Consider the following 72,089-nt stretch of genomic DNA (forward strand, 5'->3'; position numbering starts at 1 on the left):
TATAATGATATATATACAGCTGGTATAAGTTATACATCTTCTTGTATATAGTGATATGGACCATGCTGATATAACCTGGGCATCTCCTGTATATAATTATATATGTACAGCTGGTATAAGTTATACATCTTCCTGTATATAGTGATATGGAGCATGCTGGTATAACCTGGGCATCTCCTGTATATAATTATATATGTACAGCTGGTGTAAGTTATACATCTTCTTGTATATAGTGATATGGAGCATGCTGGTATAACCTGGGCATCTCCTGTATATAATTATATATGTACAGCTGGTATAAGTTATACATCTTCTTGTATATAGTGATATGGAGCATGCTGGTATAACCTGGGCATCTCCTGTATATAATTATATATGTACAGCTGGTATAACCTGGGTATCTCCTGTATATAATTATATATGTACAGCTGGTATAAGTTATACATCATCTTGTATATAGTGATATGGAGCATGCTGGTATAACCTGGGTATCTCCTGTATATAATTATATATGTACAGCTGGTATAAGTTATACATCTTCTTGTATATAGTGATATGGACCATGCTGGTATAACCTGGGTATCCCCTGTATATAATTATATATGTACAGCTGGTATAACCTGGGTATCTCCTGTATATAATTATATATGTACAGCTGGTATAAGTTATACATCTTATTGTATACAGTGATATGGGCCATGCTGGTATAACCTGGGCATCTCCTGTATATAATTATATATGTACAGCTGGTATAACCTGGGTATCTCCTGTATATAATTATATATGTACAGCTGGTATAAGTTATACATCTTATTGTATACAGTGATATGGAGCATGCTGGTATAACCTGGGTATCTCCTGTATATAATTATATATGTACAGCTGGTATAAGTTATACATCTTCTTGTATATAGTGATATGGGCCATGCTGTATATAATTATATTTGTGGTCGGGGCTACACCTGGATTGGGACCCTAACTAGTAGTTAACTAAACGGTTTGATTTGTGCCGTAACCGCAACGTCGTAGGGATGACTGAAGGAGGCCAAAAAGAGCATATGCCATCAGAAAACTTTATTTACAAACCGCACTTACAGTACAAGATTCTGACAGGCGTGAGACATCTCAATGTTCGGGTGAGGTATGTATCTGGAATAACAGGAGGAGTGTCAGCGCCCTCATTTCCTGATGACGTCAGCAGGAACTCTGTTCTTGGATGCTGCGGAAGCGGCGCCAATCCGAAAGGAGTGGCCAGAGACAGATGCCGGGTCTAAACCTAGGTTAGCCATCAGGGAGCGAATATGTGAAACAAACTGGGAGCTTGTGAGATGTGCTGCATTGAAAGGCAATAGTGTCCTCTGGGGTGATGTACTGTCAATACTACTTAACAATTGGTGTAGCACTCGAACAGGGCACCAGCGGTGAGTGGTTGGGTAGTACGTGATCTGGGTAGGAGGGCCTGTCTGTGATGTTTTGGTGCACGTGAGCGAGAGAATGAAATTATCTGTGTCAGTCTTCAGTTGCCCGACAGTCAGATACCTGCGGCTACTACGGGCTGAGGTAAACTCTCCTGGTCTCAGGAAGCCATAGAAAGCCAGGTATATGGCTGCTTTTATCACTAGACTCTGTTGGGCTCCGAAAGGGCTACGGTCTAACATGTCAGACAACTGATGAAATATTTGCCCGGAGATGGCCTGGCGGCCGGGCCGCGTGTTAGGATTGCATTTTTCAAGCCCCCTGAGTGTAGCCTTGACTACGTGAATGGAGAACAGTGAGGGAGCTTGCGGTTGACGGGAGGCTCGGAAATGCTGTACACCGGCGAAGTAAGACTTGACTGTGGAGTGCGACAAATTCAACTCAGAGTGACAATAACCGATGAAGGCCAAGATGTAGTTGGTAAAATAGAGAATGCCTTAGAGAAATTTGTCTTGAATTTGTCTGCCTACAGCAGAGACCGGGCTGCACATGCCAAACTTTTACCTACGTGGGATTTCAACAACCTGACCGCTCAAAAAAGTCTGGAGGTAATTAAAAACACGACCCAGCAGAGCGACGGTGGGCAATAATGATTGTGTGAATAATTAGTGATGTACCTTTTTATTGTCGTTTTATTTCAGGAATATGCCATGTGCAGTTTTTAATACCCATCTAGATTCAGAGTGCTGTTTTATACATAGATTTCCAACAGGAGGGACACATTCTCTCTTTTATTGTCGTTTTTATTGTCTTATTCATCAATAAATATCTGTATGATCCCTATATCCTGAGAGTGCCCAGTTCAATTATCACAAGTTTTACGTTATTTTAGTGGACTGGGTGAGTGCACCTCTGGTTGGTCCTTGTGTGTTCCTGTGCGCCTCGTTTACCATTTTTATGTGCCAGTGTTTGTTCACCACTTTTGAAATCTTTTTATATTCCACATTGAAGGGTAATATTAACTTAGATGTTACTTCTCCTTGATTACTTTCTTTATTCTTTTCTTAAAAAAATGTGCATCTGTCTAAATTTTTTACTCTATCCATTGCATCATCCAGGAGCACGGGTGGATACGGCTTCTCCACAAATTGATTTTTCATGGTCATTGCTTCCCGTTCGAACTGTTCGTTCTGGGTGCAGTTGCGCTTCAACCGACGGAATTGGCTGAATGGCACATTCAGCAGCCATCGAGGCAAATGACAGCTTGTATTTAAAATAAAGCTGTTCCTCGATACAGATTTTTGGTATGTGCTACACAAAAATTTGGAACCATTTGTTTCTATATTGAGATCCAAAAATTGCACCATTTGTGTGCTGATGTTCGCTGTGAATTTGAGGTTGAGCTCGTTTTGATTTTGCCCATCCAAAACCCGCACCAAATCATCATGTGACCTGTCCCACACCAATATGATGTCGTCGATGTAGCGCCGCCAGAGAACCAGCTGGGGTCGGGTCTGGGGTTTTATAGATGTGGGACTGGGGAAACTGTAGAATCACAAAATTCCCAAGGAAAACCACAAAAATTATCTCCCAGACTAATTCCTATGAATGGGAGATTAATGAGATGAAATACTATCCTGCAACAGTGAAGCTGTTATTTATGTGTTGCAGTGCCCCTGCATGACACAATATGTGGGTCGTACCAGTAGGACCCTTAAGATCAGGATCTCCGAACACATAAATAACATTAAGAAGGGTTACGATAAACATGTGCTGTCTAAACATTTTAAAATACATCATGCGAGCGATCCAACAGGCATAAAGTACGCGGCTCTACAGACTGTTAAAAAAGACTGGAGAGGGGGCGACTTTATATCTAAAATGTCCAGGTACGAGTCTAAAATGATTTATGAATTTGGAACTATAGCACCTAGGGGACTCAATTCTGAACTCAACATTTTTGGGTTCCTATAGACGGCTCGGTGGCAGGAGAACACGGCGTGTCGATGCCTGGCTGTTTTATCAGCGCACTGACACGTCCTGCACCCTTCCACCGAATCCAGTCATTACATCAATGAAAACCAAAACCGGGGCTCTATGCCGGAAGAATCCTGATCAGTTTTATCCCAATGCATTCTGAATGGAGAGAAATCCGTTCAGGATGCATCAGGATGTCTTCAGTTCCGGAACGGAACGTTTGTTGGCCGGAGAAAATACCGCAGCATGCTGCGCTTTTTGCTCCGGCCAAAAATCCTGAACACTTGCCGCAAGACCGGATCCGGAATTAATGCCCATTGGAAGGCATTGATCCGGATCCGGCCTTAAGCTAAACGTCGTTTCGGCGCATTGCCGGATCCGACGTTTAGCTTTTTCTGAATGGTTACCATGGCTACAAAGACGCTAAAGTCCTGGCAGCCATGGTAAAGTGTAGTGGGGAGCGGGGAGCAGTGTACTTACCGTCCGTGCGGCTCCCCGGGTGCTCCAGAGTGACGTCATTCTGGAGCGCCCCGGGAGCCGCACGGGCTGTAAGTATACTGCTCCCCCGCTCCCCACTACTACTACGGCAACCAGGACTTTAATAGCGTCCTGGGTGCCATAGTAACACTGAACGCATTTGGAAGACGGACCCGTCTTCAAATGCTTTCAGTCCACTTGCGTTTTTCCGGATCCGGAGTGTACACGCCGGATCCGGACAACGCAAGTGTGAAAGAGCCCTTACTTACATTGGGTGAATAACTTATATTGTATGATTAAATGAGCACTTGATATTGGATTGTTCAGTATGTTTAATGATTTGGTCACAGTCCGATCCAGGTTTTGATTCTAACTTAGGCTCCATATAAGGAGCAACATGTCCCTCTTTTCTCATTCAACATATTGCCACTGAGGAAGAAACCCATGCGGTTTTGAAACGCGTCTGGCTAGAAAAGTGACTGCACCCCTGTTATAATTGGTGTAATATTCCTACCATCGGGAATTGAAAATTGGAAATCTGCAAGTGCGAAGCTGAAACAGCGAAGTGCGGTGATCTGCAGGCTGTGAGCATCCGGAAATTTCTATTGCGCAGGTGTCTAGCACTGTCAGTAACCAGAGACCACACGTGAAGCAGTCAGCGTCCGGAAAAATCGTACTGCGCAGGCGCGCAGCGTCATCAACAACCAGAGACTATCCGTGGAGCGGCTGACATCTGAACTGTATGTTAACAGACGCTACTGCGCAGACACCACCTATATTGGGTAAGAAGCGCATAAGCGCTACAAAAGAAAATCACCCGCTATACTAAAAGGCGGCGAAGCGTCCGGACATGTAAGTGGACTTGCGCATCACTACTGTTAACCATCTAACGCACCCATTAGTGTGAATTGAGACATTGGACACTCATATACGCTCCATAGAATATTTTACCATCTTATGGTAAATAGACCAATTAAGAAAATTGAATAGAAAACAACGTAGGGCTGCCGTCCATATATTATAGAGCAAGCTGCGAGAGCTCCGCAGCTTAGTATAAAGGAGGGACCGTGATTATTAATCATTTTTTATGTTTTTACGCATTTATTTTTATTGTTACATTTTTGATCCAATAGTGCATTTCATTGTATGCTGCCATACGGTACATCTATGTCAGTATGTATATATATATATAATATATGATTGGCCAACACCTGCCACAATTTTATAGGTTGGGATTAAATTGTATGCAATTAACTTCTTGTGAGCTGGCCATCTCTTTGTGTATCTGTTGTTCAGCTATTGGGTGGTAGCAGGCCGTGCTCTATTTTGGCGAGCTTCCCATAACTAATATTTTTTGCAACTAACATCAGCTTTGTGGGGGAGCAGCTTTGGAAAGTGTTCCCTAAGTGGTGGGTTCTGTCTGTGGTGATGCATGTGGTAGGATGTAGAAGCTGTGGGAGGAGGAGTACTTTAGAACTTGACTCCCTTAGTTCTGTAGTCACAGTTCAGTCTCAGCAGATGTTCTCACAACTTCTCTTGCAAATGTGTGACTTCTGGAAACTTACAGAAAGAGGTAAGATAACCCTGACCCCCCCAGCTTTAGAGCATTTCTGCAGCATAACCCAACCTATTATTTTCCATCTCCTCTAACCACCTTTCCTGTTACCAATCTACTTAAAGGGAACCTGTCACCGGGATTTTGGGTATAGAGCTGAGGACATGGGTTGCTAGATGGCCGCTAGCACATCCACAATACCCAGTCCCCATAGCTCTGTGTGCTTTTATTGTGTAAAAAAAACCGATTTGATACATGTGCAAATTAATATAAAAGAGTCATATCTTACTTGTGTGACCAGAGAAGAGTCATATTTTCCAGCTCTGACTCATCTCAGGTTAATTTGCAGATGTAACAAATCGTTTTTTTTACACAATAAAAGCACACAGAGCTGTGGGGACTGGGTATTGTGGATGTGCTAGCGGCCATCTAGCAACCCATGTCCTCAGCTCTATACCCCAAAATCCCGGTGACAGGTTCCCTTTAACTCTTAAGGCTGCAGGAGAAGAATATACAGTCACCAAATACTGCCAAATTTTACTTTGTGTTTAATCCTGATACCAAAATGATAAAACTTTTGGAAGATTTACCCTACAAACGTCACATATTGAGGCATTAATAGGATTTTTGGAAAAGCTTTTTTTTTTTTTTTAATCCTGGGGATGAGGTATCACTGAATTCACATGAAGATGGCACGTGGAATATGTGTTGAAAAGTGGTGATTTTTTTTATTTCCTTCGTTTTATCTTTACTGTTTTTAGAGAGGCCATACACATTGGGGTGTGGCAGTTTTCTGGGGTAGAAAAGTGACACGTTTTGCCAGGCATAGATCTCATCTTCTCACAGATGTGCCAACATTACTAATGGTGACACCTCGTACTCCAGTAAGTCAGGAGTCAGAGACACCGGCCATTACAAATTGCTCCTCTAAGATGGCTGAATGAGGGGGTCCTAACACCAGACGTAGAGGGGAAAGAAGGATCATGATAGATTGTCGTCAGAGGTGTCTGGCAGCAGCTTTTCTCCCTATCGAGAACACATGCATGCTCAGCCGAGCCCATTTGGGTTGGAAACAAAGATATTTGTGCAATTTTCAAAAAGCACCACTGTTAAGTATGGGATAATGGAGCTGAAACAATGACCGATGTGCACTGCGGAGCCGAGAAATACTGCCCCCTGGTGGCTGACAGAAAGGTTACCACAAGTCTCCACTTACAGTCTGATTTACTTTAGGTGATATTTAATTGTATTAAATACCTGTTATGCTTTAAATGGCTATTGTTTGGCGGCACTTTATACACATAACACGAAGGCCCGGGATGTGTATACAGGTCCTTCTAAAAAAATTAGCATATTGTGATAAAGTTCATTATTTTCTGTAATGTACTGATAAACATTAGACTTTCATATATTTTAGATTCATTACACACAACTGAAGTAGTTCAAGTAGTTTTCTTGTTTTAATATTGATGATTTTGGCATACAGCTCATGAAAACCCCAAATTCCTATCTCAAAAAATTTGCATATCATGAAAAGGTTCTCTAAACGAGCTATTAACCTAATCATCTGAATCAACTAATTAACTCTAAACACCTGCAAAAGATTCCTGAGGCTTTTAAAAACTCCCAGCCTGGTTCATTACTCAAAACCACAATCATGGGTAAGACTGCCGACCTGACTGCTGTCCAGAAGGCCATCATTGACACCCTCAAGCAACAGGGTAAGACACAGAAAGAAATTTCTGAACGAATAGGCTGTTCCCAGAGTGCTGTATCAAGGCACCTCAGTGGGAAGTCTGTGGGAAGGAAAAAGTGTGGCAGAAAACGCTGCACAACGAGAAGAGGTGACCGGACCCTGAGGAAGATTGTGGAGAAGGACCAATTCCAGACCTTGGGGGACCTGCGGAAGCAGTGGACTGAGTCTGGAGTAGAAACATCCAGAGCCACCGTGTACAGGCGTGTGCAGGAAATGGGCTACAGGTGCCGCATTCCCCAGGTCAAGCCACTTTTGAACCAGAAACAGCGGCAGAAGCGCCTGACCTGGGCTACAGAGAAGCACCACTGGACTGTTGCTCGTCATTCGGAAATCAAGGTGCCAGAGTCTGGAGGAAGACTGGGGAGAGGGAAATGCCAAAATGCCTGAAGTCCAGTGTCAAGCACCCACAGTCAGTGATGGTCTGGGGTGCCATGTCAGCTGCTGGTGTTGGTCCACTGTGTTTTATCAAGGGCAGGGTCAATGCAGCTAGCCATCAGGAGATTTTGGAGCACTTCATGCTTCCATCTGCTGAAAAGCTTTATGGAGATGAAGATTTCATTTTTCAGCACGACCTGGCACCTGCTCACAGTGCCAAAACCACTGGTAAATGGTTTACTGACCATGGTATTACTGTGCTCAATTGGCCTGCCAACTCTCCTGACCTGAACCCCATAGAGAATCTGTGGGATATTGGGAAGAGAAAGTTGAGAGACGCAAGACCCAACACTCTGGATGAGCTTAGGGCCGCTATCGAAGCCTCCTGGGCCTCCATAACACCTCAGCAGGGCCACAGGCTGATTGCCTCCATGCCACGCCGCATTGAAGCAGTCATTTCTGCAAAAGGATTCCCGACCAAGTATTGAGTGCATAACTGAACTTAATTATTTGAAGGTTGACTTTTTTTGTATTAAAAACACTTTTCTTTTATTGGTCGGATGAAATATGCTAATTTTTTGAGATAGGAATTTTGGGTTTTCATGAGCTGTATGCCAAAATCATCAATATTAAAACAAGAAAAGGCTTGAACTACTTCAGTTGTGTGTAATGAATCTAAAATATATGAAAGTCTAATGTTTATCAGTACATTACTGAAAATAATGAACTTTATCACAATATGCTAATTTTTTGAGAAGGACTGTACATAGCCCCGATCTAATTTCATGCGAGTATCGCTATTTTTATGTTTTTATTAGTAAGTGATTTATTTATCACATATTTTATCATGTTTCATTAATTACCCTGCATTTATTAATAGTAATAATCTTTATATAGCGCCAACATGTTCCGCAGCACTTTACAATTTATTTAATCATTTGGATTTTACATATTAAAGGGGTATTCCCATCTGGGACATTGATGATATATCACTGGGATATGTGGGTCCCACCTCTGAGACCTGCTCCCAGTAATAATAATAATGCCCCTCTATAGTGTCCCAGTAATACTAATGCCCCTCTATAGTGTCCCAGTAATACTAATGCCCCTCGATAGTGTCCCAGTAATAATAATGCCCCTCTATAGTGTCCCAGTAATAATAATAATGCCCCTCTATAGTGTCCCAGTAATAATACTAATGCCCCTCTATAGTGTCACAGTAATAATAATGCCCCTCTATAGTGTCCCAGTAATAATAATAATGCCCCTCTATAGTGTCCCAGTAATAATAATAATGCCCCTCTATAGTGTCCCAGTAATAATAATAATGCCCCTCTATAGTGTCCCAGTAATAATATTAATGCCCCTCTATAGTGTCCCAGTAATAATAATGCCCCTCTATAGTGTCCAAGTAATAATAATAATGCCCCTCTATAGTGTCCCAGTAATAATAATGCCCCTCTATAGTGTCCAAGTAATAATAATGCCCCTCTATAGTGTCCCAGTAATAATAATGCCCCTCTATAGTGTCCAAGTAATAATAATAATAATGCCCCTCTATAGTGTCCCAGTAATAATATTAATGCCCCTCTATAGTGTCCCAGTAATAATAATGCCCCTCTATAGTGTCCCAGTAATAATAATGCCCCTCTATAGTGTCCAAGTAATAATAATGCCCCTCTATAGTGTCCCAGTAATAATAATGCCCCTCTATAGTGTCCAAGTAATAATAATAATAATGCCCCTCTATAGTGTCCCAGTAATAATAATGCCCCTCTATAGTGTCCCAGTAATAATAATGCCCCTCTATAGTGTCCCAGTAATAATAATGCCCCTCTATAGTGTCCCAGTAATAATAATGCCCCTCTATAGTGTCCAAGTAATAATAATAATGCCCCTCTATAGTGTCCCAGTAATAATAATGCCCCTCTATAGTGTCCAAGTAATAATAATGCCCCTCTATAGTGTCCCAGTAATAATAATGCCCCTCTATAGTGTCCCAGTAATAATAATGCCCCTCTATAGTGTCCCAGTAATAATAATGCCCCTCTGTAGTGTCCCAGTAATAATAATGCCCCTCTGTAGTGTCCCAGTAATAATACTAATGCCCCTCTATAGTGTCCCAGTAATAATAATGCCCCTCTATAGTGTCCCAGTAATAATAATGCCCCTCTATAGTGTCCCAGTAATAATAATTCCCCTCTATAGTGTCCCAGTAATAATAATGCCCCTCTATAGTGTCCCAGTAATAATAATGCCCCTCTATAGTGTCCCAGTAATAATAATGCCCCTCTATAGTGTCCCAGTAATAATAATGCCCCTCTATAGTGTCCCAGTAATAATAATGCCCCTCTGTAGTGTCCCAGTAATAATAATACCCCTCTGTAGTGTCCCAGTAATAATAATACCCCTCTGTAGTGTCCCAGTAATAATAATGCCCCTCTGTAGTGTCCCAGTAATAATAATACCCCTCTGTAGTGTCCCAGTAATAATAATGCGACACACCATGCCCTGTACATAGACGGGTCCTGCCATAAGGGGCTGTATCTGTGTTGTGCTCCACAAATCGTGGCTCCCGCGGTGTACATGTCCACAAAACGGAGAAGACTAGGACGTGTATATTTCTGCGGGGCTGCGGAAGGTCACGGCGGAGAACAGGACCTGATGCCACATGAGCCGTAGGCTGCAGTCACACCTGCTGGGTTGGATGATTCAGAAAGGCCGATTTTCTCTCCTTCCTATCCGGCCTCTAACGAGACATACTGAAGGCTTCTCTCATATATTGGTATAAAGAATGACGGTAAAAAGGTGCAAGTTTTTGTTTTACGCTAAAATGCGCCACTTTTACGAAAGTTCTGGATGGTGCGGACATCAGAGAGAGACCGGTGGGTGGTCCCGGTGTACTGTCAGAAAACCTTACCTCGTCAGAATTCCTTACCCCACGTGACTTCCGTGGGTGTGCGCCTCCGCGTAAGCACAGTACAACGGTACGGCACCTCCACGCAAGCGCAGTACCAGGGCATGGGTAAGTTAAAATTACAGTGAGCGTTGACTCACGGAAGCGCGACGGGCGTGCGCTCTCAGGGGTAAGGAGATCTGACTGTCTTTTGTCTTTTTAAATCTCCTTACCCTCACACTGCGCACACGCGGATTGAAGCCAGCCAGCAATGAATCTGAAGCGCGCTGTGTAGTGAGGGTAAGGAGATTTTACAATCCGCGCGTGCGCAGTGTGAGGGTAAGGAGATTTAACAAGACAAAAGACCGTCAGATCTCCTTACCCCTGAGAGCGCACGCCCGTCACGCTTCCGAGAATCCACGCTCACTGTAATTTTAACTTACCCATGCCCTGGTACTGCGCTTGCGTGGAGGTGCAGTGCCGTGGTACTGCGCTTGCGCGGAGGCGTGCACCCCCGGAAGTCATGTGGGGTAAGGGAATCTGACGATTTAAGGTTTTCTGACAGAACACCGGGTGACTGTCTATTCTAGATTGAAGTTGCATGCGAAAATGTCGCGTAACTTCCGGCGTTCTCGGTACACCAACATTTGGCATTCGAACACTAGCAGCCGCTCCACGATGCTCCTCACCCGCACATTAACCCTTCACATGAAATAAGGGATTGGACGTGTACCCGCTGTGAGTGCCTCCTCTGTGGGGACATCTGGATGATTTGATAGACCATTGCAGCACCCTACTGGGATATCAATGACTGGAGCGGCTTCACATTTACCTGACCGGCTGCTCCATTCTTTTCAGGGGGCCCCGCTCTCGTCATAGGTGGGGGCCCCAGCGTTAGGACCCCCACCAACCCTTTTTTAAGGGGTTGTCTGGGTTCATCTTCACCCCTCTGGCTCCTATGATTTCATGCACAGATTCTCCCCGCGCAGGGCAAGGGCATTTTTAGGGGATTCAGTGACGTACCGGGCTTAGGGTAAGCTGGGTGAAGGCTTCCGCCTAGCAGTATTCCCGGTGACGTCACCAGCGCCGATGGGCGGGCTTTAGCGCTGCCCTAGCTGTTTTACATCTTTTCCATTAGTGCCGGTCACCAGACTCACTTTTGGGCAGAAGCCTCCGCTTAGCACATGGCACAGGGCAGAGGAAGGCATTGGCGCATGAAATACCCGGACGCTGATGTCAGGGGGGCAGGAGGGGTAAGACGGGGATATGTCCGGTGCCGCACAACCCCTTTTTATGTTGTATTTAGTGTGTTCTGTTCCTATGTCCTTTTTACCGGATGAGAAACTATTTACACCTTTTCCTGTGACATGTAAAGCACCGCCAGACACTATGTGAGTAGTATTGAGCGAACATGTGTTTTAAGTTCGGGTTATCGAAGTATCCCGTTATGGATTCCGCTACCACGGACCATAACGGAATTTAGAATCCATAACGCGATTCTTCGATAACCCGAACCCGAACTTTAGACGCCGAACTTAAAATACAAGTTCGCTCAACACTATATGTGAGCGGACTACAAGTACAAGCATGCACTGTGAATTGGGTATACTTATATCGTTTGGATGGATTGGACTAAACTAATATACTTTTAACCCCTTAGGGTACCTTCACACTTGCGTTAAATTTTTCCGGTATTGATTTCCGTCCTAGGAGCTCAGTACCGGAAAAGAACGCTTCAGTTTTATCCTAATGCATTCTGAATGGAGAGCGATCCGTTCAGGATGCATCAGTTCAGTCCCTCTTACAGTATTTGGCCGGACAAAATACCGCAGCATGCGGTATTTTCTCCGTCCAAAATGCCAGATCCGCCATTATTTTCCATTTAAAAAATGCATTAATGCCGGATCCAGCACCAAGTATTCCAGAAAAACGGATCCAGTTTTCCGGTCTGTGCTTGCGCAGACTTTTAAAAATGTAAAAGAAAAATATCGGATCTGTTTTTCCGGATGACAAACAGAGAGACGGATCTGGTGTTTCATCGCATTTGTTAGACGGATTCGCATCCGGATCAGTCTACAAATGCTATCCATTTGCACACAGATTTCCGGATCCGTCAGGCAGTTCCGGCGATGAGCGGCCCGGTGTATTGCGGATACACCACGGACGTGTGAATGGACCCTTATAGATATGATCTCTCTCTCTAGATGTAGATGCGTTCTATCTATAATTATTTTTCCTTATTTTTCAGGTCTTCTACTATTTATCGGCTTCACATTGATACAAAGCCATGAAGTCAATCGCGTCGCCATCGGCTCGAATATAACATTTTCTTTTAAGCCGTGCAAACTGAACACACTCTACAAGATCCATCACGATCATGTGGCCATCCACATCCCCTGTAATTACAGTTATCTTATACCGGATAAGTATGAAGGAAGGGTCAGTGTGAAGGAATCCACCGGACGGGTCACCATAAGCAATATAACCAAGAGGGATGGCGGCATTTATACTCTGGAATACAGGAACGGCGATGGGCTTAGAGAATTATACCGCCAGATCAGATATGAGGTTCATGGTGAGTGCACCTGACACAGCCACAGTGGTCATGTGACGTACCGACGGTATACTGCGTAGCAATGGCGCCAGGAGTAAGGCATGTGATTGCAGATGTCAGGGGAAAAGGAGTAGGCAGTTTGATTTCAACATGCCTGATCCCATTGTTCTGCCAGCCGCTTACTCCCCTCGGCTCAACCAATCTATATAGTAAAGGTTTTGTCTGCGACTGATTCAGATGACAATCGGTGAAATAAACTAAAGAACCGTTTTTCCTCCTTCTAGATCTTGTCTGGATCAAGGAGCTATCTCGTAACGACACAGGGACAACCATATCTTTTACTGTTGTCTGTGATGGAGAACCGGATGCAGTTAACTGGACCATGGATGGAGAAGACCTGGGAGACGGGAGCTGGCTGAGCCATGATAACCGGACACTCGCCGTTCCGAACAACATCACTGCCACGTTCACAGTTCATGTCTCCAATCTAGTCAGTGCGGACAGCAAAAATATTACTCTCATAAACGGTAAGTCCTAGGAATAAAATCGGAGCAAAAGTCCCATAAAATTCCTTCAATCGGAAAAAAATGGAATTTAATTCCGGATTCTCAGATCTGAGAATTGTCCAGAAGACAATGAATACAAAAAGAACATCACCTGCTACCTTCACATCTTCCCTGCTAATCAGAGACGGCCCCTTCCACCCTGGATCCTATTCCTGGCCACCACTATTCACCCGATCCCCCTGGTCCCTATTCAGCTGATTTTGCTATGGATACAGTCGTTAACCATCTGAACAATGTTCTGATCATGAATGATAATAGTTATGTCTCAGGTACTGAATACTTTTGGTTCTGAGATGTGGTCCCAGTGGATCACCAGGAGAGAAGATCCTGGTCCCTCTTTGCCCCTAGACTAGTGGTCTGCACACCCCCTGCAATCTGAGGTATTGAGGGAAGCCGTCTAGCACTTAGGTCAGACCTCCACTAATGTAGCGTTTGTCACCGATCCAGTGGATAAGTGTTTCTGACTGGAACACCCCTTTATTTTTTCCAAGAAGGCTGCGCGGGCCTGTTTGCCAGACTTTGGCGCTGTGTATTTTTCTTTATAGCACTTTTATGTAATGACTTTTTCTGCTTCCTGTCTAGATCTCAATGGAAAATCCAATCCTTTGGGGGTCGTCATGTACCCGAACATTACCAAAGTGATATGGGCCGAAGGCGGGGGCCGGCCCAGCAATCAGACACTCGTTCTATCGAGGAATGTCACCAACCTCTATGTCCTGACCCCGTCAGGTAAGTTTTCTTATGTGCGAGACTTTACTGGGCAGCATGACGCCTGGATACTAGTGGGGTGTGAGAATGTTGTGACCATCAATGGAACCATAGAAAACAAGGCCTTCTACAGTCATGTCATTGAAAAAAATAGTTATGGCCACTGTGGGAAGGCGCAGGGGTCCGTCATTGACGGAAGGTACGTGTCGCCGAGGTTCCCGGCCTCGGTGAGATAAGAACCGGTAGTTTAGTGTGTCAGCGGCAGCTAGTGCTCGCTGACACTGTTTTACTTAGTGTGGCTGTAAAGCCGATCCGAGCCGGTTCTTATTGGGAGCAGTCAAAGAGCAGGGTGGGTGGCTGTTCCCCACGTCCAGGCCAGGTTTTGGGCTGGGGTTTAGAAACCCAGCCAGCAGCTCAGCTGGTGGTGGAATGTATCCTCCATCTGACAGTGGAGCTCGGTCAGGCCTTGTTTTGGGACCTAAACATTTGGTACCGTGCTGGAGTGACACTGCTGGGAATCAGGCGCCCTAAAGCCTGCCGTGGATAAATCAGCCCGCCAGGTGACATTCTTGTTCTGTGGACTTTGTGCGGTGTGAATTAACACCAGGACTCAGCAAAGTGTTTGTGTTACTTTTTTCCTTCGGTGTGAATAAACACTGAACTTTTTGCTTTACTACCATGTTCTTGCCTCTGTACTGCGTCTGCTTACCCTGCCTACCAGACCAAATCCCTACAATTGGTGGCTTGGAGCGGGCAAGCACTATGAGGCTACGCGGAACTTACAGGGGGGTTCTTTTGGGAGGGGGGCACTCAAATCCCGTGTCCCTCCTCCCCGGACCCGGCGACTGGTGCCCACCAAACCTGCCCGGGATGAGGCCCCTGTGGACCCCGCTCCAATGGTCTGCTGGCGGTGTCGGGAGCCTGGCCATGTTCGAGTGGACAGCAGGAGGAACCCATGGACATGAACTATGGCTTCCGTCAATTATTGTATGCCGGGAAACTGTGTGCCGTGGGTGCTCCGGAGTCTCTGAACCACCTGTGCCAGGTGGAGGTGGCACCTACGAGCGTTACCCTCGTAGGTGCCCAGCTAGCTCAGCCTTATCGTTGCTTCCCCCCGCCCATCTTTTCCCTCTGACCGCCCATCTACTTACTTCTTGTTTCGCCGAGATCCCGCGCCTGCGCACTCAGTCCATCGGCCAGCGCATGCGCACTGCGATGCCCATTCCTTGTACGGCATCACAGTAATTAATGTGCATGCGCCGATCGAATGCCTCCTTTGTGGTGTTTTCATGCCGTTAGCCGGCGCATGCGCATTAATTACTGTGATGCCGTGCAAGGAATGGGCATCGCAGTGCGCATGCGCCGGCCGACGGACTGAGTGCGCAGGCGCGGGATCTCGGCGAAACGAGAAGTAAGTAGATGGGCGGGCAGAGAGAAAGAATGGGCGGGGGTAAGCGATGATAAGGCTGAGCTAGCTGGGCACCTACGAGGGTAACGCCGCCCCTGGGCACTTGCGAGCCCTCATTTGCATATGCTACTAAGATGTTTTTTGCCGGTTTTATAAGTCCAGGATTGCTCATAAAGGTAACGTTTTTATTAACTGTAAGGCTGCTAGAAAGCTTTGGGAAGGGTTAAAAAGGTGAAACTTTGATGACAGACTCCCTTTAAAAGACTACCCCACTGCTATGGTGTCTCTGTCCATGGTTTCCGGCAGGTGGACCCACGAGGTGGCTGTCGCAACCAACCTTCACTATGAACTTATCATAGGGAGAGACTTCCCGGCACTGTGGCCTGCTACGAGAGTGACTGATACCCATGAGACAGGGGTAACCCTAGAAGAGTGGCCCGGCTCAGGGGGGAGACCAGAACCCTGGGAACCTGAGTCCAAAGGGCCAGCAGTAGGGGTGACCGCCACTTCGGTGGAAGAGGGGGAAACAACCCCACTAAGTGTAATGGTGGGAGACATGGAGGACTTGCTGCCGGGGCCTGAGCTCCGGAGATAATTTTGGTACTGCACAACACCGGGATCCAACCTTATCCCGAGCCTGGGAAAATGTACTAATAATAGATGGTGAACCACAACAACCTGGGGCAGAGTCGGTGTTCCCCCGTTTTGTGGTTCATCAGGATATGTTGTATCGGGTGAATCCATTAAACAGTTGGTGGTGCCCCAGGCTTATCGCAAACTCGTGTTAGAGTTAACCCACCAACATGTTCTCGGGGGTCATCTGGGAATGCAGAAAACACAGGACCGGATACTACAAGGGTTTTACTGGCCCCTGTAAGTCTTGTCCGACCTGTCAGGCAACTAGCCCCCAGCACCTTTTTCGCAGTCCCTTGGTGCCTCTCCTGATCATCGAGGTACTGTTTGAGCTAATCGCTATGGACCTGGTAGGCCCAGTACCAAAGTCCACTAGGGGACACCAACACATCTTGGTTGTCTTTGATTACGCCACTTGGTACCCGGAGGCGGTGCCACTGCGACATACAGTACAGACCAAAAGTTTGGACACGCCTTCTCATTCAAAGAGTTTTCTTTATTTTCATGACTATGAAGGCATCAAAACTATGAATTAACACATGTGGAATTATATACATAACAAACAAGTGTGAAACAACTGAAAATATGTCATATTCTAGGTTCTTCAAAGTAGCCACCTTTTGCTTTGATTACTGCTTTGCACACTCTTGGCATTCTCTTGATGAGCTTCAAGAGGTAGTCCCCTGAAATGGTCTTCCAACAGTCTTGAAGGAGTTCCCAGAGATGCTTAGCACTTGTTGGCCCTTTTGCCTTCACTCTGCGGTCCAGCTCACCCCAAACCATCTCGATTGGGTTCAGGTCCGGTGACTGTGGAGGCCAGGTCATCTGGCGCAGCACCCCATCACTCTCCTTCATGGTCAAATAGCCCTTACTTTCAAAGTTTTCCAAATTTTTCGGCTGACTGACTGATCTTCATTTCTTAAAGTAATGATGGCCACTCGTTTTTCTTTACTTAGCTGCTTTTTTCTTGCTATAATACAAATTCTAACAGTCTATTCGGTAGGACTATCAGCTGTGTATCCACCTGACTTCTGCTCAACGCAACTGATGGTCCCAACCCCATTTATAAGGCAAGAAATCCCACTTATTAAATCTGACAGGGCACACCTGTGAAGTGAGAACCATTTCAGGGGACTACTTCTTGAAGCTCATCAAGAGAATGCCAAGAGTGTGCAAAGCAGTAATCAAAGCAAAAGGTGGCTACTTTGAAGAACCTAGAATATGACATATTTTCAGTTGTTTCACACTTGTTTGTTATGTATATAATTCCACATGTGTTAATTTATAGTTTTGATGCCTTCATAGTCATGAAAATAAAGAAAACTCTTTGAATGAGAAGGTGTGTCCAAACTTTTGGTCTGTACTGTACATCGGCAAGACTTATAAAGAGCTAATGGAAATGTTCTCCCGAGTGAGGCTACCTAAAAAGGTTCTGACTGACCAGGAGACCCATTTTATGTCCAAGGTCATGAGGGAACTCTGTAAGTTACTGCGTAATAAACAGTTACGGACGTCCGTGTACCATCCACAAACAGACGGACTGGTTGAAAGGTTTAACAAAACTCTAAAAACCATGTTAAAAAGGGTGGTGTCCAAAGATGGGAAGGACTGGGACCTCCTTCTGCCCTATCTCATGTTCGCAGTGCGAGAGGTGCCCCAGGCCTCTACTGGGTTCTTGCCCTTCGAATTGCTATATGGCAGACACCGTCGTGGTTTGTTGGACGTAGCCAAAGAGGCGTGGGAACAGCAACCCACTCCGCACAAAAGTGTCATTGAGTACGTTACCAAGATGCAACAGCGAATATAGACTGTTTTGCCTCTTGTCAGGAAGCACATGGAGGCCGCTCAGCGAGGCCAGAGTCGGATCTATAATCGACAGGCCCGGGTCCGGATCTTTAACCCGGGTGATCTGGTTTTGGTTCTGGTGCCGACCGTGGACAGTAAATTCCTAGCCAGGTGGCAGGGGCCCTACGAGGTACGTGAAAAAATTGGAGACGTAAATTACAAGGTACACCAGCCAGGGCGGCGAAAGCCGGAGCAGGTTTACCATGTTAATTATTTTAGAGATATGTAAACGAGCCTGGTAAGGTGCCCAAGGGGCTGTACTAATCTTCTTGGTGCCCAGCCACGCCCCCCTGTGAAGGAGCCCAGCACTGCCTGCGTCCTCCGAATCTCCTCCTTTCTTCACAGTTAGATTGCCGTAATCTCGCGATGCGCAAGATCGAGCATGCGCAGTTCCTTCACTGAGGCTGATGCCAGCACAGGGAAGGAACCCTATAGCGGCACAGCACATGCGCGAGCTCGCGCATAGCGAGATTACGGCAATCTAACTGTGAAGAAAGGAGGAGATTCGGAGGACGCAGGCGGTGCTGGGCTCCTTCACAGGGGGGCGAGGCTGGGCACCAAGAAGATTAGTACAGCCCCTTGGGCACCTTACCAGGCTCATTTACATATCTCTAAAATCCTTTTTTAAACGAAATAAAAGCACACAGCCCTACAGGACCGGTATATTGCGGACATGCTAGTGGCGATCGTGCATGTCCGCATCTCTATAACCGAAAACAAGGTGACAGAATCCCTTTAAGTTTACAGTAGAACACAGGGCAGGCCGGTTACAGGGAAACGCGGATGCCCTGTCCCGAGTACACTGTCTGGCATGTGTTCACCCCCTCAGGGTTGAACAAAGGGGGGAGGTATGTAGGAAGGCGCAGGGGTCCGTCATTGACGGAAGGTACGTGTCGCCGAGGTTCCCGGCCTCAGTGAGATAAGAACCGGTAGTTTAGTGTGTCAGCGGCAGCTAGTGCTCGCTGACACTGTTTTACTTAGTGTGGCTGTAAAGCCGATCCGGGACGGTTCTTATTGGGAGCAGTCAAAGAGCAGGGTGGGTGGCTGTTCCCCACGTCCAGGCCAGGTTTTGGGCTGGGAATAAAAACCCAGCCAGCAGCTCAGCTGGTGGTGGAATGTATCCTCCATCTGACAGTGGAGCTCGGTCAGGCCCTGTTTTGGGACCTAAATATTTGGTAACGGGCAGAAATCCTTCAGCACAATGCGCTTTCCTGGTGCGCCCAGGCAGTGTGAATGCTGCAGCACCAGGCGCAGCCTCTGCCGTATGTACAGGGCAGACCATGTGTGCGTGTGGACTGAGCGCCTGTTCTATTGTCACAAACTAATTCTATGGCATTGTCTTCTCTTGCTTTCCTGGAATCTCTTCTACTTTGTCTTCGGCAGCTGTTCAGGTAAGGCACATCCAGAACACACTTGTAAGGGGTTGTCTGGTCAACTGTATGGCCGTTATAAGCTGAGGCAAACAAATACACTCAGCAGACCGCCCCTTTAAAGGTATTTTCTAAGAGTTTAATATTATCTAGTCTCAGGATCGGTCATTAGTATCTGATCGGTGGGGGTCAGACTCCTGGCAGCAGGCTCGGACTGGCCCACAGGGGTGCAGGGGAATGTCCCGGTGGGCCCCTGAGCAAGGTGGGCCCCTAGTCTCCCACCCCCTGCACAAGTGGCACATATCACATTAGATTTACTGTACTACATACATATATTCAATGTACAGCACCTCAGCCAGTCTATGTTCATATAAAAAACGTAGATTATTTATTATATTTGAATGTATCCGTATGGTGGGCCCCCAAAATAAATTGTATTGTATATAGTGCGTTATTGGCGTGTATTGTATATAGTGCGTTATTGGCGTGTATTGTATATAGTGCGTTATTGGCGTGTATTGTATATAGTGCAGGGATTAGCAACCTTTGGCACTCCAGCTGCTGTGAAACTACAACTCCCAGTATGCAAACTTACTAGGCTGCTGTTGTAACTCCCACAGAAGTGAAAGGAGAATTCTGGGAGTTGTAGTTTCAGGACAGCTGGAGCGCTGGAGGTTGCTGATCCCTGATATATAGTGTGTTATTGGTGTGTGTTATATAATATGGATAAAATAATACTTCTTCTATTACAGAGGTAACTATACTTCGCCAGGACAGAGATAGATTCATCATCCTACCAGTCCTTTCCATCTCACTTCTGGCGGTGAGTTACTATTCTTCTGTACCTTTAGGGTCTAGTCTAGGACTCCCGCAGGAATGATGAGATAAGAAGTACAGACCCTGCATCTATTTGCCATAGACATGGCAGCAGCGGTGAAAAGAAAGCGAGACAGGAAGATGGCATGTGCACACTGCACGAGTCATCTCCGCAAACATCCGATTTAATAAATACTTGATGATTATTATTAATATTTTTATGAAACAACCGTTCTAAAACATCCTTTCTCTATATTCTGTTCCTCCTAATGATTTTTTAAATACATAGCCATTACCAGTTAGGGTGGGGGGTGTCATTACTGTCAGTGCTGATAGTCCCAGACTGTGTTGGGATAGACCTCTCTGGCAAGGAGAATAGTAACACCTGCTTGTTAACTTACGGAGAGTTCACATTGCCGTTATTTTTCCGTTCTTCTGATTTGTCAGAAGAACAGAAAAATAATTTAAAAAAATACAACGGATCCTGTGCTGTCCTGTTATGGACATTTTACATCCCTTAGAGCCATTTCCGTCTGAGATCAGTTTTTTTAGACTGACTATGCTTGCCGTACAATTGATTTCCACCAAATAATGGATTTGGTGGAAATTGCTCAAACAGATGCAACATGTGCATAACTGATGTACAGGATCCGTTTATTTTATTTTTTGTTCTCTTGACTGATCAGAATAACGATGATGTAAACTCAGCCCTATTCATACATTGATCTGAGGAATAACAGGTGTTTAGGTCAGTTTCACACTGGCGGTTATCTTCTCTGGCAGGCTGCGTGCAGCGGTATTTGTCCGGCCGCCTCTCGGCTGCGGCCCAATCTACGCCTCTCCCCATTATAGTGAATGGGGCCGGGCATATACTGTAGTACGGATCCGGCAGGCTGTTCTACTGCCGGAAAAGATGAACGCCAGTGTGAAAGAATTCTTAAAGGGGTTGTCGCATTCAAGGAATAGGCGATACGTATTTGATCAGTGAGGTTATGAGCGCTAGGGGGCTCGTGGTCGTACATGTGTGCTGCCGCTCTAGTCAGCTCTGTGGCTCTTCTGAAGAATACAGTGCTCAGCTATCTTCACAGTCCCATAGAGATGCATGTCACTCCGGGACCCCTATTCTTTTGAACAGTGGGGGTCCCATCTTACCATGAAAAAAACTTCTTTTATATTATTATTATTTTTACTTATTTTTTGCAAACATTATATATGGACTAAGCCCTCACTCTGATGGGATAAAGTCTGACTCTCAGCCAATATATTTTGATCAAAACACCTCTCTGCCTGCCTACCAGCGCCAAGGTGGTCTCAGTCAGGCAGGTCCTACTCTAAACCTACCTATGCCATATGGGCATCTATATTCAGGAGAGCAGACCCTGGACATCTAGTGTGCTGCTCCTAGTCACCTCTGAGCATCAAGCATCCAATGATAAGAAGAGCCCGCACAGCTATATGTGCCACCTAATCGAGAGTGAGGGCTTAGTCCCTATATAATGTTTGCATCTATTGTGTTTATTAGTGCATTATTTTCCATAACTTTTCTTTCATACATGTAGCCAAGCTCATTAGGGCTGCAACGATTAATCAACGTTATCGAATAATCGGCAGATTCGTTGCTATGCAGGCGGTCAGGCGCTATGCCTGCGGGTCCTTGAACTTTAAATCAGCGCATCTTTATTACCTTACAATGAAGCTCCAGTAACAGGCAGAGCGGGCGGCGGCGTAACGTAACTCACTCACGTGACGCGCCTGCTCCATTCATAAAGTGGGCGTAGCAGGCGCGTCAAGTGAGTAAGTGACGTTACGCCGCCGCCCGCTCTGCCCATTACCTGAGCTTCATTGTTAGGTAATAAAGATGCGCTGATTTAAAGTAAAAGTTACTGCCGGTTAAGGAATACTGCTGTGAGCGGCGGGGCCGGGGCTGTTATGGGGAGGGGGAGATCTGTGTATGACACTGTTATGGGAGGGGGATCTGTGGAGGACACTGAGATGCTATACAGTGTCATCCACAGGTCCCCCTCCCCATAACAGTGTCATCCACAGGTCCCCCTCCCCATAACAGTGTCATCCACAGGTCCCCCTCCCCATAACAGTGCCATCCACAGATCCCCTCCCCATTACAGTGCCATCCACGGATGCCCCCTTCCCCATTACAGTGCCATCCACGGATGCCCCTTCCCCATTACAGTGCCATCCACGGATGCCCCCTTCCCCATTACAGTGCCATCCACGGATGCCCCCTTCCCCATTACAGTGCCATCCACGGATGCCCCCTTCCCCATTACAGTGCCATCCACGGATGCCCCCTTCCCCATTACAGTGCCATCCACGGATGCCCCCTCCCCATTACAGTGCCATCCACAATTTGTTTTAATATGGTCTTTGAACATAATTTTTCAAGTGAAATCATTATGGTGTTTTTTCCCGATTAATCGCTGAAAATATCGACAATTAATCGATTATTCAAATTAGGCTGAATGCACACGGCCGATAGCGGTCCGTGGTAACACGGCGTCATTGGTTGCTATGACGCCGTGCGCTTCCTGCTGCCGCCGCAGTACAGTGATGCATTGGTATAGATCATACCAGTGTATTACTGTACTGCGGCAGCAGGAAGCGCACGGCGTCATAGCAACCAATGACGCCGTGTTACCACGGACCGCTATCGGCCGTGTGCATTCAGCCTAATCGTTAGCTGCAGCCCTAATGCTCATCCACATGTTCATTTATTACATCATGAAGGATGTTTTTTTTAAAATTATTTTTATCTTTTTTTTGTGAGTTTTGTTTTTATTTTTTACCTAACATCTTGTTTTGACTTTTTTTTTTTTTTATTATTATTATCTTTTTCAGGCGATTGGGCTTTTTGTCTTTTGGAGAAATGGTTGATTTTCAGCATCTTAGAGCTTTCACATCATCTCAGGGTCTTGCTGCTACAGAGTTGTGGACTATGAATTACATGAATATTGTAATATGCACAAGATAGACTCGCTTTAGCGCATCATCAGAATGGCTCGCAGAATCACTGGTACTCAGTTACCATCACTGGATGACATCTTCACTGCTCGCTGTGGAATCCAACTCACCCCGGCCACAGCCAGTGGCGTACCGCCAATATAGGCAGACCACGCCGTTGCTATGGGGCCTGCTGCACAGGGGGGCCCGGAGCGCAGGGAAGGCCCCTCCCCCTCCGTTTATTTTAGCCAGTACTAGTAGTACACTACATACGCTAGTCTGTTGCGCAGGCGCATCGGGCCCGCGGCACTTGCCTTTGACTGGCGAGCCCCCCGCCCCCCTCGCGTCTTGTATTAACCTACCTAACTGCAGGAACTTGATTCTCCCGGCCAGGCTGCGGGCGTGTTCTCTTTTCACACTGGCCAATCAGCACAAGTCAGCAGCACAAAGAGGCAGCTGCTGATTGGCCAGTGTTTGCAGGCAGCTAAAGCGGGCGCTGCTTAAACCCATTCATTCTCTGCGCACCGAGCCCAGCCCCAGACTGAAGGTCTGCCTGCCCGCCCGACCACTCCTGACCGGACAACGGAGTCCCGGACGTCCTCTATTGATTGGTTGGTGTGCCGTTGTTGTGTATGGGAACGGGAAGGGATAGATTAATGCAGCATTGCCTGCCACTGCCAGGCAGCAAGAGAACTCATAGGGAGGGGGGCTCATAGAGGACAGTCTGCTGCTATCCTCCTACTCTGTCCTGTATGAGCCTCCCACCTGAGTCATCTATGAGCTCCCCAACCCCTAATGCCCCCCAAAATGGCCAGGGGGGAGAGGAGTAGAAGGAAAGCACAGTGTCCTGAGCATTTTGGGGGGCATTAAGGGTTTGGGGGGCTCATAGTGGATAGTGTGCTCTCCTACTCCTTCCCCCCCCCTGGGCATTTTGGGGGCTCATAGTGGACAGTGTGCTCTCCTACTCCTTCCCCCCCTGGGCATTTTGGGGGCTCATAGTGGACAGTGTGCTCTCCTACTCCTTCCCCCCCTGGGCATTTTGGGGGCTCATAGTGGACAGTGTGCTCTCCTACTCCTTCCCCCCCTGGGCATTTTGGGGGCTCATAGTGGACAGTGTGCTCTCCTACTCCTTCCCCCCCTGGGCATTTTGGGGGGCATTAGGGATTCATTAATGGGGTTGTGGCATGGGAGGAGCCAGGACAGGAGGTGGGGCGGGCCAGGGGTGGGGTTAAGGGGCCCAATTCAGATGCTTGCTATGGGGCCCAGTGATTTCTATGTACACCCCTGGCACAGCCTTTTCACTCCCCTACCCTCTGGCAGGCGTCTCAGAGCCCTACATGCCCGCACCACTAGGCTGAAGAACAGCTTTTACCCCAAAGCAATCAGTCTCCTAAATGCTCAGAGATTATTGCCCCTTCCTAGGATAGAAACTACCACAGACTGAAAGTGACGGCTGCATTCGTGACCCCATGATGACCTCTTGTCTGCAGTGGTGTCTGATCAGGGTGTATATATACTCGTAAGCACTTACTATATATATGCTGTGAATAGTAATGCCTTCTAGTGCAATGCTTTAGTTTAAATGTCAGTTCTTGTTCCTCTGTCCATGGCATCTAGGATCGCTCCGAACAACATTTCATTGTATTGTACAGTGACAATAAAGGCATCTTATCTTATCTTAAGCTTCTCTCAATTCTGAAAGCAGTATTTTTTTCTTGTCCTTACTTCTGTAACGCCCCAGAGTGCCGTTACCACCTGTGCGCCTCACTACTATCTCCTATGGTTGACCTGATGCCATCACATGTATTTATTGCAGGAGCGTCACACTGAGCATATCTATTTTATTGAAACTGTTTATGTTTTCATGTAATATGTCTGGTTCACCAGCAGATGGCGACATAAATGGCAGAGCTATTTTACCTAGAATGGAACCCTTCTCTCCATTCTAGCTCTTTCTAAGAGGGAGGGACCAGTAAGTGAGGAGTCAGTCTAGTTTTACCCCAGTTGACGAGCCCTGTCTGGGCCAGCTTGAGCACCTTCAGCTCTACTGGATAAGGAGGCCAAAGCCTGAAGCCTCAGAGACCAGGAGTAAAGTGTTCCCTGGACAAAGCTAGAGACAGACCAGATTACAGAGCAAAGTACAGCCTGTAGCTAAAGCTAATTTCCACAGTTATCCTGTCAGCACAGCAGAGCCAGAGAGCAACAGACGTAGCAGAGAGGAGTTTGCCTGCCACAGTTAACGCCAAAGCCTGCTGGAAACCAAGATAAAGCCTGTTAATCGTTCAGAGAAAAGTTTATTCAAGTAAGGCTACTTTCACACTCGCGTTTGGTGCGGCTCCGTCATGGATCTGCACAGACAATACAACCGTCTGCATCCGTTCAGAACGGATCCATTTGTATTATCTTTAACATAGCCAAGACGTATCCGTCTTGAACACCATTGAAAGTCAATGGAGGACGGATCCGTTTTCTATTGTCATATTGTGTCAGAGAAAACGTATCCGTCCCCATTGACTTACATTGTGTGTCAGAATGGATCCATTTGGCTCAGTTTCATCAGACGGACACCAAAGCGGAATGGAGACAGAACGGAGGCAAACTGATGCATTCAGAGCGGATCCCTATTCATTCAGAACGATTTAAGGGCAAAACTGATCCGTTGTGGACCTGAACGGATCTCACAAACGGAAACCAAAATGCCAGTGGGAAAGTAGCTTAAAGCTGTTATCAACTTCATCATAAGGTCTGGACTCAATTTATTCTTCATCCCCCTACTACTACCCCTTTTTCTGCATCGGTGCCAACGCCAGAGGTTCCAGCGTATCCAGGTAGGAGCACCGCGACACGTGCAACAACATTAAGGGACATTATAGGCTACCCTACACCACTCGGGCATTCCTACACCTGGGTACCATCCACAGTATCACTGAAAGGGGCCCTGTGCCCTTGTTGCTTCAATGCAACTGGCTTCACAACAAAACAAGTAATTTTTTCCCCTCCTAAAGGGACCCCTAGCAGTGGCGTTTCCGCTGCACTTCTTATTCATGTATTTAAGTGTAGGTATACGTCTTATATAATAGCTCAGTGCACTGGTGCAAGAAGATAAGGCGGAGGATTGACCCATCGAATCAATCAGTTCTAACGGAGAAGGGAGACAACTTGAAGAACAGGTGAAGACGTAATAATCGGAGGATTGTCTGACAAGTCACACGTGCGGGAGATAAAAGAATCAAGCAAGGAGGCCATTTGTCACCTTAGATCCCAGGCCGATTTTTGCAAATCTGACAGGTGTCACCTTATGTGGTAATAACCTTGGAACGCTTTTACTTATCCAAGTCAGGGTCCATTCACACATCCGTGTGTGTTTTGCGGATCCGAAAAACACGGACACCGGCAATGTGCACATCACCGGCACTAATAGAATATGCCTATTAGCAGACAAGAATAGGACATGTTCAATTTTTATCGGGATCGGAAATGCGGACCCGGATATGCGGGGCCGCATATCGTGCGGCCTCATAGAAATGAATGGGTCCGCAATTCCGTTCCGCAAAATGTGGAACGAAATTACGGGTGTCTGAATGGTGCCTCATTCTGAGATTGTTTTTTTTCGTGACATATTTTACTTCAAGACTTTGAGTCTATAAATTTGAGTCAATATATTTCACCTTTATTTATAAAATTTCTATTTCTCTGCTTTTAAAACAGAAAGTGATACCTCATAAAATGGTTATTACATTACATTCCCCGTATGTCTGCTTCATGTTGGCATCGTCTTTTTAAATGTCTTTTATTTTTTTTAGGACGTTAGCAGGCTTAGAATTTTAGAAGCAATTTTTCTAATTTTCAACAATTTCCAAAACCATTATTTTTAAGCAACAATTCAGTTAGGGCTCTTTCACACTTGCGTTGTCTGGATCTGCCATGTACTCCATTTGCCGGAGGTGCCCGCCGGATCCGGAAAAACGCAAGTGAACTGAAAGCATTTGAAGACGGATCCGTCTTCCAAATGCGTTCAGTGTTACTATGGCACCCAGGACGCTATTAAAGTCCTGGTTGCCATAGTAGTAGTGGGGAGCGGTATACTTACCGTCCGTGCGGCTCCCGGGGCGCTCCAGAATGACGTCAGAGCGCCCCATGCGCATGGATGACGTGATCCATGCGCTTGGGGCGCCCTGACGTCACTCTGGAGCGCCCCGGGGAGCCGCACGGACGGTAAGTATACTGCTCCCCCGCTCCCCACTACACTTTACCATGGCTGCCAGGACGCTAAAGTCCTGGCAGCCATGGTAACCATTCAGAAAAAGCTAAACGTCGGATCCGGTAATGCGCCGAAACGACGTTTAGCTTAAGGCCGGATCCGGATCAATGCCTTTCAATGGGCATTAATTCCGGATCCGGCCTTGCGGCAAGTGTTCCGGATTTTTGGCCGGAGCAAAAAGCGCAGCATGCTGCGGTATTTTCTCCGGCCAAAAAACGTTCCGGTCCGAAACTGAAGACATCCTGATGCATCCTGAACGGATTTCTCTCCATTCAGAATGCATGGGGATAAAACTGATCAGGATTCTTCCGGCATAGAGCCCCGACGACGGAACTCTATGCCGGAAGAAAAGAACAACGCAAGTGTGAAAGAGCCCTTATAAAGTGATTTTGAGGGGCTTATGTACTGGAACCCCCCCCCCCCCCCCCCCCATAAAATTCCCCTTTTTTTTAGAAACTACACCCCTCATTCAAAACTGATGTTACAAACTTTAACCCTTTAGGTGTTCCACATGAATTAAAGGAAAATGGAGATGAAATTTCTAAATGTGACATACTTACCGAGTACAGTGTGTTCTCCGTGCCTGATATTTATTTTTATATATTTTCTACTGTAGACGTCTAAGTGAAAGTTACTGCTTTTACTGCTTTTAATAAAGAGTTATTGTTGACCAAAAAAAATAAGTATTTTCTATATATCTTTGTTTATTTCTCTATTTTTTCATGTTTTTTTTTTTTTAAGTAACTGTTGGCATTCTTCTGTTTTGCTAGGAGTTTGTAGCTTTGCATAAAGATTGGCACATACGTCTACAATGGCCTAACGGACGCGCACATTACACTGACCTGTGCTAGTGAGGAGCAATGGGACTCCCTGCATTGTACAGTGCTTTAACCCCTTCCCATACGTCGGTGGGTGTGTATTTAAATACGGTGGCCGCTCGCAAGTACCAACAGCGGACACCTGGGGCTTATGTATGTGAGTGACGATAACGTTGATTGCACACATTTAACCCCTCAGATGCCTTGGTGAAATGTGACCATGCATCGGCTCCCCCTACTGACCCCTTGGTGCTCCTGAATGACCCAAGGCGGCCACAGCTATGTTCCTATGAAGACCCTGCCCGTGTATTAGAGACTATGAGAGAAGCAGTCTAATGATTACTTGTTCAAGTTATCTGGGGGAACTTGAAAAAAAAATAATAAAGTGTACAAAAAAATATATATCTATCTAAAAATTCAAATCACACTATTTTCTCAAAATTCAAATACATAATAAAAAAAAAATAAACATCATAGTTATCACTGCGTGCAAAAAAGCCCATACTATTAAAATATAAAAATATTTATCCTATTCGGCGAATGGCATAATGGGGAAAAAAACATCAAAATCGCTATTTGTCATCTTACCTTCCCAAAAGAACAGGACAGTTTGATCTCATAGGGAACTCTGTAAAAACAAAACCTATAAGACTATATAAAGGCTCATGCACACGAACGTGTGCCGGCTGGGCTCGCCCTGCGGACTGGCAACCGTAGGGCTGCCGTATTCGGAGGAAGGACCCATTCACTTGAATGGGGTCTGCAATCCGCATCCAACAAAGTAGTGCATGCCCTACTCTTTTTGCGGTGCAGAGGCACTCTGTGAAAAAGTTATGGCAGTAAAAAACTAAATTGGAAAATGGTCGCGTCCTAAAGGGGTTATCCGAGACCAAGACAGATCCCCTAGCTGTAGCTGAACCGCAAGCGCCCGATCCCCGCTGCTGGATTTGGTCTGCGTGGCTCCCGGACGGCACTTCCACCCGCTTCTGCACCGGCATCATGTGTCATCGCCAATCACAGTCCTCAGCGGTGACCTGCACCTTACGGGACTGTTTTGGTCTCTGATAACCCCTTTAAGGGTCCATTCGCACTTCTGCAAGATGGATCCGCACTTTCGTTCCGCAAAAAAATAGAACATGTCCTATTCTTGTCCGCAATTGAGCAGAAGAAAAGGCATTTTCTATGAGAGTGTCGGCGATGTGCATGTCCGCAAAATACGGAACGCACATCACCGGTGTCCGTGTTTTGCGGATCCGCAAAACACATACGGACGTGTGAATGGACCCTTATCATGTTTGATTGTAGCACTGAACAGCTATACCCAGAACGGTGCCATCTTGTGCGGAAGAAAAAAAGAGACCAGGCGGCGTCCTATATGTGAAAATATTAAAGATACTAATAATCAGTATAAAACATCCACAGAGCAGAGAGTTAACGAGAAGAGAGAGTTATTAAAGGGGTTGTCTCATCACAGACAATGGGGTCATATCGCTAGGACCCGCACCTATATCGGGAATGGAGCTCCGCTAGGTGGTGGCTGGAGGACTGCGGTCCGGCCACCGCCAGGCACTCTCCCCATAGAAGGGAAAATGACCGCCCACCGCTCCCATTGAGGGCAGCTGTGCATGCGCAGTGTGCTCTCCACCACCTTCGGGGCTCCGTTCTCGATATAGGTGCAGGACCCGCACCTAGAAGACAATGGGGGCATATCCTAGTGATATGCCCCCAATGGCTGTGATGAAACAACACCTTTAATAGCTAGATAGATTTTGGGAGTAAAAATAGTCGGGGTCATTTATCAAACTGGTGTAAAGTAGAACTGGCTCAGTTGCTCATATCAACCAATCAGATTCCACCTTTCATTTTCCAAAAGAGCTGTGTAAACTGAAAGGATGAATCTGATTGGTTGCTATGGGCAACTAAGCCAATTGTATTTTACACCAGTTTGATAAATGACCCCCAGTGTGCTTAGGGAGGGGAGTCTCAGCCATTTACACTGTCGCTCCTGCAGTTTCTGCACAGTGTGTCAGGCAGGGTCATAGCAGCCATTTACACAGGCGGTGCGTGTCACTGATACTCTGCATCACATTCACAAATCCCCACTCAATCTATCTGCGCAAAAGAAATCGGACACTTTAGTGACCGCGCGCTCTGTATTTAGTGCAGTGCCAGACAAAATTGGCTTTTTCTATATTTTTTTTTGGTGTGCCAATTCTGCATTTTATACAGCAGCTCATCATCACACACTATTTTGGGGAGTATTTGAGAAAACTTACTTTCAATATTTGTATTTTCAGTGGTAATTCAATTTCTTGCATCGCGCTGTGGACAATATTGAATATTGCTTGTGTAGCTCAGGAAATTAGTTTCTTTCATCACAGATTGCGATTTGGTGTGTGGTAAAAGACAGAGGTAGATCTGATTAGGAAATGTCATTTCTCGCTCATATCATTGGGGACACAGGACCGTGGGTATAGCTTGCTGCTGCCACTAGGAGGCGACACTAGGCTGAAAACTGTTAGCTCCTCCCCTGCAGGCTATACCCCCTCCAGCCTGGAGAGAGCATTTCAGTTTTTAGCTTAGTGTCGTAGGAAGCAGACCTCCCTGCTTAGCAGGGTGGCTCTTTTGGAATTTTTTATTTTATTTTATTAGGTTCATGGGGCACAGATTCGCATGGCGTCTCTGTCTCCCTGGGAGGGTAGCCGGTGTCGGTTGTCCCACCGCCTTGCCCCCCCCAAGAAGACAAGTGGACCAGGGCAGCCTCGCTCCCCTGCTTCCCACCAGCAATAGGGCCACCTACTCACCAGCCCTATCCTGCCCGGACCCCTGATGCCTTCTGCCAGCGGTCGTTGGGTGGCCCTGCTGGGACAACATCTAAGGGCGAAGTCCACAGAAGACAGGTGAGTATTACTCCCCTCTCTCCCTCCCTTAGCTCCTCACCCCTGTCTGCTGGGTAGCGATCTCCCTCCTGCGTCCTCAGATCCTCAGCGGCGGCGGTACGGCACTGCGGGGGTTAATGTCGGCAGCATCGCGGCTGCAGCGGCTCTGCTACTACAAGGAGAGCGGTCAGATCTCTCCCTCTTCAGCGCTCTTCCTCCCCACTCCACTTCTTAAGTCTCCAGGCATCTCCTGAGGCAACATGTCCGGAGCTATATTAACCCCTTACCGTTTCATGGCGGCTCCTAGCATGCGAGCGGGGGGCGTGGCTTCTTCCCGGCCATTTCCTCACACGACCCGCGTGGGGGTGGAGCCTATTTTTCCTGATGGGGAGGCGGAGCCTATTTTTCCCACTCTGGAAGACCTCTCCAGCGCTCCCTTGCCACAAGGACACAGGACCTGGGACTTCTAATGGTAGGAGATCGCTACCCCCTCCAGCATAGAGAAGCCACACAATGTCAGACCCAGCCAAGACCCCTCCCCAGGTACCTTGCAGGACCACTTATTATGCCTGCACTTCATGTTCTGTTAAATTACCTCGTGGCCAGTCACTCTCACTATGCTCTGCATGTCAGGCGGCCCCACAGAGCCATCCATCCATATTGTCACAACCCACAGGAGTTCAAGACCCCTCTGGCTGTGGAGAACCTGACTGGGCAAGGTCCCTGTCCCGGGCAGTAGAAGACCTCTCCAAAGTCTCCCATTCCACCCTTTTATTACTGGGTCGTTTGGTAGAGAGATCACCCACAGTGCAGCCCTCACCTTCGCAAGGCGCACAAACTAGGAGCAAGCTTACTAGCAAGCATCCCAGATCAGGTTGTGATTCCTCTTCTGACGCCTCTGCATCCCCTCCCCCTCCCGTTTCCCGATCTCAGACGTCCTCCATTTTAGGTGACGCACTATCAGATGTCGGGATTGAGGATTCAGGTACGGAGATGGACCTGGAGCAGTCTTCCCAGATTGCGTCTATGGTAGATAGTCTGATTTCAGCTATCCGGGACACTTTCCAAGTTCAGGAGGAACTCCCCTCCACCAGGGAGTGTCATTTTTGCATACAAAGCAGACCCCTAAGTCCTTCCCTGTACACGACGACTTTTCTGCCGTTGTCGCAAAGGCTTGGGACCAGCCAGGTTTGCGCTTCATTGTCCCAAAGCGATTAGACTTGCTCTACCCTTTTCCAACTGATTGTGTGGAAAAATGGGCCTCACCTCCGAAGGTAGACCCACCGGTCGCTCGCCTCGCAAAGAACACAACTATTCCGGTCGGATGGCTCCTCTCTCCAGGACCCAGTAGATCGGCGCATTGACTCGCTATCGAAGTTGGTCTTTGCAGCCAGTGGTTCAGCCTTATGCCCGATCTTCACATTGGCATGGGTAGCCAAGGCGGTTTCGGAGTGGGCCCTCCGTTTGAACCAAGACCTTGCGACCAATCTTCCTCCAGCGGAACTCCAGTCCTTGGCGGTACAAATTTCGCAGGCAGGAAAGTACCTATGCGAAGCGGCTCTGGACGCGGGGACGATGGTCGCCCGTTCCTCGGTTCTCGCAGCATCTATCCGCCGAGAACTATGGCTTAAAGTCTGGTCGGCGGATTGATCCTCCAAATGTTCTCTTTCAAGATTTCCCTTTGCCGGTGTTCTGCCAGATCTCTATAGCTTGCCGAAAGTCTATAGCGGAAGTGACGTGGTGCGCTGCGCAAGCGCACTTCCACAAATCATCCGAATCATCGTCTTAAAGTGACAGTCACCTCCAGTAAAATACAGCATCTACATTAATTTGTACCCTCGCGGGCTCGCTTCGCTCGCCACGCATCGGGCTCGGCCTCACTGCGCTCGGCATTTAGTAAAACTAACTCTATGCCGCCATCGATATTAAAGAAGGAAATGGATAGTAAAGAAAGAGACTATCCATCTCTTTCTTTACTATCCATTTCCTTCTTTACTATCAATGACGGCATAGAGTTAGTTTTACTAAATGCCGAGCGCAGCGAGGCCGAGGCCGATGCGTGGCTCGCGAAGCGAGCCCGCGAGGGTACAAATTAATGTAGATTAATGGAGCTGTATTTTAATGGAGATGACTGTCACTTTAAGAAATCTATACCCTTAAGTGTGCGCACGCACAGTGCTGCAGGAATGCTTCGCTGAAGTACGCTTGTGCGCTTGCGCAGCGCGCCACGTGACTTCCGCTATAGACTTTCGGCAAACTATAGACTTTCGGCAGAACACCGGGTCTCGATTCTTTGGTACCCGGCTAGATGATATTATTTCAGAAGCAACAGGGGGAAAAAGCACCCATTTACCGCAAACCAAGGCGAAACGTTCCTTTCGTCCTAGGGTCACATCTTCCCGTTATCAGTCCTTTCGTAGGTTTGCGGGCACTCGTCCGGCGGCCCCACCTGCATCTAGGCCACCCAATCAGGACCAGCGAAAAGGCCCATCCTTCAAACCCCAGCCAGCATGGGGTCCGCGAGCGCAACAGCCTCGTTCCGCTCCCGGGAAACAGCCCTCAGCATGAAGGTGCGGCCCCACCCTTACAGGTGGGGGGTCGTCTCCTTTTTCAGGAAATGTGGCGAACTCATATATTCGACGCTTGGGCACGAGAGGTAGTGACATCAGGATACAAGATAGAATTCAAATCTATCCCACCCAACCGTGTTTTCCTCTCCCAGCCGCCCAAGGATCCAGATCGGGCGGCTGCTTTCTTCCAAGCAGTCCAGTCCCTTCTCATACGGGGCATGATAATTACGGTCCCCTTACACAAAAGATTTACGGGTTTCTATTCAAACCTTTTCGTAGTACCCAAAAAGGAAGGCGATGTTCGCCCAGTGCTGGACCTCAAGATAGTGAATCACTTCCTCCGCATTCAACGGTTCAAGATGGAGTCACTCCGCTCCGTGATTGCCTCTTTGGTACAGGGAGAACTCATGGCATCGATACACATCCAAGACGCCTACTTACACGTTCCCATCGCACCCGCTCATCAACGTTTTCTTTGTTTTGCCATTCATTCATGTCACTACCAGTTCGTCGCCCTGCCATTCGGCCTAGCGACAGCTCCGAGAGTGTTCACAAAGGTGCTTGCCCCCCTCCTGGGTCTCCTGCGCTCCAGGGGCATCACTCTCCTCCCGTATCTGGACGATATCTTGATCAAAGCATCTACAGTCTCCCAATGCGAGTAGAGTCTTCAGATCACTTTGAGCACCCTGTCCCGCTTCGGGTGGATAGTCAATCGGCAGAAATCCTGCTTATCTCCCACCACACAAATCGGGTTTCTGGGCATGATACTAGATTCGGGTGCAGCCGTGGTACGCCTGCCATTGGACAAGAACGTGGACATTCAGAGATCTATACACATATTACTCAAACGCCGCAATACGTCTATCTGCAATTGCATGCGGGTGCTGGGCATGATGGTGGCCTCCTTCGAGGCCATTCCCTTCGCTCAATTTCACACGAGGTGTTTTCAACGAGCCATTTTGTCCTCTTGGGACAAATCCCCGGATTCTCTGGATTGCCGGATCCGGCTGTCCCTTCAAACACGTACAGCCCTCGGTTGGTGGACAGAGTCTGCGCATCTGTTGGCGGGGAAATCCTTCCTTCCAGTGATATGGACGATCATTACAACAGACGACAGCCTTCGCGGTTGGGGCGGAGTTCTCGCCACACGGCGGTCCAGGGTGCTTGGTCTCCATTGGAGTCCAAACTTCCCATCAACATACTGGAACTCTGGGCCATTTATCTCTCCCTTGTCCATTGGACTCCACTTCTGCAGGGTCGTCCGATCAGGGTGCAGTCGGACAATGCCACAGCTGTGGCCTACATCAACCACCAAGGAGGGACTCAGCCTTCTCATCCTCGGGAGGTCTCCCTCAATCATTTGGATGTAGTACGGGCCTTGAAGATCTATCTGTCGGTGGTGGCTCCCTTTAGACGCACTGACGCTCTGTTTGTTATCTCGGAAGGCCCTCGTAAAGGTTTGGCGGCTTCAAAGGTGACTATTGCTCGGTAGATTCGCTCTGCCATTGCCGAGGCCTATCGTTCCAGGGACAAGGTTCCTCCACCCGGGATCATGGCTCACTCTACCAGAGTGGTCGGGGCTTCTTGGGCACACCTCCACCACGCTTCTGCGTCTCAGTTGTGTAAAGCAGCGACTTAGTCCTCTCTACACGCCTTTACTAAGTTTTACCGGGTGCATTCATTGGCCTCGGCGGATGCTTCTCTCGGCCGCAGGGTTCTGCAGGCCGCAGTTCAGTGACTTCCATAGAGAGTTGGTTTGGGAGAATTTTGGGGGACTGCTTTAGAATGTCCCACGGTCCTGTGTCCCCCAATGATATGAGCGAGAAAATTAGATTTTTGTGAACTCACCTGTAAAAGCTTTTTCTCGCTTGATTCATTGGGGGACACAGCACCCACCCACATATTGTCGTGAGGCAAGTGGGGTTCCTGTTTTGTCTGTTGGGACCTTGTGTTTGGTTCGGTCTCATGACAGTGTACAGTTTTCTGTTGATTTTTACTTTAATTTGGTCTCTCCTACTGCTGGAGCACAAACTGAAATGCTCTCTCCAGGCTGGAGGGGGTATAGCCTGCAGGGGAAAAGCTAACAGTTTTCAGCCTAGTGTCGCGTCCTAGTGGCAGCAGCAAGCTATACCCACGGTCCTGTGTCCCCCAATGAATCAAGCGAGATAGAGATTTTACAGGTGAGTTCACAAAAATCTCATTTTCTAGGTCCGTCCACTAGTAACATGTCTGCTCATGCCACCACTGAAACCCAAAACAGCCAGGCATCTCCTGCGCCTTGTCCGTCAGGTACCATACTATACTGCCACCAACTACTACCACCACACAGCCAGACATCATCTCCTGCGCCAGGGGTTGCGAGTTCAAATCTTGCTGGCACCTTCACAAATTATTATTTTTTTGTCTGTGATGGCGGTCTGGGTCAAACAGAGGAGAAGAGGAAAGAGAAGGTCTACTTGACAGGAGATGGAAAAAGTCCTTTCGGAGTATGGATAATAGCCATTTCGGTGTGAGAGACGGCTAAATCACATAGACCTCAGCAGTATGAATCCTCCCTAGTACATAATAGATGGAAAAGGTCTTTTTGGGGTATGGGAAATAGTCACTTCTATATAAATCAGATAAACCCCATGCCTGAAGAGGACCTCACCAGCAGGAAAACTGATGGGGCTTCATGTTGAGCCTTCCTTTAAAGGGGTTATCCCATCTTAGACAATGCGTGCATATCGCTAGGATATGCCCCCATTGTCTGATAGGTGCGGGCGCCACCTCTGGGACACGCACCTACAAGGAGAACGGAGCCGGGGAGAGTTGTGGCTGGAGGACCCTGGGTTTCCCGGGGTCCGTCCACCACCAGGCGCAGCTCCCCATCTCTCCCAATGAAGTGAATGGGAGCGCACCGCGCATGCACAGCCACCGCTCCTATTCATTTCTATGGGGCCGACGGAAATAGCTGAGCCAGCGCTCGGCTATTTTCTGCGGCTCCATAGAAATGAATGGAGGGCGGCTGCGCATGCGCAGTGCACCCACCTCAAGTTTCTCTGCTCTGTTCGCCTTGTAGGTGCGGGTCCCAGAGGTGGGACCCCCACCTATCAGACAATGGGGGCATATCCTAGGGATATGCCCCCATTGTCTAAGATGGGATAACCCCTTTAAGGGCTCACTCACACGACTGTGATTTGGTTCCGCATCTGAGGCGCATTTTTTTGCGGCTCGTGTGCGGACCCGTTCACTTCAATGTGGCCCGGAAAAGATGCGCACCCGTTGCTCCGCAAAAATTCTAAGTCATGTCCTATTCTTGTCCGTTTTGTGGACAAGAATAGGTGTTTTTATAATGGGCCGTCCCTTCCGTTTCGCAGATTGCGGAAGGCGGACTGCAAAACACGGCACAGTCGTGTGAACAAGCCCTAACCATGATGATGGTGAAATCACAGGTGAACTCCACCGGGTGCGTATCATGGAAACCAGACGCCTCTCATCCTCGCCACTCCGTGCGAACTCAGCGCATGCGCGCCTGACACACGGAGCCACCGGACCCGACGTCAGGTCCCCCGCTCCTGCGCAGTGTGTCCCCAGCCGGCGTCATGGCAACCTAGCACACAACTTTCTCTATAGTGTATCGCCGCGATTCTTCTTTCAATCTGTCGTGTATAATTAAGGTGGCATGTTCTACTATATGTAATAAAGTGCCCTCACCAGGCGAAATCATTTCTATGGTCTGTTCCTATTCATCATCCGCTATAAAAGGGGCGATTCTGTCCATTATCTACAGGATATGTAGGGATCAATTAGATAAATGATATGGACTAGGTGTCCGCTACTCTTCCATGATTTGAGGACAGAGGGTCTAGTCCTATTTTATGGAGTTTGACTTCATGGTTAGTTATTTATTAAGGGCTCCTATGCTCTTTCTATAGGGGGTGTCCCCAACCTCGTCCATATGGGGTTATTAACCACCTCTGATCAAGTGTGGGTCATCTCCATCCCTTATAGAACCACTTCAGTAACCCTGAGTTAAACCTGAGTACCCATATGGTTAATTATTTTAAAAAAAAGGGATTGATTTGAATGGGAAGGCCTGGCTGTGTTGGGTTTAAGGAGGGTAACCTGGGGATGGGTAACCTTGCAACCCGACAGGACAGGATAGTAGTGGTTGGAATAGAGGAGGGGTGCTCCTCTTACCAAATGGAGGATTCGGCCACCTTGAACTGATTGTTATATGCCCCAGGGTGGACACGTCGGCCCCATATTTTGATGGAGGGAGACATGCCACCCATAGGGTTACTGAAGTGGTTCTATAAGGGATGGAGATGACCCACACTTGATCAGAGGTGGTTAATAACCCCATATGGACGAGGTTGGGGACACCCCCTATAGAAAGAGCATAGGAGCCCTTAATAAATAACTAACCATGAAGTCAAACTCCATAAAATAGGACTAGACCCTCGGTCCTCAAATCATGGAAGAGTAGCGGACACCTGGTCATGTGACCCTTTTGGAGAGGGGATATGTATTCAGCTCTGTTCACATTGTCAGACTGGAGAGTGCGGTAAACCACTTGTAATCCACCTTACAAACAGTGCTTGAAGTGGGCCGGAACGCGGCGGTACTCAGTACCGCCACTTCCAAAAATTGCCCTGGAGAGTACCAGCACCTCTCTGTGCGCCCAGTACGTGGGTTTCCGGTACCGGAGCGCAGCGGAGAGCTGGCAGTATCTCCTCCCTAATGTCGTTGGCTGGGCAGCTAGTGGAGGGGGGCGGGTCGTTGCAGAGTACGGCTCAGGCTGGCGCAGGCAGGGAGTTGACCTCACGTTAGGTGACGTCAACTCCTTCCCGCGCGCCTGTGAGGAGCGATCAGTGCGGCGACCAGTGACTGGTCCTCCTTGGAGTCAGGAGTCGGACGGTGCAGCAAAGAACATCGACTTTGCTTTGGAATCCAACTTCTGAAGAGTACTGGTGAGTGACAGGCACCCCCCCTCCCCCCACACACATTAGTTCCTCTCTGTACCAGTACCCCCCCCCCCCCTGGCAGGGGGGTACTGGTACAGAGAGGAATTAATGTGTGTGATGAGGGGGGGGGTCTGATGTGCAGGGGGGTACTGGTACAGAGAGGAACGAATGTGCGGTGGTGGGGGGGGGGGGGGTACTGGTACATAGAGGAACTAATATATATGTGTCTGATGGGTGGGTCTGATGTGTAGGGGGCCCCTGCACATCAGACCCCCCCATCACACACATATATATTAGTTCCTCTATGTACCAGGACCCCCCCCCCCCCACCACCGCACATTCGTTCCTCTCTGTACCAGTACCCCCCTGCACATCAGACCCCCCCCCCCTCATCACACACATTAGTTCCTCTCTTTACCAGTACCCCCCCCCCCACCACCACCACACATTAGTGCCTCTCTGTACCAGTACCCCTCTGCACATCAGACCCCCCATCACACACATATATATTAGTTCCTCTATGTACCAGTACCCCCCCCCCCCCCTACCACCGCACATTCGTTCCTCTCTGAACCAGTACCCCCCTGCACATCAGACCCCCCCCCTCATCACACACACACACATTAATTCCTCTCTGTACCAGTACCCCCCTGGCAGGGGGGTACTGGTACAGAGAGGAATTAATGTGTGTGTGTGTGTGATGAGTGGGGGGGGGGGGTCTGATGTGCAGGGGGGTACTGGTACAGAGAGGAACGAATGTGCGGTGGTGGGGGGGGTACTGTACTGGTACATAGAGGAACTAATATATATGTGTGTGATGGGGGGGTCTGATGTGCAGGGGGGGGGAGCACCGGCGCCTAATAGAGTACCGGCACCTCTTTTGGCCCACTTAAAGCACTGCTTGCAAATACACAGGAAAGACAGAAGGAGGAGGCGATCAGAGGGTGGGCACACAGGAGACATCCTCAGTGGACCCTCCTCCCACACAGCTGGACCAGTATATATTGGCGTCGCTGGCAGGAGAGGACGACAGTATTCGGTTGATGTGGCCCCTTCTACAAGATGCGCCCGCTCCGGACCTGCACCCGCGGTGAGTGCCCCCCCTGTCAGGGCTCTGCTGTTGGATGAATGATTTGCTACCATTTACAAAACGCCCATTGCACATGGCGATTAGGTACAGATGATGCGTTTCTGATGGAATAGGGGATACCTCACCTCGGTATGGCTCCTACCGCTGGGACCGCAGCGGATCACAAGAACAGGGGGGCCCTGCAGCCCCCGCCCCCCGTGAACAGAGTGGTTGCGGGGGGTCCTGCTGGAAGTGTACTCGGCTGCCATAGGAATGAATGGAGTGGCCGCTGCAGTCACTGCGGGGGGTGCGGGGCCTCCACCGATAGGACCCCCAACCAGGCTCGGACTGACCCACCGGGGAAACCATCGGTGGGCCGCTGGCATTCATAATGATTAGTGCGGCAGGCAGCTCTCCAGCTTCCCGCTGGCCAGCACCGCTGCCTGCCACTTCCATGAGCACTGACAGTGACGTCTCCAGAGTCAGACTTGTCATATAAGTGGCGAGATGACTGATCCAGGCCATGATCATTCACCAGTCGCCACTTCCAGGGCCGTCTTTGCCGCAGGGCAAAAGGGGCAACTGCCCCGGGCCCAGTTGCTCCTGGGGGCCCGACGCCCGACTCCGATTCACTATGCAGCAGCCGCGCAGCAGACACTCTTCAGAACAAGTTACAACTGCGCTGCGCTGCTTAGTTAGCAGGCACGTCGGCGCCCCGCCGTCACGTGGTAAAAGGGGTGTGTGATGTGACTCACCGCAGCCGAGTAGAGTGGAGCCACGGCGGAGCAGCCAGCAGCAGGGAATAAGTCTCCGCCTCCGGTCCGGAGCTAAAGGGATTGGGTGGTGAGTCACGGCCTCACGTGACCAGACCAGGCACCAGTGACTCACTCACCTTACCTACAGGCCAGACCAGACCTGCCACTGCCGCGCCAGGAGGGGAGGACTCGGTAGGTAAAGGCTTTAAAGCAAAAAGCACGCATATATATTGAATTAATTCTACATTAGAAATTTAGACCGCTCAGGCTGATCACCAAATTAATAATTAACCACCCCAGATCCATTCATAAATTAGTGGGGGATTATAGAGACGGACGGCCCCAGGAGACATAAGGAGTTGGGTTCTGTCTGCTGCTGAACTGGCCTGGGGGCCAATCTTTGCTCAGGGGGGCCCTCATGGTGTCATTTTCACTAAGGAATATAGTTTAACCCTTTATGTGCAAAAGAGAAAAAAAGAAGTCAGCTCCAATCAGATATCTGCACATGGACCAAGACTCTGGGTCTATGTGCAGAGCAGATATCTGATTGGAGCTGACTTAGTGACCTCTTTTTTTTTCTCTTTTTCACATAAACGGTTAAACTATATTCCTTAGTAAAAATGACCATTCCACACCACACCATGAGGGCCCCCCTGAGCAAAGATTAGTAAATGTGGCCAGTGGTGGCCCCCAGGCCACAGTTCAGCAGACAGACAGAGAGAATCCCTTATTTCTCTCGTCTGTCGTCTAATAATCGATCAGTAATTTAAATAACCCCATTAGTGGGGGATTATTATAGAGACGGGAGACATAAGGGGTTGGGTTCTCTCTGTCTGCTGAACTGTGGCCTGGGGCGACCACCGGCCACATTTACTAATCTTTGCTCAGGGGGGCCCTCATGGTGTGGACTGGTCATTTTCACTAAGGAATATAGTTTAACCATTTATGTGCAAAAGAGAAAAAAAGAAGTCAGCTCCAATCAGATATCTGCACATAGACCAAGACTCTTGGTCTATGTGCAGATATCTGATTGGAGCTGACATAGTGACTTCTTTTTTTCTCTTTTGCACATAAACGGTTAAACTATATTCATGAGGGCCCCCCTGAGCAAAGGGTGACACCAGCCATAGCAACGCCACTGCCTCTATCTGTAAGTCGCTGGAGTGCACGGCAGGCTCGCTTTTCTGAAGGAAGTGGAACTGTGAACGGCTGTACAGTCAGTAGTGGCATGTGACACATGTGGCAATAATAACGTGTCTGGTAAAGACCTGTGTCATGTCATGTGTGATGTGCATCCCAATTATGCCATACATACGTGTACAGATACTGGTCCTGTACTCCTGTGAGGCTGCAAGGCAGGGGTGTGGTGAGGACCACTCCTGAGACTGCATGTGCTTAGGCCTCATGCACACGGCCGTTGTTTGGGTCCGCATCCGTTGCTCCGTTACGTGGCCCCGCCAAAAAAATAGAACATGTCCTATTCTTGTCTGTTTTGCGGACAAGAATAGGCATGTCTACAATGGGACGCCCGTTCCGTTACGCAAATTGCAGAAGGCACACGGGCGGCTTCCGTTTTTTGCAGGTTTGCGGACCGCAAAAAACGGCACAGTCGTGTGCATGAGGCCTTACAGTCCCTAAATAAATAATACTGCAGTAGTAGTTCACTACTCTACGAGGTGTGTGGATTTTTTTTTTTGTGTGTGTGTTGTGGTGGAGGGCGTGATTGCATGCTAGGGTGTGGGAAGGCGGGATCCAGGGGGCCCAAGTAAATTTTTGCCCAGGGTCCAATCAATATTAAAGACGGCCCTGGCCACTTCACTTGCCAAAATGCCATAGCCGCCGCCCACCAGTGCCCAGCCCAGCCCCGCCTCTCCGTGCAGAGCATCCCTACGCAGCGCAGGGACGCGTGACGCGCCCAGTGGAGGCTTCCGCCTAGCAGTATTCTGGGTGACATCACCAGCACCGATGGGCGGGCTTTAGCGCTGCCCTAGCATTATTCCCAGTGACGTCACCAGCACCGATGGGCGGGCTTTAGCGCTGCCCTAGCATTATTCCCAGTGACGTCACCAGCACAGATGGGCGGGCTTTAGCGCTGCCCTAGCATTATTCCCAGTGACGTCACCAGCACAGATGGGCGGGCTTTAGCGCTGTCCTAGCAGTATTCCCGGTGACGTCACCAGCACCGATGGGCGGGCTTTAGCGCTGCCCTAGCTGTTTTACATCTTTCCCATTAGTGCCGGTCACCAGGCTCACTTTTGGGCAGAAGCCTCCGCCTAGCACAGGGCAGAGGAAGGCATTGGCGCATGAAATACCCAGACGCTGATGTCAGGGGGGCAGGAGGGGTAAGACGGGGATATGTCCGGTGCCGCACAACCCCTTTTTATGTTGTATTTAGTGTGTTCTGTTCCTATGTCCTTTTTACCGGATGAGAAACTATTTGCACCTTTTCCTATGACATGTAAAGCACCGCCAGACAGTATGTGAGTAGTATTGAGCGAACATGTGTTTTAAGTTCGGGTTATCGAAGTATCCCGTTATGGATTCCGCTACCACGGACCATAACGGAATTTAGAATCCATAACGCAATTCTTCGATAACCCCAACTTTAGACGCCGAACTTAAAACACCAGTTCGCTCAACACTGTATGTGAGCGGACTACAAGTACAAGCATGCACTGTGAATTTGGTGGTTAGCGGGTATACTTCTATCTTTTGGATGGATTGGACTAAACTAATATACTTTTAACCTCTTAGGGTACTTTCACACTTGCGTTAAAGTTTTCCGGTATTGAGATCCGTCCTAGGGGCTCAATACCGGAAAAGAACGCTTCAGATTTATCCAAAGGCCCCTTGCAGACGAGCGTCTCCAGATGCATCCCGATGCATTGCGGCAAACCTGCGCGAGTAGGAACGCAATTTCAGTCAGTTTTGACTGCGATTGCGTTCCGATGTTCAGTTTTTATCGCGCGGGTGCAATGTGTTCTGCACGCGCGTGATAAAAAACTGACTGTGGTACCCAGACCCCTGAACTTCTTTACAGAAGTTCAGGTTTGGGTTAGTTGTAGTGTAGATTGTATTATTTCCCCTTATAACATGGTTATAAGGGAAAATAATAGCATTCTGAATACAGAACGCATAGTACAATAGAGCTGGAGGGGTTAAAAAAAAAAAAAAAAAAAATAATATAACTCACCTTAATCCACTTGTTCGCGCAGCCGGCTTCTCTTCTGTCTTCATCTGTGAGCAATAGGACCTTTGACGTCACTGCGCTCATCACATGGTCCATCACATGAACCATCACCATGGTAAAAGATCATCTGATGAGCGCAGTGACTTCATCAAAGTGGATTAAGGTGAGTAAAAAAAAATTGAACCCCTCCAGCGCTATTGTACTATGTATTCTGTATTCTGTATTCTGAAAATAATAATGATCGGGTCTCCATCCCGATCGTCTCCTAGCAACCGTGCATGAAAATCGCACCGCATCCGCACTTGCTTACGGATGCTTGCGATTTTCACGCAACCCCATTCATTTCTATGGGGCCTGCGTTACGTGAAAAACGCACAAAGAGGAGCATGCTGCGATTTTCACGCAACGCACAAGTGATGCGTGAAAATCACTGCTCGTGTGCACAGCCCCATAGAAATGAATGGGTCGGGATTCAGTGCGGGTGCAATGCGTTCAACTCGCGCATCGCATCCGCGCGGAATACTCGCCCGTGTGAAAGGGGCCTAATGCATTCTGAATGGAGAGAACTCCGTTCAGGAAGTCTTCAGTTCAGTCACTCTTAGGCCTAGTTCACACGATCGTTTTTTTTGCGAGTGTACGGGCCGTTTTTTGTGTTCCGTATACGGAACCATTCATTTCAATGGTTCCGCAAAAAAAAAACGGAATGTGTTCCGTATGCATTCCGTTTCCGTTTTTCGTTCCGTTGAAATATAGAACATGTCCTATTATTGCCCGCAAATCGCGTTCCGTGGCTCCATTCAAGTCAATGGGTCCGCCAAAAAAACGGAACACATACGGAAATGCATCCATATGTCTTCCGTATCCGTTCCATTTTTGCGGAACCATCTATTGAAAATGTTATGCCTAGCCCAATTTTTTCTATGTAATTACTGTATAATGTATATGCCATACGGAAAAACGGAACAGAAACGGAACAACGGATCCGTGAAAAACGGACCGCAAAAAACTATAAAAGCCATACGTTCGTGTGAACTAGGCCTTGGGTCCATTCACATGTCCGTGCGGACAGAAGTGCGGATCCAAAAGAAATGAATGGGTCCGCAATTCCGTTCTGACGAAATTGCGGACCCATTCATTTCTTTTGGATCCGCACTTCTGTCCGCACGGACGTGTGAATGGACCCTTACAGTATTTGGCCGGACAAAATACCGCAGCATACTGCGGTATTTTCTCCGTCCAAAATGCCAGATCCGCCATTATTTTCCATTGAAATGCATTAATGCCGGATCTTACACCAAGTGTTCCGGAAAAACGGATCCGGTTTTCGGGTCTGTGCTTGCGCAGACTTTTAAAAATGCAAAAAAATAAAATATCGGATCTGTTTTTCCGGATGACAAACGGAGAGATTGATCTGGTGTTTCATTGCGTTTGTTAGACGGATTTGCATCTGGATCCCTCTACAAGTCTGGATCCAGCAGGCAGTTCTGGCGATGAGCGGCCCGGTGTATTGCGGATACACCACGGACGTGTGAATGGACCCTTATAGATATGATCTCTCTCTCTAGATGTAGATGCGTTCTATCTATAATTATTTTTCCTTATTTTTCAGGTCTTCTACTATTTATCGGCTTCACATTGATACAAAGCCATGAAGTCAATCGCGTCGCCATCGGCTCGAATATAACATTTTCTTTTAAGCCGTGCAAACTGAACACACTCTACAAGATCCATCACGATCATGTGGCCATCCACATCCCCTGTAATTACAGTTATCTTATACCGGATAAGTATGAAGGAAGGGTCAGTGTGAAGGAATCCACCGGACGGGTCACCATAAGCAATATAACCAAGAGGGATGGCGGCATTTATACTCTGGAATACAGGAACGGCGATGGGCTTAGAGAATTATACCGCCAGATCAGATATGAGGTTCATGGTGAGTGCACCTGACACAGCCACAGTGGTCATGTGACGTACCGACGGTATACTGCGTAGCAATGGCGCCAGGAGTAAGGCATGTGATTGCAGATGTCAGGGGAAAAGGAGTAGGCAGTTTGATTTCAACATGCCTGATCCCATTGTTCTGCCAGCCGCTTACTCCCCTCGGCTCAATCAATCTATATAGTAAAGGTTTTGTCTGCGACTGATTCAGATGACAATCGGTGAAATAAACTAAAGAACCGTTTTTCCTCCTTCTAGATCTTGTCTGGATCAAGGAGCTATCCCGTAACGACACAGGGACAACCATATCTTTTACTATCGTCTGTGATGGAGAACCGGATGCAGTTAACTGGACCATGGATGGAGAAGACCTGAGAGACAGGAGTTGGCTGAGCCATGATAACCGGACACTCGCCGTTCCGAACAACATCACTGCCACGTTCACAGTTCATGTTTCCAATCTAGTCAGTGCGGACAGCAAAAATATTACTCTCATAAACGGTAAGTCCTAGGAATAAAATCAGAGCAACGTCCCATAAAATTCCTTCAATCGGGAAAAAATGGAATTTTATTCCGGATTCGCAGATCTGAGAATTGTCCAGAAGACAATGAATACAAAAAGAACATCGCCTGCTACCTTCACATCTTCCCTGCTAATCAGAGACGGCCCCTTCCACCCTGGTCCCTATTCCTGGCCCCCAGTATTCAGCTGATCTCCCTGGTCCCTATTCCTGGCCCCCAGGATTCAGCTGATCTCCCCTGGTCCCTATTCCTGGCCCCCACTATTCAGCTGATCTCCCCTGGTCCCTATTCCTGGCCCCCAGTATTTAGCTGATCCCCCTGGTCCCTATTCCTGGCCCCCACTATTCAGCTGATCTCCCCTGGTCCCTATTCCTGGCCCCCACTATTCAGCTGATCTCCCCTGGTCCCTATTCCTGGCCCCCAGGATTCAGCTGATCTCCCCTGGTCCCTATTCCTGGCCCCCACTATTCACCTGATCTCCCCTGGTCCCTATTCCTGGCCCCCACTATTCAGCTGATCTCCCCTGGTCCCTATTCCTGGCCCCCAGGATTCAGCTGATCTCCCCTGGTCCCTATTCCTGGCCCCCACTATTCACCTGATCTCCCCTGGTCCCTATTCCTGGCCCCCACTATTCACCTGATCTCCCCTGGTCCCTATTCCTGGCCCCCACTATTCAGCTGATCTCCCCTGGTCCCTATTCCTGGCCCCCACTATTCAGCTGATCTCCCCTGGTCCCTATTCCTGGCCCCCAGTATTTAGCTGATCCCCCTGGTCCCTATTCCTGGCCCCCACTATTCAGCTGATTCCCCCTGGTTCCTATTCCTGGCCCCCACTATTCAGCTGATTCCTCTGGTCCCTATTCCTGGCCCCCACTATTCAGCTGATCTCCCCTGGTCCCTATTCCTGGCCCCCAGTATTTAGCTGATCCCCCTGGTCCCTATTCCTGGCCCCCACTATTCAGCTGATTCCCCCTGGTCCCTATTCCTGCCCCCCACTATTCAGCTGATCTCCCCTGGTCCCTATTCCTGGCCCCCACTATTCACCTGATCTCCCCTGGTCCCTATTCCTGGCCCCCACTATTCAGCTGATCTCCCCTGGTCCCTATTCCTGGCCCCCACTATTCACCTGATCTCCCCTGGTCCCTATTCCTGGCCCCCACTATTCAGCTGATCTCCCCTGGTCCCTATTCCTGGCCCCCAGTATTTAGCTGATCCCCCTGGTCCCTATTCCTGGCCCCCACTATTCAGCTGATCTCCCCTGGTCCCTATTCCTGGCCCCCACTATTCAGCTGATTCCCCTGGTCCCTATTCCTGGCCCCCACTATTCAGCTGATTTTGCTATGGATACAGTCGTTAACCATCTGAACAATGTTCTGATCATGATTGATAATAGTTACGTCTCAGGTACTGAATACTTTTGGTTCTGAGATGTGGTCCCAGTGGATCACCAGGAGAGAAGATCCTGGTCCCTCTTTGCCCCTAGACTAGTGGTCTGCACACCCCCTGCAATCTGAGGTATTGAGGGAAGCCGTCTAGCACTTAGGTCAGACCTCCACTAATGTAGCGTTTGTCACCGATCCAGGGGATAAGTGTTTCTGACTGGAATACCCCTTTAATATTTTCCGAGAAGGCTGCGCGGGCCTGTTTGCCAGACTTTGGCGCTGTGTATTTTCTTATAGCACTTTTATATAATGACTTTTTCTGCTTCCTGTCTAGATCTCAATGGAAAATCCAATCCTTTGGGGGTCGTCATGTACCCGAACATTACCAAAGTGATATGGGCCGAAGGTGGAGGCCGGCCCAGCAATCAGACACTCGTTCTATCGAGGAATGTCACCAACCTCTATGTCCTGACCCCGTCAGGTAAGTTTTCTTATGTGCGAGGCTTTACTGGGGAGCATGACGCCTGGATACTAGTGGGGTGTGAGAATGTTGTGACCATCAATGGAACCATAGAAAACAAGGCCTCCTACAGTCATGTCATTGAAAAAAATTGTTATGGCCACTCGAACACAGAGAAGCCCAAAGGAAGAAAAAAATGTATCTGGTTATTAAGTGTAGAGTGTAAAATTATTTTATACAGAATTGTGGACTAATGTAAAAAATATATAGAAGTGATTGTTACACTTTAATTTTGGGCAGAAATCCTTTCTCAGCTAGTAACGGGCAGAAATCCTTCAGCACAATGCGCTTTCCTGGTGCGCCCAGGCAGTGTGAATGCTGCAGCACCAGGCGCAGCCTCTGCCGCATGTACAGGGCAGACCATGTGTGCGTGTGGACTAAGCGCCTGTTCTATTGTCACAAACTAATTCTATGGCATTGTCTTCTCTTGCTTTCCTGGAATCTCTTCTACTTTGTCTTCGGCAGCTGTTCAGGTAAGGTCCATCCAGAACACACTTGTAAGGGGTTGTCTGGTCAACTGTATGGCCGTTATAAGCTGAGGCAAACAGACCGCCCCTTTAAAGGTATTTTCTAAGAGTTTAATATTCTCTAGTCTCAGGATCGGTCATTAGTATCTGATCGGTGGGGGTCAGACTCCTGGCAGTCCCGCCGATCAGCTGGTGATGGCTGTGGTCTCTTCCTAGGCCAGTGATGTCACGTTCTTTGGTCACATGGCCTATGTGAGGCTCAGTCTCATGGAACTGATTGAGTCGGCTGTAATACCAAGCACAGCCACTGTACAATGTATGGCGCTGTGAGGTCACAGTACTCACCAGTGGCTTCTTCAGCTCAGTAGGGTGCTGTCCGCCTATTAGATATTGATGACCTTATCGTGAGGATAGGCCATCTGTATTGAACTCTCGGGAAAACCCCTTTAAGCTGTCCATACGCATTAGATGTGTATGAGTCAAACCTGCAGATTTACATGAGACTGATAAAGATTTCAACTGCTCGATCCTTGCATGTTTGGCCAAGGATATGAACATGTATATGGGGCCTTCAGGAGAGGTCTAATGTATATGGTCATGCAGAGATAAAAATCCACAGAAAACAGACCGCCCTCTATTAGAATATACCTCGTCTTACCTGGGTGAGAACCTGCCCGGCCTCCAGTTTGTGATTCACAGTGCTCCAAGATATATGGCTACTTGTAGAAGATCTGAGACGTCCTAATCAGAGCCATGAGGTCAGCCTGAAGGACAAGCTACAGAAGTGCCCCAGGAGTGGTGACCCTGGGGTGGGATCCCACTGACCGGTGACACATTTGCCGGCACCTCACTTTTGAGCACTTACACCTCTATTTGCTTTGCCTTCGGGCTATGACCACTACCGAGGAACTCCTGTAATTGGGGTCTGGGCCGTCATCACACGATGCACGTCCTTACGTCATTTCTTCTTCTTCACTGCGTTCACTTTGCACGTCTGTTCATCACAAGCTTGTTGAGGGTTCGGTGCCCCTAGGAGACGAGAGGTAGCCATCAGGGTCTTCATCCACCGCAGCCCCAGCTCCCTCCTCTTGGGGGGAATGGACTATGGCTTCTGGTGGATGCTGGGCTAATAACCCCCCTGACAACTGCAGCACCTATGGCATGGGGAGTTTGGAGGAAAGGTTTATGGGGGTCCTTTCTCCCTTTTGTAGAGAGCTTGTGATGGCCGGTGTCCGTGTGCACCTCTATGGGAGGCACGGGGCACCGGACATGGCTGGAGACACACGCACTGATGTGTCAGTGATCACAATGTCTGTACAGCGCTGTGGAACATGATGGTGCTATACGGGCAGCAGGAGGGAAGGATTGTCCTGTGTGTGCCAGGTAGCTGTTGGTTATAGCGTGTTAGTGGCTTGTATAGTGGTATTGGGGTGTATTGTGTGTTAGTGGCTTGTATAGTGGTATTGGGGTGTATTGTGTGTTAGTGGCTTGTATAGTGGTATTGGGGTGTATTGTGTGTTGTATTATCCTGCACTTATTTTATCCATATCTCTTCTATTACAGAGGTTATACTTCGCCAGGACAGAGGTCGTAGATTGAGATTCACCCTACCACTTTTCATCTCACTTCTGGCGGTGAGTTACTATTCTTCTGTATCGTTAGGGTCTAGTCTAGGACTCCCGCAGGAATGATGAGAAGTACAGACCCTGCATCTATTACCATTCCTATCTGTGTTATGTGATCACTGACAGTAGGGGTAGTAGTCCGATCATCTAGTCTCCACCCAGAACCTATCCAGCACTATAACCCATTGAACCTCTGTCCACCACCATCATCATCACAGTCCTGGTACCGACATGTCCCAGATGACAGGTCTATAGCACGCAACTTGCTGTCTGAGGCTGCACAACGCAGCTTGTCACAGGCAGAGTGCACAGACCGCCCCGCTGAAGAGAAGGCCAAAGATGACGGTCAATGGATTTTCTGCGACTGTTGCGTCACAGTCGCAGCATGTTGCAGTGCGACACCACAGACTGCCATTATATAAATTGTCGCGCGACAAATGTCGTCGTGTAGACCTAGCCTTAAACATGACGTGTTTGGAAAGCAGAATAACCTTTTTTCCAGGACGTCCCTCCATGACAGTACCCACTGGAGGATGTCCTATTGGATATCTGTAGGGACAGGAAGCGTGAAAAGGTTAAAAGGCCCCTCCCCTACCCTTCCACCAGTGTTCTTCCTGTCCCTACGGGGATAGGAGCTGTGAGAAGGGATCTCTGCTACGTGTAGGGATCAGTACTTGGCCAGGCTGGTCGGGGGGCTCATGCCTCTCCTCTTCAGCCTCCGTTTGCGGCCTAAAGCCAGCACCCCTCCGGGAAGGGGTCCCCTAGCTTTCCGGGTACCTTTTTTTCTGACGCCGCGGTACCAGGACGCTGTTGCGGCTTCTCCGATGGAGCTCTGCGCACAGCAGCGGCTCCGTCCTCCTCCGATGATGCGTTCCACGTCACTTCCTGTGCGACCCGGAAGTGACGTGGCCAGGATACCGGCGCGCATTCAGGCTGGAGCCTCAGCCGGAGGCTTCGCATGAGGGGTCGACTCCTCTTAGGATGAGTCCCCCGGAAGAGGAGGCGGATCCGGCGGCGATGAGGGATGGACCAGTAAGGTAAGATCCTTTAAAAGATGCTGTGATGTGTGCTCCAGGCAGGTACATCATGGAGGCCCAAGGGTTGAGCAGGCTAGATGCGGTAGCTGACCCCCTCATCCAGACTACTGTAAGTAGTATCCGGCTGGTTAGGTTTATAAATCCTTTAGACCAGTTTTATATCTCCTTCTCCCCCTATTAAGGTGGAAAAGGAGACGGGACACAAACCACATGGAGACTCCAGGAAAAAAGCTAGGAAATGTGCTACGTGCACTAAAAAGCTTTCTGAGTCGTATAAGAAGGCCCTCTGCACGGATTGCTTGGCAAAAATCCTAAAGGAGGAGCAACCATCTTTTCTGGAAGAGCTGAGGGCCATGGTCAGAGAGGAAGTTCAGGCGGCAGGAAGGAGTCAGCCCCCTTCCCTTCCAGTTCCCTCTTCCCCTCCGTCCAAGCGTGCCAGAGTACATGTGGTATCAGAGTCGGAGGAGGAAACCGGGTATCCTTCGGACGAAATGGAGGAGGAGATCCCCCCTTCCGTGTCAGAGGAACCCAAGAGATATCTATTTTCCTCAGAACATCTGGACTCGCTCCTTACAGCAGTGAGACAAACCATGGCTGTTGAGGAGGAGGAGCCGAAGCGTTCTGTACAGGACGAGATGTTCGGCGGTTTAAGGGCCAGGAAAAGAAAACTTTTCCCGGTAAATTCATACTTACAAGATCTTATCAAAGATGAGTGGGAAGAGGGCGATAAAAAGCTCTATGTACCCAGAGAGTTTAAAAGCAGGATGGCTTTCAACCCGGAGGAAACAAAACTCTGGGATGAAGTTCCAAAAGTCGACATCCAGGTCGCCAAAGTGGTGAAGAAGACGTCCATTCCATTCGAGGATTCCTCACAGTTAAAGGACCCCATGGATCGGAAGATGGATGCTCTTCTGAAAAAAGCCTGGGAATCTTCAGCGGCTACTATTAATGCTAATATTGCAGCAACTTCGGTTGCTCGCGCCATGTGCCTATGGCTTGAGCAGCTGGAAGAACATCTCAAAATGAAAACTTCCAGGGAGGAAATACTCGAGTCCTTACCGTTACTAAAAATTGCAGCATCCTTCATGGCAGACGCTTCGGCAGAGTCGATTCGTTTCTCAGCCAGGAATGACGCCCTTACAAATACTGCAAGACGGGCCCTCTGGCTCAAATCCTGGACGGGAGACATTGCATCAAAAAACAAACTATGTGCAATCCCCTTTACTGGAGCATACCTTTTTGGCCAGGTCCTAGATTCCATCTTGGAAAGTGCAGCGGACAAAAAGAAGGGGTTTCCAGAAGAAAAGGCTAAGAAACCTGTACAGCCCTTTCGTAAGACCTCTAGGCACTTCACATCCTCAGAAAGAGGAAAAGGTAAAACTGGTAGATGGAGCTACCCTAAAGGAGGGAGAGGTAGAGGGTTCCTCTTCAATCCTAACTCAGGCCCAAGCAAACAATGACATCAGGCCAGTAGGGGGCAGGCTCCGCCGGTTTTGGGAATCCTGGACTCGGATTACCCAAAATCAGTGGATCCTCAATTCCATCCGAGAAGGGGTAAGATTAGAATTTCGCGGTCCTCCCCCGGAAAGATTCCTAATCACCAAATTCCATTCAAGGGAGCAACAAGATCAGTTAGGTCTGGACTTGCAGAAGCTTCTAAGTTTAAATGCTATAGTCCAGGTTCCGGAAGATCAAAAATACTTGGGACACTATTCAAGCCTTTTTCTAATAAAAAAGCCGGATGGTTCTTACAGGACAATCATCAACCTGAAATCCTTGAACCAGTCAATAACCTATCACAAGTTCAAGATGGAATCCATAAGATCAGCAATCCCGTTAATTTCAGTTGGAGATCTACTATGTACCATGGACCTGAAGGATGCGTATTATCACATCCCGATTCATCCTTTACACCAGAAATATCTCAGGTTTGCAGTCATCCAGGAGGGGACTCTCCTTCATTACCAATTCCAGTGTCTCCCCTTTGGTATTTCGTCGGCCCCTCGCATCTTTACAAAGATCATCACAGAGGTAGTGGCGTATCTGAGAATACAGCAGATAAAGATTGTTCCATACCTCGACGATTTTCTCCTAATAGCAGACACCAAACTGAACCTCGAGAGCAGCATCCATCAGACCCTAGCTCTGTTCAAGGATCTCGGCTGGATAATAAATTACCCCAAATCCGACCTAAGACCAAGCACCAGAAAACAATTCCTGGGAGTTCTCTTGGACTCAAGAAATCAAATTTCCTTCCTTCCAGAGTCCAAGCAGGTGATCATAAAGGGGAAGATAGTGGCGTTCCAAAAAAGGAGGGTCCATACTCTAAGAGAAGCTATGAAAATTCTGGGCCTGATGACATCATGTATATCAGTAAGCCCGTGGGCTCAGTTTCATTCCATGATCCTACAGGCCGCAATCCTGTCATCATGGAACAGGGATCATCATTCCCTAGACACAAGGATAGCGCTCACAAAGCGGTGTCTAAAATCCCTTTCGTGGTGGATCAACCCCGAAAATCTAAGGAAGGGGGTAGCCTGGAACCCGTCTCCTTCCATTGTCATCACCACGGATGCAAGCCAGTGGGGCTGGGGGGCCCATCTAAAGGGTCATATCTTCCAGGGTCGATGGTCCAGCCTGGACAGCCACAGGTCCTCAAATTACAGGGAATTAAAAGCTGTATGGAAGACCCTAGAATCGGCCGATTTCATTCTCTACAACCACCACATCAAAATCCTGTCAGACAACATGACTACGGTGTGTTACCTGAAGAGGCAAGGGGGAACCAGGAACCCTCATCTTCAGGTTCTGTCAGAAAAGATTTTTCACTGGGCAGAGAGGAAGATCCTCTCTGTGACGGCCGTTCACCTGAAGGGGGCAGACAACTCAGCAGCAGACTTTCTAAGCAGACACTGTCTCGACGCAGGCGAATGGTGCCTAAACCGGGAGGTCTTCCTTCAGATCTGCCACCAGTGGGGGTTCCCACAAATAGACCTATTTGCTTCCAGGAGGAACACCCAAGTAAATCAGTTCTTCTCTCTGAACCCCAGAGACAATCCACTAGGGGTAGACGCCTTATCCCAGGTTTGGGACACAAACCTGGCATATGCCTTCCCTCCCTTTCCCTTGATTCCTTTGGTCCTGAAGAAGCTAAAAACTTGCTCAGCGACCCTTATTCTGATAGCCCCGGCCTGGCCGAAGAGAGCCTGGTTCCCGCTGCTAAAGGATTTACTCATAGACGATCCAATAACCCTTCCAGGAAGGAAGGACCTTCTCGTACAGGGGCCCCTGGAACACCCGAACCTCGAGAAATTGAAACTAACAGCCTGGATCCTGAAAGGCAAATCCTAAGAAGTAAAGGCCTATCAGATAAGGTAATTTCAACCTTGCAGCAGAGCCGCAAACCTGTAACCTCAGCCATATACTTAAAGATATGGAGGAGGTTTACATCATGGCTCTCAGATACTCATCCAGGGATCTCGGTCCCATCCATAGGCTGCATCCTGGACTTCTTACAGGCAGGTTTCGATTTGGGTCTGAAACCCAGTACCCTTAAAGTCCAAATATCGGCTTTGAGTAGTTTCCTGGATACCCCTCTGGCAGACCACAGATGGATTAGAAGATTTGTTAAATCAATCTCCAGGTTGAGACCTACGATTAGGCAGACGGTCCCCCCATGGGACTTAAATATAGTCTTAGACGGTCTTTGTGGTTCTCCCTTTGAGCCTATTGACCAGTTATCAGATAAATTACTTTCCCTAAAAACTGTCTTTCTTCTAGCCATTACCACAGCTCGTAGAATTGGGGAGATTCAAGCCCTCTCCATCAGGGAACCATTCTTGAAAATTCTAGATGACCGAGTCATTTTAAAATTAGATCAGTCCTTTTTACCAAAAGTGGTATCTCCATTTCACAGGAACCAGGAAATAATCCTTCCCTCCTTTTGTGCCTCCCCCAAGAATACGAAGGAGGAAAGATTCCACTGCCTGGACGTAAGAAGATCCATTCTCGCTTACCTTCAGAGGACGGCGCCATGGAGAAAATCTCAGAGCCTCTTTGTTTCGTTTGGGGGAAGGAACAGAGGCAGCAAGGCCTCGAAACAGACTCTAGCCCGTTGGATCAGAGACTTGATTCGAGAGGTTTACATACAAAAAGGTCTTACTTGCCCTTTATCCATAAAAGCCCACTCCACCAGAGCAGTGGCATCGTCATGGGCAGAAAAAGCGGATGCTTCAGTGGAGCAGATTTGCAGGGCCGCTACCTGGTCCAGTTTCTCTACATTTGTTAAGCATTATAGACTTGACTCTCTGGCCAACCAGGACCTAGCGTTCGGTCGTAAGGTCCTTCAGGCTGTGGTCCCCCCCTAGTTATTTAGCTGGTAGTTCTCCAGTGGGTACTGTCATGGAGGGACGTCCTGGAAACTAAAGTTTAGTCTTACCGGTAAACGGTTTTCCAGAAGTCCGACATGACAGTACCCGTTATTTTCCCCCCCATATTTCTTTTCGATTATTGCCAGGGTCCCTAATTACATTTCCAATGTGAGATTAACATGGAAGTTCAATAAATGGTTTGGATCCTATCTGGTGTAGTAATTGGAAAGAACACTGGTGGGAGGGTAGGGGAGGGGCCTTTTAACCTTTTCACGCTTCCTGTCCCTACAGATATCCAATAGGACATCCTCCAGTGGGTACTGTCATGTCGGACTTCTGGAAAACCGTTTACCGGTAAGACTAAACTTTAGTTTTTACAGCTTTCTAATCTATGTTGTGTTCCAATCACTTACCATTTTTCAAGATCTCTAATATCTGTCAGTGACTAGGAACATCTACCGCTGACCAATCGGTGCTGACAGAACCCGACTGCATTAAGGCAAACCCAGCTCGTATATTTTCAGGGGGAATAGCAGAGTTTTTGCCTGTTTTAACATAACAAAATGTTTGGAAATCCTTTATTTTTTTTTGTTCTTTTAGACTACTGCGTTTATTGGCCTCCTCCTCCATTGTCGATGTTCTCACAAGGGGTCCGCTGCTACAGGAAATACATAAACCAGACGTGTCCCTCCCTTTTTTTATTATTTTTATTAGCAGAATGTTGTTTAATTTAATATACCGTAATGTTTTTATGCACTTATTTATTGAGAGAAAGTTGTGGCACTTGGGTGTGTGTGTGTGTGTGTGTTCTGTGAACCTCTAACCTGGAGGTTTGAAGCATTATCGACTAGATCCCCAGGACGAATGGAGATGCCTCATTGATTGAAGCTGGATGGCCATAATTGAACGCCAAATGGATCAACAATCTGGGAGAAGAGACGACCCAGAAACTGAATGGTTACACTGAAAGAGGAGGTGGAGGATGAAGACATGAAAACACAGGATCAATCAGTTCTTTAGGGTCTAGACATAATAAAGGGAATAGGTGTATATTATACCATACATACTATTTTTAAAGGGGTTGTCCAGTTGAAATATACTGTGGCAGTGGAGCTGCCAGAGGGCCATTGAAATGGTGTATCTCACCCAGAGGAGCCTGGGGGAGAACAGGAAAGGCTGAGAGAATAGGTTTTCCCCACGGTCTGCAGCAGCCAGGCTGGTAATGAAGGTAGTTAGCAGCCAGCTGAGGAGCTCAGGTAAATGTGGGCTCCTCAATCAGGGCTCCCAGTCTGGGGAAGGAGCAGGCTGCGCCAAGGCCAGTGGGAGATGGGACCCTGTAACCCTGTGTGGGGTAAGCACTATGGTGTTTTGGGGAGCAGGGTGGTAGACCTAGATCCTGATAGAGAGGGAAAATACTGTATAGTCAGTGGCCAGACGGCCAAGGATTTATGTTTATGCTTTGTTTTGGTCTGCTGTAAAAAGTGATAATGAAGCTCGCCGTGGCCAGTTTGCACCCAAATCTGCAGTGTTGGAGTGACTTCTTGAGTTGTGCCAACCGCCTAAGCGGAGAAGACGGCGATCCTGGAGAGCTAAGTGACCCCGAGTTGTCACAATAAATATATATATATATTTTTAATTTATTTATTTATTTTTTGAATACAAAATAAATAGGGATGAGCGAATTTCATATTTAGAAATTAGTTTTCGGTTCGTGTTGTAGTATTTACTGAATTGCTTTATGGATTCCGTTACAACAAGAGAGGACTCCAGCATGACGGAAACCGGACGGATCCGTTAGGCTTGGCCATAGACTTCTATTATGACAGAATGCATTCCGTCATGGAATTGCGTTCTGGTCCGTGGTAACTGAATCCATAACGCAATTCAGTAAATACCACGACATGAACTGAAAACGAATTTCAAAATATGAAATTCGCTCATCCCTAAAAATAAGTCCTGCTCCCCTCCACTGCTGCTCTAGTTTTAGTGGTCTGCTTCCTGGTGCCTATCGGTACACAAGAAATGCCTATGCAGCCAATCACTGGCATCTGGCGGGGACCCCCTGATCTGTGGTGGTTTGACTCATTTAGCATTTTTATGCCACTTTTAGGCTGTAATAAGAAGCTCCTACCACCCACCCTACATCATTTACTACAAGTATACTGTATGGTATGTAATGTACAAAGACTTTCCGTCCACCGAACCCTGCATGTAGGAGGCTGGTGATAGTAGTCATTTCTCACCACCAATAGTAGTTACTATGTGTCCCTTTAAATGAATTGCACATGTATATATTTACTATCTGGACTGACCTCCTGCCTCTGTACGGCACAGCATCAGCGCATAGGAGGGATGGCCGCTCACAGCAGCTTCGCCCCCAGCACTGGAGACTGCCCTCTTATGTGGCCTACCCCGCGACTAACAACTGGCATCATAGGAGAGGTGGGACCTGCAGCCCTCGATTCAAACCCTTTCTCTGTGTGTAACTATTCATTAGTCTATGCTGGGACTTGTAGTCCCTCTGTTACTCTGCATTCATTTCTAGGTTATGCTGGGACTTGCAGTACCTCAGAGTGTTACAATGCGTTTATTCATTTCTGGGACTTGTAGTAACAGCTCATAGCTGGTGTAATATTCCATATTAAAATCTATAAACACCAATTGGCTATTTCAATAGAGCTGAATATATCAAAGAAAAGGAAAGAACTCCCTATCTCTCACCCTGTGTCTATTTAAACCCTACCTAAAGACGGAATAAGCGATCCCGTGTCAGGAACCTCCTACTAGCCCTAATAGGTCCCTGGCACAGTGATAGATCCCATCGCCAAACAACACGCAGTGTCCGTTAGTCGCATACTTTATAGTTAGCAGACGCAAGATCTTGGCTGCCCGGATCGCAATGTGTCGATGTGATGTCATGACGTTCCGAAGCCAAGCCGGGATCTCGCAAGTTAGAATAACTTTATTTAGATGAACAAAAAACTGTTTTATGCCCAGTGAGAACAGCATCAAGACTTTGAACCAGGGCTGTGGAGTCGGTAGATAAATGCTCCGACTCCAACTCCTCTGTATTTAATATGCAAATGTATTTTATACATTCCTTGAAGGAAAGAAAGGCAACATACATGTCATTACCACATCTCCCTCATTTAACAGTAAAATTTCTTTTTTCAGAGGTTCAAAGTGGTTATATACCAAGGAGTTACCAATGTTTCTACCTCTGCGGAAAGTAATAGAAGGGGTATCAGCCAGATGATCTTTTAAATCAGCATCTGTTAAAAACGTCCCTGACCTGATTAGATTGAGAATCAAAGGACCCAATAATACGTATTAGGCCGTCCTCTTTCTTATCTCGTAATTGAAGGAGATATACGGTCACTCTCACGTGCAAAACTCCAAGCTTGTTTCGGGCATGTCACAGCGGACAGGATTTAAGATACACAGAAAAATAAACAAACAAGTTTCAAGGCGAGAAGCTGGGGATAAAGGTCACCTCCTAACATATCCCTACCAGCTCTCCCTATACTGCTATGCCCACGATCAGACCCTTAACCCCTTAAGGACATAGGACGTACCGGTACGCCCTATTTCCCGAGTCCTTAAGGACCAAGGACGTACCGGTACGTCCTGACTTAAATTCGGAATTCCGGCGCCGCGGGGGTTAATCGGAACGGGACGCCGGCTGAAATCATTCAGCCGGCATCCCGTAACAACACAGGGGGGGGTCATTTGACCCCCCCATATCGGCGATCGCAGAAAACCGCAGGTCAATTCAGACCTGCGGTTTTCTGCGTTTCCGGTCCATTCGGGTGTCCTGTGACCCGATGAACCGGAAAAAGACTGCGATCGGTGGCGTAATTTTACACCACCTATCGCAGTCCGAGGATTTGGAGAGGCGGTGCTGGCCCTGGTGCTGAACGCCACTGTCCAGGGTGCTGATTGGTGCAGGGGAGAGAGGCGCGAGATTCAAACTTCCTGCGCTCCTCTCTCCCCTCCTCTTCCTGTCCAGCACCCTGACCGTGCAGCACCGTCCAGAACGAGCTCCTGTGTCCCCCTAATCGCCATCCATCACCCTCCTGCACCCATCGCCACCCAGGTAGGTTAGGGTCAGTGAGGGAGAGGCACCGTTAGGCAGGGAAAGAAGGGAAAAGTTAGTTAGGAAAAAAAAAAAACTTTTATTCCAAACTTCCATCTATCCTTTTAACCCTAACCCAGACCCCCCCCTGCCACTTGCCCCCCCCACCCCCCACCAGCCCCCCTCCCCCACCCCACACCAGCCTCCCCCCTTCCTCACCACCACTTTTTTTTTGCGTGCGCTGACTGGCCGGCACTTTTTTGCGTCCGTCCAGTGTTAGCGTATCGCCCGCCCCACCACCCCACCGACCGCTGATCAGCGTTGTACCACTGATCAGCAAGTTTTAACTTTTTTTTTTCCTAACACTTGCCCTTTTTTTTTTGCCTTTTTTAGTACGTGAACACCCGTGCCCCCACACACACGCACATAGAATAAAGGTTTCCACACACGCACACCTACACGCACACACACCCATGGCCCGCCGGATGTTCTCGGCCGAGGAGGCATACGCCCAGATTGCCTCCAACTCTGAGAGCCCCAGTGAGGATGAGGATGACCCCACATTCCTTTTGTCATCCGCATCCTCCTCATCATCATCGGATGACGATGAGCCACCAAGGCGGCGGAGACGCCGCCAGGCGGAGCCAGGGGCCCCACATGCTAGGGATCCTGTGGCCCACACTAGTACGAGCCGCCCTGGGGTTCGTACTGGTTTCCCGGCCCACCAAATAAGTCCACCGGAGCCCCCTGCCGATGAACTTAGCTGGTGTCCCCCAGTGGACTTTGAGCCTGAGATTCCGGATTTTGCTGGCAATCCTGGAATCCAGATTCCCACAGTGGGGTTTACTGAAATAGACTATTTTAGTTTTTTTTTCAGTAACCCACTGGTGAATTTGATGGTGGAGCAGACGAATCTGTACGCCCAACAGTTCGTCGCTCAAAACCCAGGCTCAGTTTTGGCTAGACCCGGTGGCTGGACGCCGGTCAGTGCAGCCGAGATGAGGACATTTTGGGGCCTCGTGCTGCATATGGGTCTAGTCCAAAAACCCAGTGTCAGGCAATACTGGAGTGGGGACATACTCTACCAGACCCCACTGTACAGTACGGCCATGACACGCTCCCGGTTTGAGGCCATCCGGAAATGTCTGCATTATTCCGATAATGCAGCATGTCCACCCCGAGGTGATCCTGCCTATGACCGGCTGTATAAGATACGGCCGGTCATCGATCACTTTGGGGCCAAATTCATGGAGGCCTACGTACCTGGAAGGGAGGTCGCGGTTGATGAGTCTCTCGTTGCGTTCAAGGGGAGACTCAGTTTCCGCCAATACATTCCCACAAAGCAGGCGAGGTATGGCGTGAAGCTATACAAAATTTGTGAGAGTGCCTCAGGGTACACTTACAAATTTCGTGTGTACGAGGGGCGAGATTCCCGGATTCAACCCCCAGAATGTCCCCCCACTCTGGGTGTTAGCGGGAAACTCATGTGGGACCTTATGTACCCACTGCTGGATAATGGTTACCACTTGTACGTGGACAACTTTTATACCAGCATTCCCTTGTTCAGGTCCCTTGCCGCCAGATCCACGTTCGCTTGTGGGACCGTGCGGAAAAATCAACGCGGCCTCCCTGCCTACCCCCTCCAGGTACCTATCCCCAGGGGTGGGACCCGTGCCCTTACCAGTGGAAACCTGTTGCTGGTCAGGTATAAGGACAAGAGGGATGTCCTTATGTTGTCCACGGTAACGGCACCACCCCTGTCCCTGTGCGAGGTACCGCGGCAACGGTCCTCAAGCCCGATTGTATCGTCGACTACAATCGGGATATGGGAGGAGTTGATCTCTCTGATCAAGTCCTCACGCCATATAACGCCATGCGCAAAACACGGGCATGGTACAAAAAAGTTGCGGTCTACTTGGTACAGGTTGCCATGTACAACTCTTTTGTACTATGCCGAAGCGCTGGCAGCACAGGGACATTCCTCCAGTTCTATGAGGCAGTCCTCAAGGCCCTGATCTTTTCGGACCGGGAAAGAGCAGGCCGGAGTACCTCGGGAACTGGAGGCGCCCGGATCGTCCCTGGCCAACACTTTCCAGGTGTGGTCCCCCATACTGGAAAGAAGGGACGAACCCAAAAAAAGATGCAGAGTGTGTCACAAGAGGGGGATACGGAAGGACACCACTACTCAATGTGACACGTGCCCCGATCATCCGGGCCTCTGCATTATCAATTGCTTCAGGGAGTATCACACTTCCATGGAGTACTAAATTTTTATAATCCTCAACAGTCCACTAGAGAACATAAAACACTATGGCTCTCAGACTTTGGAGACACGGAAACAATTTTTCTTTCCCCAAAAAATATTAGTTTTAGTGCAGGCATCCTCAAACTGCGGCCCTCCAGATGTTGTAAAACTATAACTCCCAGCATGCCCAGACAACCTACAGCCATCAGCAGGGCATGGTGGGAATTGTAGTTTTACAACATCTGGAGGGCCGCAGTTTTAGGATGCCTGCTTAGTGTTTCCAAAGTCTGAGAGCCATACATATTGGGCATCGTCGCGTGCGTAAAAGTCGTCGCTATAAAAATAACCTTTGACCAAACGCCTCTGATGAACGGTGATAAAAATATAAAATAAAAACTGTGCCAAAACACCCATTTTTGGGCAAAATTTCAATTTGAAAACATTTTGCCGGTAATAAAGCAAGGGTTAACAGCCAAACAAAACTAAATATTTATTGCCCCGATTCTGTAGTTTGCAGAAACACCCCATATGTGGTCGTAAATGGCTATATAGCCACACGCCAGGGCATAGAACGAAGGGAACTCCATACGGTTTCTGGAAGGCAGATTTTGATGGACAGTTTTTTTTTTGACACCATGTCCCATTAGAAGCCCCCCCTGATGTAGCCTAGACTAGAAACTCCAAAAAAGTGACCCCATCTAAGAAACTACACCCCTCAAGGTATTCAAAAGTTACTTTACAAACTATGTTAACCCTTTAGGTGTTCCACAAAACTAAATCGCGAATGTAGAAACAATTTTAGAATTTAATTTTTTTGTTACATTGCCTTAAAAAAGAGTAAAATAGAGCAACCAAAAATCAAATTTACCCCAAAAATAGTCCCAAAACAACAACCACCGTATCCCGTAGTTTCCTAGATGGGGTCACTTTTATGGAGTTTCTACTCTAGGGGTGCATCAGGGGGCTTGAAAGGGTACATGGTGTAAATAAACCAGTCCAGCAAAATCTGCCTTCCAAAAACCATATGGCGTTCCCCTTCTTCTATGTCCTGCCGTTTAGCCAAATAGTAGTTTACGACCACATATGGGGTGTTTCTGCAAACTACAGAATCAGGGCAACCCATTTTGAGTGTTGTTTGGCAGTTAACCCTTGTTTTACTCCTGGAAAAAATTGATTATATTGGCAAATATTCCAAAAAATAGAAATTTCAAAATTGTTTCTCCATCTGCCATTAACTCTTGTGGAAGACCTAAAGGGTTAATAAAGTTTGAAAAAACAGTTTTGAATACCTTGAGGGGTGTAGTTTCTAGAATGGGGTCATTTTTGGGAGGTTTCTATTATCTAAGCCTCACAATATGACTTCAAACCTGAACTGGTCCATAAAAAGTGGGATTTTGAAGATTTCTGAAAATTTCTAAATTTGCTTCTAAACCTCTAAGCCTTGTAACATCCCTTAAAAAATAAAATATCATTCCCAAAACAATTCAAACATGAAGTAGACATATGGGGAATGTAAAGTCATCACAATTTTTGGGGGTATTACTATGTATTACAGAAGTAGAGAAACTGAAACTTTGAAATTTGCTAATTTTTCAAAATTTTTGGTAAAAATAGTATTTTTTTATGCAAAAAAATTAACTTTTTTGACCCAATTTTAGCAGTGACATGAAGTACAATATGTGACGAAAAAACAATCTCAGAACGGCCTGGGTAAGTCAAAGCGTTTTAAAGTTATGAGCACTTAAAGTGACAATGGTCAGATTTGCAAAAAATGGCCTGGTCCTTAAGGTGAAAATGAGCCCGGTCCTTAAGGGGTTAAGGTAGGAATACCGTGTCCTCGTGCCTGGGCTGAAAATACCCTAAAATCCCTAAGATGGTGATAGGAAAATAGAGGCAGCCTGCTCCCTCAGAACCTGGAGGGGCAGGTGTCTCTCTAACAGCCTAGACAGCAAACCACAAGAGAACAGAAACCAACTTCTCTTTTGAGCAGGAACAGCCAATCCTTCCTTCCAGAGCCAGACACAAGCTATAACCCGCACGGAACACTGGGAGTGGGTGTGATTTAAACTGAAACCAACGACCCCACCCAGTGCACCGGAAGGGAGGCGGATCTAGCTTGACTCCAAAACAAAAGGCTAGACACGTGCTGCCAATCTGGCAGACCTTTGGACATAGCCTGAGCAGGGCAATAATCAGGATAACCTCTCTGCTTAAATCTACAGAAAAGTTTTGTTGCTCCCTGTTCAAACTCACTCTACTGTAAAACAGTTGCGTCTCGCTCCTAAGAACTGAACTTTTGGGATACCCTTCCTTAATGGTTTGGGGTGATAACTCTCCCACCTGGTTGTTGCAGTCTGTTTCCGGTAGAGTGTGGTCTTAAGTTGTTGATCTGGTCCCTTACTGATTTTTAAATCAAGGAATGATATCGATACATCATTGATTTCAGATGTAAAACGTAAACCTATGTGGTTTACATTAAGTATCTCCATAAATTGTTCAAATTCCATCATCGTCCCTGTCCAAAATATTGTCGATGTAACGTACCCAAAGGGGAATAAATTGGGTCCAACTTGACATATCATCTGTAAAAACAACAATGTCCTCCCACCAGCCCAGGAGTTTTTCATAAGTTGGCACACATGTGCTCCCCATTGCGGTGCCCCTGAGCTGGTGGTAGAACTTACCCTCAAAGAGAAAATAATTATGTGTCAGCAAATACTCAAGGATACGCAACAAAAAACTGTTGTGTCCCCTAGAGTCTAGATAAAATTTGACTGCTGCTAGGCCTTTAGTATGTGGTATAGATGTGTATAATGCTTCAACATCTATAGATGCTAAAAAAGTGTTAGCCTCAATGCTAATTCCATCCAATCTCTTCGAAAGGTCAGTTGTGTCACGGAGATAAGAAGGTAAGGTCAAAAGAAATGGGCGCAAAATGTGATCCACATAAGTACCTACATGTTGTGTAAGGTATTCAATGCCTAAAACAATAGGGCTGCCTTTTAACGGTTCTAGACCTTTATGAATTTTGGGTAAATAATAAAAAGTCGCTATTCGTGGGTGTGTAGGTAATAAATAGTCCTTCTCCCTATGATTAATCAATTTTTCCTCAAAAGCCTCTTGTACAATAAACTGAAGTTCAGATCTATATTCATTGCTTGGATCCTGTTTTAAAACTTCATAATTACTCTTGTCAGACAGGACATATTCCTGTATTGGTGGCAATTGAGTACAACAATGTTACCCCCTTTATCTGAAGGTTTTATAATCAGATTTTTGTTGTCCCTCAAGTTGTTTAGCCCTATCATCTCCTCATACGTGTACTTTTTGTGCATGGATTTCTGTGACAAGTTAGTAAGATCCCTAATCACCGAATTAAGAAATATTTCTATATGTAAATCCCCCCTTTTGGTGGATTCTTAGTACTCTCATTTCCTAAGTTTGTGAATGGGCCTTGTCCTCTTGCTCTCTCATTGTCATTTAGGAGATCCAGGAAGATCTGTTAATTCTAAACCCATCTCTGCACATTTTTGTTTTATCAGTTTGTGAAAATACTTTGCGCCATCTTAATTTACGTACGAATAAATGAAAATCTTTAACCCACTGAAGACAATCAAATCGATTGGTTGGAACAAAGGTTAAACCTTTTGAGATGATAGATACTTCAGCAGCCGACAGCTCTGATCCCGAAAGATTCAGGACTATAGACCTGTCAGATGATGTTGCAATCAATTCTTTTGTACTTGTATTCGTTCTCTGAGTTGAGTAAGTATTTGGTTGGGTGTTCTGCTCTAACAAAGTGGTTTGATCTATAGAGTTGTTGGTTGATGCCGATGTTGCAAGATGATGTACCATCCCCTCTCCCAACTAGTTGAGGAGGGAAAACCCCTCCTCTCTTAATTCGTTGGAATGTTCCCATTGTTTTTGGGGTTGAATATATGGAAATTGCCTTTGTGAGTACGAGTTTTGATCTGTAACCAGATCTAGAAAAGGCATTCCTATTACGGCCTCTAAAACGACCCCGATTTCTGTATTGGGTTCTATAGACGGGATTATAGTTACGTTGTTCGATATCTGAACTATCCCCCTCAGAGGCGGATGTATCAGTTGCCGAATCTCTAGATTCCAAGCGTGAAATATTGTAGGCTGTTTTATTTCTGAACTCTGTAAGATCTTTAACAAACTATGTTTTCTGTCACGGATGAAGTTGTAGATAGCTGGAACTTATAAATAAACTACCGACTGGCTTTATCCCAAACTAATGAGCATATAGGTGATCCCTATAAAACCCTAAGAGCTCTCCCTGACTGCTACGCACATGCAAGGGTCTCAATGGTATACGATTGCATGCCCACGTACCTAAGACTGTGTGACACCTGAAAACCCTATAATAGTGAGGGGACACGACCACCGGCTCCCTGCACTGAATACGGACGGAGTCAGGGTCACCTAGAATTAGTCTAAATAAGTGACACCTGGGAGAAGGAAAGGAGCTGACAAAGTGAAACCAAAACAAAGAACGTCATACAAAAGGTAGAGAAGAACGTCTGTCAGACCTTCTCACAGAACTGGCGGTGACATTTTCGTTCTATTAGGGAGTTTTTGAACCCTTCAGTATGGTTTTGTAATTCGGATTCTCTCTTGGTAAATTCTGTATGATCTTTGAAAGTCAGAGCTATTTCTGTAACTTCCCCAATCTTCTTTACTATCTCAGACAGTTTTACATTTTTTTGTGTCAATAGTAATTTCATAAATCTTAAGGAACTCTCAGTGGCCTCTTGTTCCCATTTGATAAAAAGGTATTGCGTACAAATACGCTTAGCAGGACGAATAAATATCCTCAAATCCCTAGGTACAATGGAATTTTGAATATAGTTCTCTAATGATTAAATCTCCCACCAGGACTTTAAATACTCCTTATATATGGTATATAGATCCTTAAATGTATTCTTAATCGACGGTCATACTGAGTTAGAAAAATTGACCTCTTTATCTGAAAATACCTCATTTGCTTCAGTTAACCATTTAGTTTTTAGATACGATTCAAGAAAACTGGCCATAAAAAATATAGAAAAATTTATCAAAATCACACTAACAGTTCTGACTAGTCAACCGTCAGATGGTCAGATATTAGAGGAAGTGGAGTAAAAGAGTAGAATTCACTGAAGACACCACTAATTGTATTCCATAATAAAATCTATAAACACCACTTGGCTATTTCAATGGAGCTGAATATATCAAAGAAAAGGAAAGAACTCCCTATCTCTCACCCTGTGTCTATTTAAACCCTACCTAAAGACGTAATAAGCCGCCCCGATAGGGGCGATCCCGTGTCAGGAACCTCCTACTAGCCCTAATAGGTCCCTGGCACAGTGATAATCACAACACGTGATGTCCGTTAGTCGTATACCTTATAGTTAGCAGATATCAAAAACTTATTACAGAACCAACAAGAGATATCACATTGAAAAATCCTCAGAAAATAGTATATAACGGCATAAAATTATACCGCTAAGTCCAGATATGTCTTAATCAAATATCTAGTCCCAGATAGAGTCCAAATCAGGTATTTAGTGCCAACGCGTTTCGCCTCGCCTGAACAGGCAACAGCTCATCAGGGGGCAACTAATGTGGATTGTATCCTGAGAATGAGGTGAAAAATAATAATAGCTGTAGGGATTTGCTCTGGTAGGCAGGGTAAGCGGACGCAGTACAGAGGCAAGAACACGGTATTAAAGCAAAAGTTCAGTATTTATTCACACAAAAAAGCAATAAAGCAAAAACAACACTGTGCAGAGTCCTGGTGTTAATTCACACCACATAAAGTCCACAGCACAAACGTGTCACCTGGTGGACTGTTTTGTCCATGGAAGTCCACAGCCGTCCACAGAAGGCTTTAGGGCGCCTGATTTTCAGCGTGCGGCTCTCCAGCACACTACCAACAGGTAGGAACCCAAGACCACAGTGCTTCACAGCTCCATTATAAAAAAGCAGGGTAATCCACACACAGCTGAGACTGCTGGCTGGGTTTTTATTCCCAGGCCAAAACCTGGCCTGGAACGTGGGGAGCAGCCACCCACCCTGCTCTTTGACTGCTCCCAATAAGAACCGGCTCGGATCGGCTTTACAGCCACACTAAGTAAAACAGTGTCAGCGAGCACTAGCTGCCGCTGGCACACTAAACTACCGGTTCTTATCTCACCGAGGCCAGGGACCTCAGTGACAAGTACCTTCCGTCAATGACGGACCCCTGCGCCTTCCTACATAGCATAAAAACCTAAAGAAAAATCACACCACTTGGAATGAGAGGTATGATATATGATACAACGGTTCAAGATGTAATTGCTGCCAGTATACCATACAGTAGACACTTGGACTGTTTTAATGCCAGTCACCAAGACATGATGAGAACAGGCAAAACAATTAATGAAGTAAATCCCCCATTAGATATTCAATGATGAGGGGGGGGGGGGTACACAAATACTTAGACAAACCATTATGAAAGCTAGAATTAAATTAAAGCCCTGGAAACCCCCCTCCACTAACAGGAAAACTAGGGCAAGTGCACCATGACATCTAGTGGCCACACCTAGTAATTACAGTACAAAAGGGCTCTTTATTTATACAGCGCTCTACTATTCAGAGGGACTAATGGCTCTAATGTTCTGGTGAAACTGGGCATCGCTAGTATAAACGTAGAACTCTGCGACACCTGGTGGTCAAACCTAGTAACTACACCATGAGGGATCGTCCAGAGCACACACTGTATATTAATTAAAGGGGTTATCGGAGTTAAATAAATATGTTGCCTTAGGCTTTATTACCTACCTAACAATAAACTTTCCAATTACTCTATATGTTTTTTTATGTCCTTTCTTCTCTGATGTTGCGGGTCACATGACCTGCGACGTCATCCTGCCTGCTCCTGGCTCTGACGTTTCGTGTACAGGCTTATCCCTGCTTGAGGGAGTCTGTACACGAAACGTTAGAGCCTTCTGGTCACTCCCCCCTCCCTCTGGCATGCGCGATCCTTACTAGTGTCGGCAGCCTTGTGTGCCCGCGACTCCTCCCTCTGCGTCTGGCTGCACTAGTAAGGATCGCCCATGAGCGATCCTCACAGCAATGGGAAAGTCAATGGGGAACGGATCCGTTTTCAATTGCACCATATTGTGACAGTGAAAACAGATCCGTCCCCCTTGATTTTGGCTCAGTTTCGTCAGACGGACACCAAAACGCTGCAGGCCGCCTCCAGAGTGGAATGGAGTCATTCTGAGCGGATCATTATCCATTCAGAATGCATTGGGGCTGAACTGATCCGTTTTGGGCCGCTTGTGCGAGCCCATGACGGATCTCACAATTATATTATACGGAAACCAAAACGCCAGTGTGAAAGTAGCCTAAGAGCTCATGCACATGGCGGGTCCGCTATGCACGGGCACCGACCGTGGGACTGCCGCATGCGGATCGTGGACCCATTCACTTGAATGGGGTCCGCACCGCAAAAAAGTAGTGCATGCACTACTTTTTTTGCGGTGCAGAGGCACGGACAGAAACACCATGGGCTTCCGATCTGTGCCTCCGTTCCGCACTGCATCTCTGTGATTGTGGACCCATTTACGTATTTGGTGAGGCACCGAAAAAAGTCAAGGGGGGTGAATACTTTTGCAAGGCACTGTTTATATATGTACAGTATATAAAGAAATATATTTACTGATCTACATCTCTATATACAGACATATTGTTCACTGATCTATGTCAGGATAGCTATACCCGGAAGTGACGAGGCCGCAACGGAATCAGCTGGAGGACGGTGTGTGTGGATCTGCGCAAGCGCAGAGCCACTGTATTCGTAAGAATAATTGCACCGCCGCGGGAGAAGCACCTACTTCATTTGCATGCGCAAAACCGTACACCGCGCGTGCGCACTCAGCTTTGCTATGTGGTGACCCCACCACCCCAAAATCCTGCAATCACCTCTGCTATGTGGTGAGGCTGAAGTTCTCTAGATGATGTGTCCACGCGTGCGCACTCAGGGGTAGGGAGGTCTGATGGAACATTTTGCACTGAAAAATCTACCTACCAAAGTGCGCACGCGCGGTGTACGGTTTCGCGCATGCAAATGAAGTAGGCGCTTTTATCCACGGCGGTGCAATTATTTTTACAAATCCAGTGGATCTGCGCTTGTGCAGATCCACACACCCTCCTCCAGCTGATTCCGGATATAGCATTCTGCCAGGTATAGGAATCTGGCAGAACACCGGCACTGAGTTCCGTCCTAGGGGCTCAATACCGGAAAAAAACTGATCCGTCATATCCCCATGTATTCTGAATGGAGAGCAATCCGTTCAAGATGCATCAGGATGTCTTCAGTTCAGTCACTCTTACGGTATTTGGCCGGAGAAAATACCGCAGCACGCTGCAGTATTTTCTCCATCCGAAATTCCGGAACACTTGCCGCCATTTTTTTTCCATAGAAATGTATCAGTGCCGGATGCGGTATCCAAATATCTGCTTTGACGGATCCAGTCTTCCGGTCTGCGCATGCACAGACCTTTAAAAATGTTTAAAAAAAATATGGATCCGTTTTTTCCGGATGACACTGGAGAGACTGATCCGGTATTGCAATGCATTTGGCAGACGGATCCACATCCGGATCTGTCTACAAATGGTTTCCGCAAATGTGAAAGTACCCTAAGTATGTTTTTTTTTTTTGTTTTTTATTTTCAAGAAATCAAGCTTAACTAATGTATATGTAAGTCCTGAGGAGTTTTATAAAAAAAAAATTCCATTACTCGGAAAAGCCCTTTAGTGATGCCATTATCACATATGTATTCTTGTCACCACCATGTAATAATATGGCATTTTCCCCCCTTGCCCTTTTATACGTCTCGTCTCTTTTTTTCTTGTCCCTTCTTATTTAAATCAGTTAGGCCTCGTTCAGATGGCTGGGGTCACATTTTAGCATCCATAGATTAGCTACAAGGCCCGGCGAGGATCCGTGCTGCTGTAACTTCACATCATTAGTCCTGCTGTTGGATGGGATCTGAGCAAAAACGCTTCTACTGTATACGTGGCCGGCCTTGTGACCGCATCTACTGTATACGTGGCCGGCCTTGTGACCGCAGCCAACAAGGGCAATGAAAGGCCTTAGCAGAGCGATGTCTTATGTGAGCTCCTACCCTATTCCACTCACATAAGACATCGCTTCTAAGGCTTGTGCCCGCTCTGCTGAAGCCTGACATTGCCCATGTATGCCAGGGTTTAGCGAAGAAGTGCTGGTACAGGCAGAAGGGGAATCCGTACTGCCATACACAGCGGTTTACGAGTACGGATTATAAAGCCGTCTATTTCCCATAGAAAAGTGTAAAACCCAAAAAATATATATATATATTTTCAGCACATTTAGATCAAGTATCAGTATACTATACCGACATTGTTGCTTCAAAGACAAATCAATACCAATTAAACATACGATAGATCACTAATCTTGATAAAAGGGAAAGAAGAAATGCAAAGGTATCGATATATGAAAAAAAGAAACGCATGAAAAACGCATAGATATAGCATATGCGTTTTTTAGGCCAGATATGGTTTTAGGTGATACTGTGTATAAATGGAGATATATGAATTGCATTTTATTTGAATTTTATATAATATTGAGTAAAATATATAAATAACACAGTGAGAAAGATGGAGTCATAGTCGAAATTTCGAGCCAGAACCTGGATCCGGAATCCATGTCTTGAAGACTGCTGACAACCCCAGCGAACATTGCGATAATAGACATTTACCCTATAAATGGAAAACAGTTGATTTACTGCCTAACCACACATGTTGTAGCCCCGAAATGCGTCTGATAAAGACAGTAAAGAACTTAGACCCCAATAGAGGGGTAGCGTGTGGATATTCAGAAAGTAAGAAGTTCGGCACTCCGATTGTATTTACTATTGCAGCGGAGCGGCGAAAAAGCGAGGACCTAGAGGATACGCTCTGCTACCTCCCTCCGTCGCGTGGGACGCCACGAGGAGACGGCGGGATCAGGTGGGACGCCGCGTAGGTCCTGGCAGGCCAAAAGATAAAGAAGTGTAAATAAATTGGTCAATCA

The 72,089-nt window shown here is 47.4% G+C and overlaps 1 protein-coding gene across 3 annotated transcripts; it reads left to right on the forward strand.

Moving 5' to 3' along the window:
* Positions 1 to 5,321: 5,321 nt before the first annotated feature.
* On the forward strand, positions 5,322 to 56,362 carry LOC120981967 (pregnancy-specific beta-1-glycoprotein 9-like). Of its 3 annotated transcripts, none has more exons than XM_040411784.1 (6): positions 5,322 to 5,443; positions 12,701 to 13,027; positions 13,291 to 13,533; positions 14,155 to 14,301; positions 20,289 to 20,359; positions 56,265 to 56,362. In XM_040411784.1, exons 1-6 carry the CDS (start codon positions 5,389 to 5,391, stop codon positions 56,337 to 56,339), a joined length of 918 nt encoding a protein of 305 aa, XP_040267718.1. In that variant the 5' UTR covers positions 5,322 to 5,388; the 3' UTR covers positions 56,340 to 56,362. The 3 variants fall into 3 exon arrangements, with proteins under 3 accessions (XP_040267718.1, XP_040267719.1, XP_040267720.1); XM_040411785.1 differs by lacking the exon at positions 56,265 to 56,362 and adding an exon at positions 23,209 to 23,420; XM_040411786.1 differs by lacking the exons at positions 20,289 to 20,359; positions 56,265 to 56,362 and adding an exon at positions 19,550 to 19,726.
* Positions 56,363 to 72,089: the final 15,727 nt, after the last annotated feature.

This window comes from Bufo bufo, chromosome 11, assembly GCF_905171765.1.
Source record: "Bufo bufo chromosome 11, aBufBuf1.1, whole genome shotgun sequence".
NCBI classification, from domain to species: domain Eukaryota; kingdom Metazoa; phylum Chordata; class Amphibia; order Anura; family Bufonidae; genus Bufo; species Bufo bufo.

Coding starts and splice junctions, on each gene's coding strand:
- LOC120981967 (XM_040411784.1), top strand. CDS start 5,389: ATGTTCTCACAACTTCTCTTGCAAATGTGTGACTTCTGGAAACTTACA. Junction 13,028..13,290: donor GATCAGATATGAGGTTCATG/GTGAGTGCACCT, acceptor TCCTCCTTCTAG/ATCTTGTCTGGATCAAGGAG. Junction 14,302..20,288: donor CTATGTCCTGACCCCGTCAG/GTAAGTTTTCTT, acceptor CTTCTATTACAG/AGGTAACTATACTTCGCCAG.